Source organism: Falco rusticolus, chromosome Z (assembly GCF_015220075.1).
Source record: "Falco rusticolus isolate bFalRus1 chromosome Z, bFalRus1.pri, whole genome shotgun sequence".
In the NCBI taxonomy this organism is placed as follows: domain Eukaryota; kingdom Metazoa; phylum Chordata; class Aves; order Falconiformes; family Falconidae; genus Falco; species Falco rusticolus.
This window is the reverse complement of record NC_051210.1, coordinates 39,941,068-40,007,240: the sequence shown is the minus strand read 5'-3', so window position 1 is coordinate 40,007,240 and position 66,173 is coordinate 39,941,068. Positions and strand designations below refer to the sequence as shown.

Here is a 66,173-nt window from a genome sequence, read left to right as displayed (position 1 = left end):
GGCTGGAGGATATCTAAGTCTCATCGGCATGGGTATGCTATCAACAAAAGAGTGCTGGTTTACTTCCTTTCTTCGTGCCTAACTAGCCAGAGAACAAATATTCAAAGAAACCCAACAGGAGCCGGTTTTATGAGAAATCTGAGAACAGTTTTGTCATTTGCTTTTTTTTGTGAAGAAATACGTAGTTTCAATGAGACTTTCTGCCTCCCCCTTTTTTCTTGGAAGGAGTATATGATGAAGTTAACTTTTAAACATTATGAAATGTGTTAGCCCTGGAAAAAAATCCTGTTGCCTTTCTAACTTAAAACTTTATGAATGTATTTTAAAATAATGGGAAACTCTTTTCCCCCTCCATTTCTTCTGTATTTGTACCAAGCTGCACTGTAGTTAATATGGTAATAGCTACAATTTTTAAGAAATCATACTTTTTGAAATCAGTTTGTCATTGAGGAAAGGTCTCCAAATGTGACTTTGACCTGTAGCTTTTCCTCATAATGTTTTTTTCCAGAGGCACACTCCCTGTCCTACTAAGCCGGTTGTACCTTCTCATCTGGTTTCCAGCAGCTGGCATTCCTGGTGGTGGTGTCTCTTGGCCAGCATACATAAACAGCTCAGCACTGCCCACCCACATTCGCTGTGAACACCGGTTTCAGACATTCACTGGGACTCAGCTGGATTTTCTTAGCAGCTTTTTCTTAACCTTTGCTAAAAATGAATGTGATCTGCTTAATCACAATCAAATGTCCCACTATCTATTAATCTGTACGTTACATATAATTACAAACACAGTGGTGCATGCTGTGTGCCTACACACCATGGGGCCAGATTTTCAAGGGCCCAGCACCGACAGTTGGGGTCAGATGCCGTAAAAAAATGTGGTTCCAAATTTGGATACTAAACTCTTTTGAAAATCCAGGCCTGTGTATCAGTGTATACTTGTATATTGACAACAGCTACTGTACATGCTACAACCTTTTGGAGCTTTTCTAAATTCAAGCCTATGTTTTCATGCTTTCATCTGCGCCACTCCTTTAAAATCCCACATGGTGTAGCCTATTTCTTCCCCTTTTCCCCTTCTAGCTAAACCAGAACTTTAAAAACAATTGTGCCCTTCACAAACTTTCAAAAGCATAGCTTTATTCTGTGCTCTCTGTAGCTGTAGATAACAACAGAGCCACCATAAATGACATTCATTTACTGTTTCTGGCATGCATCACAGGCACATATGGAATATGCTTCTAGAAGCTCTGCAAGTAATTCTTGTGACGGGAACAAACTGGACTCTAATTTTTTTTGTTCCAAATCTGTAAAGTGGAAAGCATAAAATTACTGTATCACAACCACACATCACATAAAATGTTTGTGTTTTGCAGCTGCGATGCAAAGGCTACCTATTGGCTTCCACTAAGGTTGAAAACATGCAGCAACTTCCACTGCAATTTTGCACACTCTTACTTCCAGTAATACTATGACTTAGAAAGTTCTTATGCTTTCCCTGAGGACGATTTTTCTATACTTGTAAAAACTTAAACCCTCTGATAAATATGTATTTTTAAAAAACTGGATTACGGAAATGCAAAATGTTACTAAACAGTGGCATGCTTTGACTCGTTTGAAACAAAATGAGACAAAAGCAGATTAAACCAAGCAGTACTGGTTTATTCTAGTAGCTGACAAAGACAGACTATGTGTGTACCATCATGTCTGTGCAATGTCACATGATGAGATGATTTCTGCAGGTAGCGTACACCCAGTGTCAAAGAAATGCTCCTGAAAGCTGCAGGATGGAGTCACTTGTGCCTGAAGAAGATGTGATTGACAAGACAGGAGCACAGATCAGATGGAACATCCACAGGACACACACATGAAATTGTCGTGATGACAACCAATATGATGCCCCATGAGGGGCAGCCAGCACAAATATCTGTAGAATTTCTGTTTCTCTTTTAAAGAGTGTTTAACAGCATCTTCTAGACAGCTGATTCCTTGTAGGCAGATCTTTCAAAATTTTCCAGTGAAACAAAGTGGCATTCAATCTGCACTGAAATATGGGAATGTGGTGATTTGGAAGGCAGCCTATAAAAACAGAACAGAATAAACCAGTGAGAAATATTTCAGAAGTTTGCAGCTAATATTTTGATTTTTTTAATAGAAACTGGAAAGACCATTTAAAAAATACTTTATCAACTAAACAAGAAAATAGAAACGCCATAAAATTAAGAAGGAATACTTTGATATCCTTTTAAAGTAATACTAAAAGACAAATTATTTTTTGAAATTCTGCTTTTGTAAGAAATGTCTAAATATAACACATTGATCTTAGTTAAAATGAAAACAAATTTTGAAATAACCTAATTTCCAGCTCCCACACAGCTCCTCTTTGAAGTCTTCAGCTGTGAAGTCAATTAATGACATAGAATAAATACCAGATGGCTTTTGCCAAGTAGATGTTCTAGGAACCAAAATTACTCTTTTTCTTTCCCTTTCCATTTTTGCTTTATTTGCATAAGAGTAGGAGATTAAATTCAAGTAAAGCAACTATTGGTGCTCATATAAGTAAAAGAAATGGATGCAAAGATTCAAGATGAAACCCTAGACCATTCCTAGCTAATGGTGTCTAACTTTTCACCAGTCTGGGCACAGAAAACAGGAGAGATGCAGAAAGAGGTGTTCTGAGCTATGAGATGCTAAGTGACCAGATTAATCCCTAATGCAACTCTGAGCAATTGTGGGCCTCCCAGAGACCCCAAAAGTTCTACTTTGATCTTGCACCCTGTAGCACCAAAGCTGGATTCCCAGCGTTACTCCTCAGCCCTCCAAAGGATTCCCCTGTCTTACTGATAGGCCATTGAGGCTGGGAAAACCTGTAGCTTTCTTCCCTCATCAGATGGAACCTGAAAGCAGCTATTTGCTTGTTCAGAAATGTTCAGGAAATTCATACGACCAGAAGACTTCTAAGTCACTCTCATAATTCTACTGTTTCTGACACAACAGCGATTTGGGATCAGCTAGGATTGACTGTTTACAGCGCTGCCGATTTCTCTGTACCCATGAAGATTTTAGACAATTTGATAGTCTAACATACAATTATTCTATATAAGATTGGCATCTTGTCTTACAGACTATTCTCACAGGTTTTGGCATGAGGCAACAAACACTAGATAAAACAGACAGGGTTTTCTGGAGTGAGCTAGTAATGCACACATTCCTACCTCTCCTAATGAGAATTTTTCTTTTGATTCCAACGGAAGTGATTCTTTTTCCTAAAGGAGATTAATCCCAGTGATATGCAAAAGGACTATTCAAAAGGGTTGTTTATGTGATTAACCATTTAAAATTGGTACAGAATGACATGCTTTATTCATTCTCCAGAAAAAGTCCTGCTGAACAGACCCATTTCACTGGGAATTTAGTTAGGGGCTTTTCCCCTGCTGAAGAAGTGACTTGAAAATCAAGCCCCGTATTTCCATTATTTACTGCCCACTTTACAGACTTCAGTGGAAGCTCCGAGACTGCAGTGAGGGCAGACTCTAGTTTTAAAATACACTACATCCATTATTTGAATTTCATCTCCTTTTGAGTTCATTACTTCTTACTTGAGTCACATGCTGTATGTGTCTTACTCCTTGGATTTGCTGTGTCCTCTGAAGAAAGGCTGCCTCTTACTTGTAGTACAAGAAGGTCATGCATTTCAATCAGTCTGCAGTTGTGAACAGAAATTACGGCTTCATGACATTTACTCTTTCTAGTTTTAACTGCAGTCTTTGAATGGTGTGCTAGCATGGAATACCATGTTTTTTCATGGTAATGCATAACCACATACCTCTGGTCTGAGATAATTTCCTCTAATCTCTAAAATAAAAGGTTAATGAAGAGCTATTGATCAAGTCTCAAACTAAAAATGAACTTTCAGGCTCTTTGTTTCAAAGCGAGTGATTTCTCTTGTTCTTCTGGTAACAGAAGAGAAGTCCTGGCTCCTTAAACATCATAAATGTAATCAAGCTGTCATCCTACTGCTCATGGTAACAAACAAAGAAAATGCAATAAAGACAGCTTTGCACTGCAGATTAGTGGGGTCCATTTAGTCTGAAAGGCTATTTGTACAAATCCAAGCTGAAGCGTAAGGCATCTGGGAAATGTGTTTACAGTGACTCTAGGATCCTTCTTTTCTCACTGACTTCTGGCAAAACCCCTAGATGAATCACAGGCTGCAGGCTGATTTGAACCTGAGAAAGTATTCTTTTTTGCAAAAATGAGTTAATTGCTCACTCAGATTGATGGTCAACATGGGAAGATCAGTCTTCTATTTATAGATATCCTATGTTTGGAAGTACCCACAAAATCGTACAACTTTTGTGTTGTACTCAGAGGAATTTTATATCATGTGAACAGGAGGAAAAAAACCCATCCTCAGGTTAGAGCTCTGCCTCTGGTCTGTGCTGTGATGAGTGACCCTGCGAGAGTATCAGGTTAGCTAGGTCCAGAGAAGATGATGGCCTTGTGAAGGACAAATGTCTTGTATTGTTCTCCAAGAAGCAAAACCTGCTGTGGTGGTTTCACCTTGCCTGTGTTATGAGCAAGCTCAGGCTCAGACAAATTTAGCTGGGACTGGAGAGATGGAGGCCTGCTGGTGGATCTTGTTCTGGCTGTCACAACAGGGCTGCTGCTTGTCATAGCCTACATGAAACATCATCCAGCAGCCGAGTGGGTCTGACTAGCCATGCTTGGGCACAGTGAAATCAATAGGAGCATTACTGTTGACATGAACACCATTTAATTCTCAGAGCATAGCGTAAGGGATCCACACAGACTGCAAGACATGGCAATAGAAACTCCACCTGTATCTTGCAGATCTGGGCAGTGTACAGGCACATAAGGTTGGTGCAAAGATCCACCTTATCTCAGAATGTTCTTCCTGTCCTGCCAAAGGATACACAAAATGCACAAAATTGTACAACTAAAGATTGAAAGTATTTGGGTCCATTAAAGATGGTAATTTTTAAAAAAATGTCTCTTAAGAGCACAGGAGCAGGCAATTCCAAAGTGTCCAAAGTCAAGCAAGCAGGACAGAAGGCCGGCTTGGCTGAGCTGGGGTCTTCTTCTAGAACTGAGGTAGAAAATGAAAGCGTATGGACATTGGATGCAAGGACAGGCAACACAGGAGGCCTACAGAGGTGGTGTTTGCCGCTGTAGGGAGAAAATTTGTGCGGCAAAAACTTGATTAGAGTACAAGCTGGCCGGCACTGTGAAGGACAACAAAAAGGGTTTTTAAAAATATGTCAACAGCAAAAGGAGGATCAGGGATAACATTGGTCCATTACTTGGTGAGGCTGGTCACCTCACAAATAGGAACATAGAGAAAACCGAGACATTTAATGCCTTCTTTGCCTCTGTCTTCAACAGCAATGATGGGCTCTATAATCTGCAGACCCCTGTGTTGGAAGACCGTGACTGCAGGGATGATAAACTCCCAGCCAACTCTGAACTTGTTGGAGGCTTCCTGCTCCATCTAGATACGCATAAGTCTATGGGGCCTGATGGGATTCATCCCAAGGTATTGAAAGAGCTGGCCAATGTCATCATGGGACCTCTCTCCATTAATTTTCAGCAGTCTTGGGAGTCTGGAGAGGCCCCAGTTGACTGGAAACTGGCAAATGTTGTCCCAGTTTTCAAGATGAGTAAGAAGGAAGACCCTGGTAATTACAGCCCCATCAGGCTCAGTTCAGTGCCTGCTAAAATTATGGAGAGGGTTAGCTAAAATTATGGAAAGGTTTGTGCTGGGAGTTACTGTAAAACACTTGAGAGGCACACAGTCATTGGTCATAGTTAGCATGGGTTCGCAAGGGGGAATTCCCGCTTAACCAACTTAATTTCCTTTTATGACAAGGTCACCTATTTAGCTGACCAAGGGAATGTGGTGCGTTTGGATTTTAGCAAAACTTTCGATACTGTTCCTAGCAGTATCTTTCTGGACAAAATGTCGAGCACACTGCTAGACAAGTCCATAATACGTTGGGTGAGCAGTTGTCTGGTGGCTCAGGCTCAAAGGGTTATAGCAAATGGGGTTACACCAGGCTGGCAGCCAGTCACCAGTGGGGTTCCCCAGGGCTCAATTTTAGGGCCAGTGCTCTTTAATATTTTTAGAAATTATCTGGGTACATCAGTCAAATGTACATTAAGTACGTTTGCCAATAAATTAGGAAGAGCTCTGGATTCCCCTGAGGGTAGAGAGGCCTTACAGAGAGATCTGGACAGGCTAGGGAGCTGGGCCATCACCAGCCGTATGCAATTTAATAAGGGCAAGTGCAGTTTTGCTCACCTGAGATGGGGTAATTCTGGTTATACATATGAACTGGGGGATGAGAAACTGGAGAGCAGCCCCAGGGAAAAAGATCTGGGGGTTATGGTTGATGGTATCTTGAATATGAGTCAATAGTGTACCCTGGCAGCCAAAAGGGCCACATGTGTCCTGGGGTGTGTCAAGCGCAGCATAGCTAGGTGTTGAGGGTGGTGATTGTCCCCTCTTCACTGCCCTGGTGCAGCCCTACCTCAGTCACTGTGTGCAGTTTTGAGAGCCTCAATGTTAGAAGGACATCAAACTATTAGAGTGCGTCCAGAGGAGGGTGACCAAGATGGTGAAAGTTCTCGAGGGCAAGACTTGTGGGGGGTGGCTGAGGTGACTTGTTTCATTCAGCCTGGAGAAGCGAAAGCTGAGGGTGACCTCATTGCAGTCTACAACTTCCTCAAGAGGGGCAGTGGGGGGACAGGTGCTGATCTCTCCCTGGTGACCAGTGGTAAGGCACAAGGAAATGGAATGAAGCTGTCAGGGGAAGTTTAGACTGGACATTAGGAAAAGACTTTCCATTGAGTGGGTGGCTGGTCACTGGAACAGGCTCCACAGGGAAGTGGTCATGGCACCAAGCCTCTCAGAGTTGAAGGAGTGCCTGGACAATGGTCTTAGTCATATGGTTCAGTTTTAGGTAGTCCTGCAAGGAGTAGGGATTTGGACTTGATGATCCTCATGTGTTCCTTCCAGCTTGAGCTATTATATAATTCTATGATTCTATGATTCTAAAACATTCAGCTAATATTTGCATAGAAATAACAGTTACGGAAAACTACAGCAACTGTCATGGTCCATTTGTAACTCTCAAATTTACAGGACAAGATATTATGTAAATTAAACTTTATTCTATGAGCTCAGTAGGAAAGAAAGCAAACAGACACGTCAAACAAGGGCTCAATCGCCTTTGTATGACTAGTTCAATACATTAATTCACTAGTTCGCTTCATTCATGAGGTTTCCAATTCACAAGTTTGCTAATTTGTAACTCACAACTGGTAACTCATGTGCCTATAAGCAAACTAGTTACCTAACCAAGTAAGGGTGGGAGTGCTCATCCTTTCTCGCCCTTCAGGGTTTGGGCATTCCCTCTATCACATGGTGGGAATCACGAAACCCTCGGCAGTCTGCCTTGCTGTTGGATGCACTTCAAAATCTTTTTGGTCAGGCTGATGTACTTATACCTCCCAGCTTGGAAGTTGGAACTATACGATTTCTGTAAGTTAGTGGATTCTGAAGAAACTACCAGATGATCAATATGCAAGGATGATGGCTGCAGAAGACAGCAAGCTGCAGGTGATAGTGGCTGCATAATGAACTTTAGCCCTTCCTGGCCATAGTGTTCTGCCCACATGCTGCTCTCGCGTGGACCTAATGGTGCTGTTCCCAGCATACATTGAGTCTTAGCATGGGCTGCGTGCTAGCCAAAACCTGAACAGGAGTTGAGTGAACAGTCAGACAGCTTACTTCAAGAAGGCAAGAATACAACTGTTCCAAACTTCATGATCTTGCCAGGTGGCCTTGGACAAACCACAGCACTTTCCTTGTCCACTTATAAAATGGGGGATATTCTCCTACTAAAACATGCAATGGTGTCTACTGTAGGGAGCTTCATATCCAAGTGGCTCCACCAGATGCTAGTACAATAAATGGAATATTTTTTTATAAATATTAATTGCATCTACAGTGTCAGGCACTTTGATACTCTGCAAATCATTACACCAAATTCAGGCATGGTGTAAGTGGGAACTATGCCTCTTGATTTCAGTGGAACTTGAATGTCTATGTTAGAGCTGCATTTGACAATTTCTGTTCATAACCAAGTCAAACACTACCGACATTTTTTATAACTGAAGCTATAGTTTGGTGATATAAAAGAATATTAATAATATAAACAACATAGTAAACTTTGTTATACTTTCTCTGGGTTCTTTGCTTCCCTTAGATCAATTCGATACTTACGCATCTACAAACTGTTCTCAATGAGTGCTTGAGGTAGGACTCTGGGTAAAATAAGGATGTATTTATCTTGGAATAGCAACACACCCATGAGGGTCTCAAAGATTGCATGTTTAGTAGTCTTTGCTTTGGGGCAGCATCTCTGATGCAAAAGCAGAAGCAAGAAAACAGAGACAGAAGCATATGATGAAATTCAGAGATCACAATATTCTTAAAATTACGTAAGCGTCCAGACCTCAATGGTCAGAGGTAGGTTATGACCTGACTTCTCCTCAGTTTGCCCAACAAGCAAAGGTATGAGTAATTTTGCCCCATTTCTTTCAGTAAAATTCTCTCCTTATTCTGCAAGGGCGTCTTCTGCCTTGTCACAGCAACTGTCTGTCCACAAGAAGGCAGTCTTTCAAACAAAGTGGCCATAATGTAATTGGTTACCATAACCAATCTACCTGTCTGTCATTCTGTCTACACCCCTACTTCCCTTCCTTCTCCTTTCCTCTGCAGTCTGAGCTTTCCTAAGTCAGGATTTGTATCTTCACATTACGGTACATTGCACATCTCTGTGCAACGAGACTGTACTTCTTCCCAAACAATTAAAGTTCAGTTGTGACCCACTGACTATACTCCTCGTAGGATATGGCAAGCCTAGGGGAAGAATTAAAAAGTATTTGTTTTCTTCCTGGGGTAAATTCATTGTGTCTTCAAGTCCTGACAAGACGGTTCTCAACCCCTGGACCACATGCTGTGAGACAAACTCAGTCCTGGTGTCACCCTAATTACTCTACTGGAATTATGCCAGTACCAATGTCTATACTTGAAGATTTACTGCTGTAAAGTATTACAGCAGATACGTCTCTCAGATAGAAAGACAGTATATATGTAATACTATAAAACAGCAAAAAGCTTTTGTACTGTGTGCTGCGCACATATGCACATGATAAAACCTTGAATCAAAGGATATATTTACCATTGCCTTTGACTGCAAAGGGATGAAGATATCTCCCACACTGTTCAAGTGCAAATAAATGATAAAATGGATCAGAATATGAGAAAGAAACAAATGCCTAGTGAAATCTTTAGAAGTCATTTATTGAATTACTGGTTTTAGTAATCTGAAACAATATGGACACTTGGTCTGACGAGCATATTTTCATTTCTATTCCTACACTCTGTTGTGAAATGAAACACAATAAAGCTTAAAGAACATGTTGGCTAGAGATTTTTGCCCACTGTTGACTGGGAGGAAAGGTGACAAGGCAGGCTTACATCCCAAGCTACTCAGTAATGAAGAGCCACCTAAACTGGTATAATAGTTTTTTCACATTGAAAAAATACAGAGCAGTAATAGAGTTCCTGTCCTTGTCCTGAGCCAGAAGCTGTAGCTCTCTGTGGGAGGCACATATGTAGCCATTGGAAAATGGCTCTACTGCTTTGTTTTGAATAGCTTTTCACCAGGTGCAGATGCCAGATGCACGACCTTCTGCACTGCAGAAAGCTCTGGATCACTTCTGTCTTGCAGGGAATTTTCTACAGTAATATCATACTCAAAGTAGATCCCAGTGTTTCAGTTCTCGCTAGGAAATAAAGTCTGTGAGTGCTCGGGTGACAAAGGAGGAAGCAAGAAGACAGATACTGCAGAAGGTCTGCAAGATCGTTTTTCACTGTTAATTTGGATGACAGTTTGTTAATAGTCATGGCTGGATGGAGAGATGTGATTTAATGGTCTAAGTGCAGAACTAGAAACTATAAATCTCTAATTTGGCTCTGAAGCACCATTTTCTTGTAGTCTGAGCCAAGTTATTTAATCTTTCTTCACCTGTACAATGGGGATACTAGTAAATATTTTGCAGGGCTATATGGAGGGTTTATTAGCTTGAGTTTCTAAAGTATTTCACAGGTAAAAGAACTGAGGATATCCTTTAAAAATATAGACAGATGCTTCCATTCAGATGAGGTTTTGAAATTCTGGTGCTTTACCTACTTTTATCTAAATTTCATTTAAAGTTTTGGATCTTATTAAATTTAATGAAAAAAGATATTTGAAAACTGTATTAAAACTTTTGCCAGTTTTAAAACCTTTTTTTTTAAAAAAATATTTTTTATAAAATAAACATATTTATTATTATATAAAATGAAGAAATATAAATAAAATTTTAAAAAATGATTAATTAAAACCCTTTCCAATACAATGATGTATTTTCTTTCCTCTGAAAGTATCATGGATCTTGTTCTATTCTTTATCTTCCTGTTTTCCTCAGACTCTCCTTTCTTTTTTTCTCCTCTCTTTTTATAATTTTGTAGAAGATTGTAATATATATTATTTTTTACTTAGATCAGGATGGAACTGACTTTGGTTTCAGATTGTCCAGGCTACGTTCAGCATAGGCAAGCCTCAATACACCTGACAGCCCCAATTATAGTTCTTACACTCTTGTAAGCAATTACCCTGACAAACGCTGTCAAATCAGTCAAAATCATATACAAGGTTAAGAGCTGTAATAACTACCAGAGAGGCCTGTTGAATATTAGAAAGGATTTTGGAATTGATAGGGTACAATGGCTTTGATTGCAAATGACTTCTAAGAATCAAACCTGGTTTGAGGACGAAAACAAAATTTGGTCTTAAATTTATCTTTCTGAAGTTATTCACAACTTCTAACTTTAACAAAAAGGGTGGTAGCTTGTTGCTGTATTTACATTGAAAGAAGTAGCTGCAACATCAGTCGTTTAGATTTAGAGCACAAAAGGTTGAAAAATAGAAGGTTACAGCAACTTCTCGATATTCATGAATAAGAGAGAAGAATGGGAAGAAGATTCAGGTTAGATTTTTTTATACTGCCTTATTTTGCCTGATGTGGAAAACATTTTAAGAATATCCTTTTTAGAGTGAGAATAGTGTAGAACCAAAAACACTTTCGCAAAGCAAGATTCAAATCACATACCTACTGCCTTGTAATTAACAGGAATATCACTGATCATCCCTACTCTGGTAACATTCTTTAAATGCTCAGTGTTACAATTTCTCCTTATTCCTCCTAAATACTTCAAATATGTAATTTTTCATATGTTTTATATGTTTTTATATAAAATCATGATTTTCTTACAAACACTAAGGTAAGGATTTGGGAATGTGTATAATATTTACATGTACTGGGCTAAATTTCCTTTCTATTGTTATCAATGGCAAAACTTCTATTTAATTTCAGTAAAAGGAGGATTCAGCCGATACTTTTGCTAAACAGCAACTGAAAGCACTCATATTAATTTATTTAATTTGTATTAATTTTTCATCTGAACTATTGACATCTTGTTCTGCTGTGGGAAAAATACCAGATTCTATTTTAATAGAAGGCTGCATCCAAGTGGAATTTGAAAATCTAAAAGGTGTCAGAATCAAAACTCCTATTTTAAATAAGGGCAAGAAACAGGTCTGTTAAGTCTTCTAGAGAACAAATTAACAAGTGGGAATGATTAAGCCAGAAATGACTTGGTGTTCTAATTGAAGAAGTTATGCAGCATGATGTCACCCTCTGTTATTAGTATTTAATTGCTTTCAGAGAGAGCTCAGTGTGCCTCTCTTCTCTCTCCCACAAGAAAACACTCACAGAATTTAAAATGCATGAAGTTATAGAAGAATGTTGCTGTTTGCACACACTTGGTCTGTTTTAAGTTCATGTAATTAAGTTAGCTAAATAAAAACCATGGAGCTGTTTGTAGGCTCAGCTTTGGATTTTTCATTTTATGCATCCAGGTCTGTTTCCAGTCTCATTGGCTGGTTTAAGGACTTCTCTTGCAGTGTGTCTAACAAAGAATAGTCACATCCCGTGTCTGCACCTGGTTTGCTGAACTGGCTATTTGAATTTTTCTCAGCAAAGTGTCAGTGTAGAAGAGTCATTATGCCATAGAACCTGAGAGGGAGAGGAGGGCACCAGGCTCATTCTTTATCCATGCATAGTAAGTGTTCAAAATCTTTTTGTCATCAAAGTGTTGGGACAGATGAACTCAACTTTTACATTAAAGCCAAGCAAAAGCTTTACTGTGTGTTTCTATCAACTGCAGATCATTTAGCCTGCATTAAATTATCTGAATAGAACTATATATACACCACAAAGAAAGAAAGAAAGACTTAAATTAATGACATTTGAAAGGAGAACATTACACACTGCAGACTAGTTTCTACTTCTTGCTCACTCGGGTAGCCCCTGTCACAGCAGTAGAACTACTGAAGCATCATTACCCTGTGATTTGTATCTAGCTTTTTTTCTACATCCCTGATCGCTCCTTTCATACACATAGTGCACACAGCCAGCTTTTAACAATTTCACCAATTCAATTCAAAATACTGAAGAAAAAAAATTGTAAACAACTGAGATTTAATTTTGTCGGATTTCTGACTTCTTCATCACTATGACTTTCTCTAGATGCTTGCAAAACAATGGTCCTGGGAAATGTTATGCACTCTCAGCACCTTTTCCTGATATTTTTGAATAGCATGTCCAGCTCGCATGTTTTCTACTGGGCTAGTTGCATGGTTGAAAAATAGATGTCTTAGACAATGCTGTAAGGGCCAGGGCTGTGTGACTTTTGTCCCAACTTTATCTACCTATGCTTCAGCTTCAGAAGTGGAAAAAAAATCTCAGTTGGGCCTTCTAAGAAAAAAGATACGCCTGAGGGTTTCTGTCTGAAACAGATCCAACAGAATAAATATGATGGAGAGAAAAAAATGTTTTCTCCAAACATGGAGATTGCTATCCCATCTTGGGGCAGCCTGATGCAGGGCTTTTTCTGACTAACAATTTTCCTTCTTGCTACCTAACAGACCTCAGTTGAAAAGTAGAAAGAAGTGAACATTAAAAATGCAAGAAAAGAAACCTTTGTTTCTGGCTGTCATGCCCAGGTGACGCCTCCTAAAACAAATTCCTTATTCCACAGCAGGATCTAATCCTTTTTAACCACATTGTATAGGTTTCTCTTGGTTCCGACAAATGAAAACAGAATATAATGTACTTCAAATGACTGTGCATCAAGTGAAAAACTGTCTGAACCAGAACTGCTTCTTGGTCACTTTTCCAGCTCTGGATCTGTTTTTCTGATTGACTGGATGCCAAGCCAAAATGAATTCCAAATCAAATACAAGAATAAATGCGGTTTATTATATTACAATACAATAAAGAAAATAGCATGCAACATGATAAAAGGAAACAGTACCAGTTATTATGCACAATACGATAAAAGAGCAATAGGAGAGAAGCATCAAATCATTACTGCTGTGTTACAGAGACTAAGAAAAGGATACATCACCAGTTACCACCTTAACATCATCCAGGCCCACAATTTAGCTGGGAACCCCCATTGCAGCCGGTGCCAGGAGTCTCTCAGTAACTGGGAAAATTCCTACACGGTGCATCCACCCATAGGTGAGGCTTCTGGCCCAGTCCCGGAGCTGGCTCACCTTTATACTCAGTGACAAACAAAAACAGTTTACATACCTAGTGTATGCAAACTTACAAGTTTATGCTAAGTGCAGGCGTGCACTATTTCATGATTTGTAAGGTCTGCACACACCAGGGACGTTGGCCAGATGCCAGAGGATGGTGGAGTTACCACCATGACACAGCTGTGCACAATATTTATTGCCTGGATGGTCCTGCTCATATCTTGCTTGTTCAGGAGGCTCAGGACAAGCACCACCTGCTTGCTAAAGTTGTCCCTGAGCTCCCTGTCCAAGTTAAACAATTCCTAATTAAATGCAAAGACTTTTTCATAAGCAGTAATCAATTTAATAATTTTTCACCACAGGATCTCAAAACACATTTTTAATGTAGTTGCTTGTCTTTAGGTATGTTTATGCTACACTACCATAAAATTACAAAGTGGGAGATACAGATGAGTAAGTTCTCAGAATAAGACACATAAAAATACAAATCATGAAGCTCATGAAATGAAAGGAAAATCTTTTTCCTGGAGGAACCTGATGTGAATCCAAAAACTTTGCTGAGACTCAGTGGCCTGGTTATTTTACCCCTCCTGTGGGTCTGGCTGCCTGTGCTCAAGACTGGTTCCAATACGGTGCAGCTGTGCAACCTGGGGTGAGGCTGCTGTGAAAAGTGCTGTGAAAGAGCAGTGAGAAGTAGCACTGGGGCTCCTTGCTTTGCTGGGGAGGTGCAGGTAAGGTCAGGCAAGTTGAACTATACTGCAGCTACGCCAGGGCTTGGCTAAGTACTTTGCTGTTTCAGACCCTGACCAGACTTGATTTCATGGTTTGACTTCAGATCAGCCTCATCATTGTGAACTTGCCTGGCTATCTTTGGACACATGGCTGATGAGTTTACCAGTTATCAGACTTGCCCTGCTCTTCTAGTTCTGGGCCCTTGCCTGTAAAGCTACCACCCCATCTGCCTTGCTGTTCCTCTTAACTCTGGGTTTACCTTCCCATATAGAGCAGCCCAGTCCTGTTGCTCTCTGGGAAACTATTTGCTTGTATTAGACATGGAGGGTTTTTGTGCTAATTGGGTCTGTTTTGTTGAAAATAATGAAGGGAAGAAGATAAACACAGAAGAAAATTTAAGCCAAGAACCCAGAGAAACTGTTTATCTATACTGTAAAGATGCAATAGTAAAGAGTGACAGTACTAGAATATTATCTGCACACGCACCATTTTTAGCCATTCAATACATTCCTTCATGAAAACACAGCTTTTCTGAAAAATGAAATTTCTTGAGTATAATTTTTGTTTACATAAATATCTTGGCTGTATTTTGGCCTTTTCCCTTACCTTCCTTCCGACTTATAGTTCGTTATTTCCGGCTCAAACCCATCTCTGGTTGTGCCACAGTTCATCACTCTACGAGGAACTTAATTCAACTGTCTTGTGCTAAGAATTTTTTCTTTACATTACATTTCGAGGCAACGTGTGCTACATGGAACTTTGTCTTCAAAGAATAAGGTTTATAATATTTATGAGAAAAACATCACAGGTTAGAAGAACACATCGATGTGAAGATTATTTTTGACTCCTTTTTTTTTCCAGAGAAATCCTACTGTAACAGGGTTTTTTTTTTCTCAGATGATGTGACATTCTCACATCACCTTATTCAAAATGCTTGTAGGAATCAGTTAAATCTTTTATACTGGTGAGAAGGACTAGATCTGCTCTTAGGAGGTCTATTTTTGTGCAGAAGTGTTTCAAATAGTTTTAGAGTTTTCCATATTGTTTTTTATTATTAAATAAAATAATGATACAAATATTTTTTTAATTAAGCATTGCTTTCTGAAGTGAGCCCTATTACTGTTTTATGTTTGTCACACGATGAAGACATGAAGACATTCTGTACTTTTAACAGCAGGACTATAAAAGATCAGGGCTTCACTGGCTGTCCTGTTTCCTATCATCATGAAAGTGGACATTTCAAGAGCTGACTGTGGATGTGGTGTGTTACTGTTATGGAGAGGTTTTCTAACAAAACACAATGTATATAATGAGAGACCAGAGGAACTGGGAAAGAATGAGAGAAAGGGAATAGAATTAAAAAAGAAAAAAAGAAAAGAAATAAAAGAAGAAGGAAGTATTTGGCTTTTCTTTTATATGGTAAAGTACCATTTTATAGTTCTTGACACAGCCTTGTTAAAAACTGGTTGAACAATGCGGGCAAGATATATAATAGACGACATGAATTTGGTAGCAGAGAATGGACAATACAGACTAAGAAAGAAAAGCTGAAATCAGTAATGGTAAAGCACTCTTCTCCCCCTCTTTATATTTATGAATACAGCAACAGAGCTTTTAGTATTGTTAGTACAGGAAAAACATCTGACAACCATTAAAATTCTACACAAACATAGTATATTAACAAATGTTCAACCTCCATTGAAATACACCAGTGTGAATGAACTTGTCACAGTCTTTGGAAACTACTTGTAGGTGATGCAAAAATGTGATTTTTTTCAGTACAGAAACTATAATCACAAAACATATTCAAACAACTTCTCCAGTAGAAGGCATAGGAGGCACCGGGCAGCAAGCAGTATTATGGGAAAAAGATGGCATGTCCCTTTACAGCTGGATAAAATGCACACCAAGATAGGCACCATGAGTCATGAGGCAGTGAAAACCAGCTGCTGGCTCTGCTCTTTCCTGATTGGTTTAAATCACCACTTCTGGAGCTGTTCTTTAAATTTTTTCAAGGCTCTGACTTTGTAAGCAAGTGATTACTTAAGAGGTGGGTGAAACAACAGCTTGGAAAATCAATTTATTTTGCATGAACATAACAGTTTTCTGTATTCAAGAGATAATGATGAAAAAACATGGAAACTTCCAAGAATGAACAAATAACTGAGTTATACAACAAATGACTTACATACAACCGGATCCTAACAATTTCCTCAGAATTTTTCATCTGAATATGAGTGACTTATATGTGCTCAGGTATATAGTAGTGTAATCCAAATATATGTGACAAACTGTTTTACTGATAAGCCATTGCATTATGTCATTAACAATATTCTAAATATCACCACTGAAAACAAGATTCTCTTCCAGCCTATTTAGCTCAGCAAATCCTTCAACCCAAATGCAAGTCTTCTTTAATCAGGTTTTTTTTTTTCAGGTTCCAAGGTCTCAATTCAGAGAAACCAACTGCATGCCTTGAGTGTCTATCAAACCTGGTTCTACTAGATGAGTGACAGTAACAAGGTGATGTCTTTAAATAATAGATCCTGTGCTGAGGATCTGAAAGAAGAAAATCTGGGGTGTTTTATTTTGGTAATCTTAAGAAAACAAATTTTCTGCTGCAAAAATATGCAGATTTTGGAAATGCTGATCGTTGTCTTTGAATGTATACTGTATGTTTTTTTGGCATCATACAGTGCAGAGCGCACCACTTGTTCCCTGCATGCACGGATATCACAGAAGCAAGCTAGCCAATACAAAAGCAAGGAACCAGCAAATGAACAAAGCCTTTCTACTAACTGCCTGAAAGAAAGAAAAAAGGGAAATAATTGCTTCTGTTTTCAAGTACTGTAATGACTGAGGCTCATAAATGTCTGCTAGTAGGAGAGCTAAATGAGGTATTGCAACACACCCTACTTAGAGTTGAAAGCCTTGATCAGTGACAGCAGAATTCAGCAGCTGCTGTCAACCACAAACTAATTTCACTTCACTACTTCACTAGCTGTACACAAATCCTACCCATTACTTAAATTTTTATGCAAATCCTATCCAATTGCATTGGATTTTTAACTTCTCACTGGTTATGCCTGAGCTTTCTGAGGCATGAATTCCCTTACACCAAAAACTACCTAAGATGCTCAGAGTTTTGCTCCTGAAGAGGGGCAAATCTCTGTTGCAGGTTCTGGATACATGTGAGGCAGGTGTCATGGTATTCTTGAGTCCTAAGGAGAACTCCCTCCCACCTTAACCCAAAAGGTAGTAGTGTCAAATCCTTGCTCTTCATATAGGATCAGATATCACTGCAGTAATCAGCATTAGTAAGCCCAGAATTTAATCTTTTTGAGACGGCTTTCCACCAGTAAGCAGGTTGCTATTCTCCAATAAAGTTCTCATTGACTTTTTGGAAAATGGGAAGGCTAGTACATTCAGTTCTCCTTCAGCATCTGTATAAATTTCACAACCGTCTCCTTTCAATTAAGATTCTAAAAATTTAGGGGAAAAGTAATTGTTATGTTGTATGAAGTCATGGATATCTTCTATTACTTTACATAGCTATTTCACTTACAACTTTCTCTTCAGGTCATGTGACATCTTCATTCCCATCAAGACTAATTTGAAGTGAAGAGCTTGTGTACTACACCTTTCACAAGGTGCTTTTTCTGACACCTCTTGTTGGTTTCCTGAACACACCATCAGCATCCTCAGTCCTGGCTTAGAGAAACTATGCAGTTTGGTATGGCACAACAATGTGTCCTATGCTATAAGAAGAGAGAAAGATGCTGTTTGTTCTTACTCCAGCTTCAAGTCTTGCTTATTCTACCTAACACTGCAGCATCTTTAGTAGAAACAATGGAAAGTCCCATTCTCTTTACAGCATGGTGTCTATTGCAGGTCCTGTGCTTAGGCATCTTTCTCTCTTTGGGACATTGCTTTAGGAAACCAAGGCAACCAAACCCAGGACAACAAGTTCCAAGAGCTGGCAAGGTGCTTAAACATTAGGCACCAAAACTATCAACATGCTGTGGACCTAAGTCTCTAACACTGCTAGAAACCTCAGTGTGAGAGGGTATTTACTCTTTTTTCCACAGTCTGGTAAAACTGTTGCGTGTTTTGTTGCATGCACAGCTCTGCTGAATTTGGACTTCATCAGGCACCATGTCCTCTGGAAATCCACTTTAGTTATGATTCCCCTGCACTATCCCTTTTAGTTTAGCTTATAGCAAACCACATAACAACATCCCATTGGGTCTTTGCTTGACTAAGAAGTTTTGTAAGAGTGCTGAGCCTTTTGTGGGTTCTGCTTTGTTTTTTCATGCAAACATTTTGAAGGGGGAAAAAAGTGGGCTTTATTGGTGTTCTCCATAAAAGCTTTTGTTGTGAAAATTATTGCTTTTCTTTTTTGAGGGTCTGGATATACATAAGTAGTACATTTCATAGTCTTTGAAATTCAGTACAAGCAAAAAGGAAAAACACAAAAGAAAACATACCACCTAATCAGATCTCTGTAGAAGAAAAATCTAGGCAAGGAACAAGAAGAGAGTTAAAGAGAAATTCTCTTTCTTTTGATACAGGACAGAGTCTTGTAAATGCATAATCTTTCTCTAGTAGTTTTCTTCCAGCTTGAAAGACCATCAGCAGTATAGGTTTTTGCTGATAACTTTCTAGATATGGTAAAACCATGTTTATCAGCTCTTGACTACTTTTATCAGCTGGTGACCAATGAGCACTTCCCTTTTTTAGGAAGCTGCTCAGGCCAGCACCTGTTACATGATAATAACTTGGAGAAGAAATCTCTCTTCTTCTGCTGACATTTTTGGGAAGTAAGTTGATCTATGCTGGCGGGTGATATCTGAATTTTCACCAAAGAGTGACAGTTGATAATTGCACTTTTCATGGAATCATCTCTCTCATCCAATAAAGAATGAGACACATTTCCACCATGTTGCACTAAAACCAAATACCATCCACTTGAACTATATATAATGCATGTGGCATTCTCAGTAAAGGTTTACTGAGAGGCATCTGGGGGAAAGTATCTCTCTTTTATATTCTTTAATCTACTCCCATATTTATACGGAAATCTGATCTTACCTTGAAATCTGAATTAGGTATCTTGGCATTGCAGGCACCTTGTATGCATATGAGGTGCATGAACATGTCTGTAATATCTGGCCACACACCTCCTGAATCCTCACTGAAATTACCCTTTAACTAAGTCCAACCTAAAATACTTAACTGTAGTTACAGATTACAGCAAACTGGCTCCTCAAACTTTTGGCATCACATAAAAGAAATCTATCCATGCATATCCATTCAAACGGAAGCTATTGAAATTCAGCTGACTATTAAGTCATTTTAATAACTTGCCTATGAAACAAATATGAAGGACAAAAGTAATTCATCCTGAATATGAGGTAAGGATGTTTCTCTCAACAGGAATTATAAAAAGCATGGTCTGAAAGTCTGATACAAATGTGACCATAGCAATTAAACTTGTTTGAAACTTCAGTTTCAAAAGTATACCCATAATTTTGTGGGGGTGTTTTTCCCTCTTTCAGTCTCATAAGAAGAACACTTCCACTTTGTGACATTTAGCTACATGAGAGCTCTTCTGATCTGAAAACAATTAAACTGTACACACTCCAACCCATACAAAGTCACACACATACTCTGAGATGTATGTTATCCAATAGATCTGAAATGCCTGGAAAAGCTTGCACGTACCACCAGTGAAATTCACAGCTTCTATTCTATGGAAAGCTCCCTTTTTTGCTTGAATTCCTTTGTAAGGAATGATTAGGATGGTACCATACTGGTTACATTTGTTAGGCTTCAGACCAGACAAAGAACAAACTGAGCTGACAGAAAATCCTTCTGTTTTGGGGGAAGAAAAGCATCTCTGCTCAAATTACTGTATTTCCTTGACCTTTGACACTGGTGATTTTAAGGTGCTTATGAGACAAATGGGACAAAAAAAAATATTACTTGATAGAGCATTTAATTCCTATGCAACAGATGTCCATTGTCATGGAGGGTACTTGTTCATTACCAAGTACCTAGGCTGGAGATCAGAAGCAGCAGGATGAAGTATTCTGCTAAGCTGAAAATCTACAAGAGAGCAGAGTCTAAGCCTAGGCCATAGGTAGTATTTTAACAGAGTGAGTCCTTACAACATCAAGAAAAGACATTAACAAAGTCTTGAGAACCAGGTGACACAGACGATGCAAACTGGAGCTAGACTGCATCCAACAGCTACAGTATCTCACTAAAACTCTGCCTGTGGTATCCCCGGCACTATGTTGTGGACTACTGCACACACAGTGATGACTCTGCTTCCAATATGGTTAACACTGTCTTCTCTTTTGACTTCTTTGTGACATTGCTGCTGGAAACCACCAGCAATCAGAGGCCCTTGTACCACCACCATGGACATGAAACTAAGTGTCCTATTCTCTCAAGTTGACAGTCATTTACTACATTGCTTGCCTGCACATACCACATAGCTCCTACACGGGGCATGCATCTTTATTGGTAGATGTTTCTCAGCCTCTCTAGGTAATTGCCTGGCCCTGTACTTCATGAGTTTGCAGAGGCACTGCAACTCCTGCTATGACCCATGATTTTTCCACGCAGCTTTTCTCCTTTTCTTTTGAGCCAAGGAAAGTAAAACAGTAGCCATATGAACTGCTGGGAGATTAGCTAGTGGAAAGGCTCCAACTACAGCACCTTGCAGAAGTAAAGCACGCTCAGGCTAGAATCGCTGCATTTCAGGCCAACTATAATGATACACATTTTTCATTCATAATTATTTCAATATAGACAACATTTATGTCCTGCCTCCATGGCATTAGATGCAGGCACCCCTGTTCAGTGAGAACTGTTTTACATTTTTGCTATGAACCCTTAGTTTCTGCATTAGACATGAAAGAGACATCTTAGACATCAGTAATTTAGATCAATGTACATTCACAATGATTATGGATGGCAACTTCTAACTTGCAACTTCTGTTTTTAATTTTCTTCTCTTCTTCATTACATTTCATAGATGGTTTGTGAAACTGAGTGCTTAAAATGCTCTGCCTGACTAAACACGTTTGTCATACTGAGGACTACAAAAATGGTGGTCTCACTTCCAAGTTTCAAAAGAGAAGAATGCTGCCTGATGAGAGCTACAATGATCTATAACTGATTTTTTAGGGAATGCACATACAAACTTTTCCCTTTGTAAACACAAACATCAGAATCAACTTTCCATATGTGACAGTTTCTGGACATTTTTTTTCAAATAATGATCATAATAACTATATTCACCTAAATTTAACTGAAAACTTCCAGTGTGACAGTTATATTTATTTTAGCCCATGTATGTAAACAAATGACTCTCTGATCTTATTCCATGGATGCTTCTGCATAGTAAGTAGAGTGTGCCACTAGACTCCCTGAGCTGGAGTTGAAAGGCAGAACTGACATTTTTTTGAAAAAATCCCAAAACCTTTTCAACACAAAAACAGTCAGTGATTTCCCAGCTGATAGAATGCTGGTCCTTGTGTTCACAGTGAACCAATCTTTACTTGCCGGTAACAGGGCAGTTTGTTGTTGGATTCAGAATGATCAGAATGGGGCTGAGTGGTCCTGCTCTTTAGACACTGATGAGCCAGCAAGACAGTCTTTAATGCTTTTTTTCCCACCAAGTACTAACCATTTAATTATCTCTAGGTGACTGAGTATGACACTGCTCGTTCATGAGTAAAACATAAACCACAGTTGTATTATATTAGGTGTGTCCAGGATCTGTCATGCTTTTTTTCTAGACACTTCTGGACCTTTCTAGGTAATTGTCTTGCCCTGCGCTTTGTAAGTGGGCAGAGACACGGTGCAACTCTGTGCGATTCTTCTCCATGGTGCCTTTTTCTTTTCCTTTGAATGAAGAAAGCAAAATACTGCAGTGTGAAGCCTGCAAGTTACTTTCATCCTGAACTGTTCTCAGGTTCTTCTGGACATGAAGCTGGTTTTATTACATTTTGTGGTGGTTTTACCTTGTCTGGATGCCACATGTCCACCAAGCAGCTCTATTACTCCCCCTCCTCAGTTGGATGGGATGGAGAAAACAAGATGAAAAAAACCCTCATGGGAAGACAAATGCCGTAGTCATAGAATGTTTTGTGTTGCAAGGGACTTAAGGTTCACGTAGTTCCAACCCCCCTGCCATGGACAGGGACACCTTCCACTAGACCAGGCTGCTCAAAGCCCCGTCCAGCCTGGCCTTGAACACTTCCAGGGATGGGGCATCCACAGCTTCTCCGGGGAACCTGTTCCGGTGTCTCACCACCCTCACAGAAAGAATTTCTTCCTAATATCTAATCTAAATCTACCCTCTTTTAGTTTAAAACAATTACTTCCTTTCCTATCACTACATGCCCCTGTAAAAAGTCCCTCCCTAGCTTTCTTTTGGTACTGGAAGGCTGCTATAAGGTCTCCCCAGAGGCTAGACGACCCCAGCTCTTTCAACCTGCCTTCATAGGAGAGGTGCTCCAACCCTATGATCATCTTCATGGCCCTCTTCTGGACCCGTTCCAACAGGTCCATGTCCTTCTTATGTTGGGGGGCCGAGAGCTGAACACAGTACTACAGGTGGGTTCTCACCAGTGCAGAGTAGAGGGGGAGAATCACCTCCCTCGACCTGCTGGCCACGCTTCTTTTGAAGCAGCCCAGGATACGGTTGGCTTTCTGGGCTGCAAGTGCACATTGTTGGGCTGTGTTGAGCTTTTCATCCACCAGCACCCCCAGGTCCTTCTCCTCAGGGCTGCTCCCAATCCATTCTCTGTCCAGCCTGTATTGATTCTGGGGGTTGCCCAAACCCAGGTGCAGAACCTTGCACTTGGCATTGTTGAACCTCATGGGGCATCATGGGGTTCACATGGGCCCACTTCTCAAGCCTGTCAAGGTTCCTCTGTACGGCAATCCTTCCATCCAGTGCGTTGACCGCACCACACAGCTTGGTGTTGTTGGCAAACCTGCTGAAGGTTTGTTTGATCCCACTGTCCATGTTGTCGACGAAGATGTTGAACAGCGCTGGTTGCAGTACGGACCCCTGAGGAATATCACTCATCACCTCTACTTGGACGTTGAGCTGTTGACCACAACTCTTTGAGTGAGACCATCCAGCCGATTCCTTATCCACTCAGTGGTCTATCTGTCAAATCCATGTCTCTCCAGTTTAGAGACAAAGATATAATGCGGACACTGTCAAAAGCTTTGCAAAAATCCAGGTAGATGATGTCGGTCACTCTTCCCTCATCTGTCAATGCTGTAACCTCATCACAGAAGGCCACCAAATTTGTCAAGTACTACTTTCCCTTTGTGAAGACATTGTCTGTCACCACCTTATTTTCTGTGTGCCTTAGCACAGTTCCTAGGAGGATCTGCTCCGTGATCTTGCTGGGCACCGAGGTGAGACTTAGTAGCTTGTAGTTCCCTGGGACTTCCTTACTTCCCTTTTTAAAATGGGGGGTATTTTTCCCGTTTTCCAGTCTGTGGATACTTCACCTGACTGCCATGACTTCTCAAATATGACAGATGTGGCTTAGCCACCTCATGTGCCAGTTCCCTCAGGACATGCAGGTGCATTTTATCAGGTTCCATAGACTTGTGTGCCTTCAGGTTCCTCAGATGGTCTCAAACCTGATCTCCCCCTACAGGCAGTCCTTTTTTCTCCCAGTCACTGCCTTTGCCTTCTGTGATTGGGCCATGGGGCTGGAGCACTTGCCGGTGAAGACCAAAGTGAAAAAGTCATTGAGTACCTCAGCCTTCTCTATGTCCTGGGTAGTCAGGTCTCCTGTTTCCTTCTCCATGGGAGAGGGCCCATGTTTTCCCCAGTCTTCCTTTTATCACTGACATACCTAAAAAGTGGTTTCTTGTCGTCCTTTATGTCCCTGGCCAGATTTAATGCTATCAGGTCTCTGGCTTTCCTAACCTTGCTGCTTGGACAGTTTCTCTGTATTCTTCTCAGGCTACCTGTCCTTGCTTTCACCCTCTGTATGTTTCCTTTTTATTTCTGAATTTGTCGATGAGCTCCTCATTCATCTATGCAGGCCTCCTGGCTTTTTTGCCCAGCTTTGTCTTTGTTGGGACGCATCACTGCTGTGCTTGGAAGAGGTGATCCTTGAAGATCAACCAGCTGTCTTGGGCACCTCTTCCTTCCCAGGCTCTCTTCCAAAGTACTCTACCACTCAGCTCCCTGAAGAGGTCAACGTCAGCTCTCCTGAAGTTCAGGTTAGTGATCTTGCTGTGCGCCCTCCTTGCTGCCCTAAGGATCTGAATGCCACCATTTCACGGTCAGTCCAGCCAAGGCTGCCCTTAGGCTTCACTTTCCACACCAGCCTCTCTTTGTTGGTGACAACAAGGTCCAGCACGACAATTCTCCTTGTTGGCTCCTCTAGAAGTTGGAGAAATAAGTTACCATCAACACATTCCAAGAACCTTCTGGATTGCCTAGGCCCTGGTGTGTTATCCCTCCAATAGATGTCAGGTTGGTTGAAGTCCCCCATGAGGACCAGGGCTTGTGAAGTTGAGGAGGGTCCTATGTGTCTATAGAGGGCTTCATCCACTCACTCTTTCTGGTTAGGTGGCCTGTAGCAGACCCTCACTATAATGTCACATGTCCCTGCCCTCCCTTTAATCCACCCATAAATTCTTGGTCAGCTCCTCATCATCCCCAGATGGAGCTCCATGCACTCCAGCTGGTTGCTGACATAGAGAGTGATACCCCCTCCTCTTTTCCCCTGCCTGTCCTTCCCAAAGAGCTTGTGTCCTTCCATCCCAAGACTCCAGTGATAAGAGTCATCCCACCATGTCTCTGTGATGCCAGTAAGACCATTCCCCTGCAGGTGTGTGCACATCTCTAACTCCTGTTTATTCCCCAAGCTACATGTGTTTGCACAGAGGCATTTAAGTTGGGCCCCCAATGAACCTGTCTCAACTGCCTGGAGTGCCTGGAATCCCCTTGTGCTGCTCTTCAGGTGCTCTGCTCCTGCCCTGTGATCCCTCTCCGGGCTCTGGGCATCTGATGCTGGCACTGGTACCAAACTGGCTGGAGTGGGATGGACTGAGGTTTCCCTCCCACAGCACCTCTAGTTTAAAGCCCTCTTCACCAGCTTGGCAAGTGACCAAAGGTGCTTTTCCCCTTCTCTGTCAGGTAGACCCCATCACCCCCAGCAGACCAGGGTTCTCAGAGAGAGTCCCATGGTGTAAGTAGCCAAACCCCTGGCTGTGGCACCAGTCCCGCAATCAGCTGTTGATTTGCCAGGTTTGGCTGCTCCTTTCAAGCACCTTCCATTTGACTGGGAGCACTGAGGAAAAACAACCTGTGCTCCGGAGTCTCTTACAGCTCCCACACCATAACGAATGCCTCCTTCTTCCTCCTCCTTTCTCTTAGCTTTTATTGTTGAGCAGATGTCATACGGTATGGAATATCCCTTCAGTCAGCTTGTGTCAGATGTCCTGGCTATGTCTGCTCCCAAGATCTTCCCCACTGCCAGCCTGCTGGTGAAGGGGGAAGGTTGGAGGGACAGCCTTAATGCTGTGGGAGCGCTGCTCAGCAGTAGCCAGAACGCTGGGGTGTTACTGACACGTTTCTAGCTACTAAGACAAAGCACAGCAGTGTGAGGGCTGCTATGGGGAAAGTCAATTCCACATCAGCCAGACCCAATACACATTTTTATGGGTGAAATTCCTGTTCCATATCAGAAAGATCTCTTCCTTTGAAATGATTAGTTTTTGGTCTTCCAGGAATTAAATAAAAATAATCCTTGAAGGAAAGAGTTTCAAGCAACCACAATGTGGACTGTGAACATGAATGCCAGTTGAACCCAGTCCCCAGCAGTATTCACATTGCAGTAATAACAGACAGCAACTAGAAATGGCTCCAAAGGAGGCCCCCAACCCACTTAAGATGCTGGAAATAGAATCACCACCTATAATCTCTTTTGGTTTGGATCAGAAAAATAAGAGTTGATGTTAAAGCTTTACAAAACCAGTTCATGAACAGCCCATGCATTGCACAATCTTCTAATTTGACATTTAAAAGCCAAACTCAGTTAAGCGTTTTCAACTGCATCACTGAGTGGAAAAGGAGAAAATAGGAAAATATGCAGAATGACTGGTGTATTAAAGCATTCTTTGCCAATTCATTCTCAGTTATTTAAAAGTCAAACTTAGATTGCAAATTAAAATGTTTATCCTGACTTTCCACATTGCAAAATGACAACTTCACAGTAGAACCTTCTGCCACCTGCAGTGTCATTTATAATAATATACTCCACAGTTAGACCTCAGTAACATGTTATTGTTGCATAAGGCAAAGGGTTACCTATCCACCTTGGTGTCTAGCACTGTAGAGCCAGTACCAGTTTAGTCAATGGTAAAAATCCCGGGAAATTCAGAAAATCCACTTACATTTACCATCTATTTTATATGCAGTGCAAACACTTCTGTTTGCTTGCCATTTTGCAGACAAAATTCAGGTGGCTTCATTTTTTTTTATGGAGAGCTTCCTAAAGGGAAGTCTGTATGGTAGTTTTATGGACAGAAAGATATTAATTTAATCCATGTTATATTTATTTATTATTTTGCATATCTGGCAGTCACATATCCAGAAAGGCAAGATGTGTTTCTCGGTTGTTGAACTTTATAATAAAATTAAGGGGGTTTAACTTCAATGACATACTTAAAGTGTGTTATTGTACACTGATGTATTCACTGCTCTAAGAAGTGACTTTCCAAGGTTATAAAAAGCCCATACAAGACGATGAATGGCAAAGCCAATGATGTTTATTTGGTATTATAATGGGAACCATTTATAACCATTTTGCTTATCAATCATTTTAGCCACTGGAATCCTGCCAAGATAAAGTACCTAAGTATAACTCTAGGATCTTCCCAAAATTTGAGGGTCAGATGCATATTGATGGAAAGTATTATTTACTTTCTGAATTGACAATAAGACTTGCAATTGAAGGAAAAATCTGGTTCACAGTAACGGTGAAGTAAAGGATTTTATGTGTGGTTTGTGTACAGAGAGTTAGTGAGAGCACTCTAGTCCCAACAGAAAACAAGATCAATTTTCTTCTGTGAAGACACCAAGTTGAAATATTTTTCTGCCTCTTTTTTGAAGAACATTTACAAAACACCTCAAAAAGAAGATGCAAGTGTTTTCTATATGCTTGTTAAGCATGACATTCTGAGCTTTTTTTGGTTTTGTTAAGTAATACCACCTTTAAAGATGTCAAACATTGTCTCCTTTAAACACATAGTTGTGAGTTTACTGCAGTAGCCCATCTATTGATGTAGGTGTCTTTGTTTAGGCCAGATAGTTTAGCAGAATGTATTACTAATTACCTATAAGAATTACATTGCTCTAGATTCATCACATCATGGAAGTATACAAATTTCAACTTTTTATTGAGTTGCATCAAAAATACCAAGTGGGCTACACCTTGTGCTTATACAGACAAAATCAGAAAATGGAAGCAGTAAAGGCATCAGCAGTCATTATCCCAAGGTCTCCATTTTATTTTTTAATTCTAGCACATTCCCCTTTTACAACATCAAATGTTTTACCATGTATTTTTTAAGGGGCTTTCCATCTGTATTTTGTGTTTCCTAACTCAGCTCAACCATTTACATTAGGAAATACGGGCGAAATAAAATAATGGGAAATTAATTAATATTTTTTCAAATAGTTTCATCTACCAACATTCTCTATAGTGTAATGGGTTTCCTTGTGTATCATAACAACATAAAGAATTGTATCAAATGCAAAGAGGGAAATTTTAAAGAGCTTGAGTCTAGATTATGTTGCACCTTATCAATTGCAATGATGATACTAGAATAAAACCATTTATTTTCATAGTATCTTACACTCATTGTTTAAAGGTTCAAGAAATTCAAGGAATGCAAGAACCAGGCTGATCTCACTGTTGCTGAAGGTATTAGTAACAGGGTCATGGAGAACATAGTGGCTACACAACTGCTATTAAAGTTGTAGTCCTGAAACTGACAGCAGAGTTAAGTATGCCTGCAGAGAGTATTCTCACAGCATAGAAAAAAATCTGAACTGATGCTTTTGTTCTTATTATGACTGATGCAGAAAAGAGTCGAAATTCAAGTATTATTATTAACTATTGCTTACATGTGTTGGATGACCGCTCATTCTTAGACTAGAGAAAAGCCTGTATTCAAACACAGACCAGCATCTACCACTTCCTTGCAAATCATGACAATTTAGCCATTAAACATGAGTTCAGAGATTAAAACTTATTCTACAGAAAGATTCTTTTCTCTATAATATAATAACTGGATACACTGCTTTTTACTGGATGACATAATTGTAATAAAAATCATAATATTCAGCCCTGGCTTTGCTTTTATTCATCCAAAAGTTATTCCAAGAATAAGGAACTTGTCTTGAAGACGTCAAGAAAAATGGACCATGCAAAATCCTTTTAATTACTTTAAAATCCTGTCACCTTTGGCCACTCTAAGTGGCCAGATTCATCATCTTTTTTCCCCTCAATACATATACACAAAAATTGCATTATTCTATGGTTAAGACTTTAGAATGGCATAATATAATTCCCCATGGCAAAATGTTTATGGCAGAATTACTGTCTAGGAAAATTAATGACAGGCAACAAAATGCTCCAGGGACGTAGTGTAATTATTCTCATGATAACCCATAACCTCTATTTGATTTATTCGCTCTGTTTCTCGTCTAAATTGTATTTTTATAAAGAACTGTTCAGTCTATCATTAAAACATGCAGGTTTACAGAAGACCTTTCAAAAGGCTTAAACATAATTGACATCCAAACCTTCTTAGTCTGCAAATCAATAACAAAAGACATTTTGCCTTCTTTTTGCAAACAGCAGACATCTAAGTAAAATATCACCTCTGGAACAGAAGCAACTGACTTTTATGTTCTCATCACAAAAATGGAAGCTCTTCACTGGTGGCCTTTCTTATTTACACCACACACATGGTAATCTTTGACATTCATTTCCTTGAATATAAACAGAAGATACAGCCTCCCTCTCCTGAAGTTAATGCATTGAATGATAAGGCCTTTCCATAGTCTGCCTTAATTCAAATGCCTAATGACTCTATAGTACTTGCACAGTTCTGAAAACAAAGTGCATTAAAATTTATGTTAGATTTCAGGATAAATTAGAAGGTTGGTGAAATAGCACTTTTCTGCTTATTATAAGAGGACTTGTTCACATACAACCTTAAGCCAAATTTTATGCCAATTTTAATACTGGCTAAAACTGTTTTCATTTGACTAAAAGCCAGTTGAAATGACTGGAACACTGGGGTACAAGTTTTGTAACTAATCTATGGTATCCTTGAACTTGAGCAGGACACCTAATGAAAGGACATTAAGAATACTAAGACTTAACAGGCATCTATCAATAGATTGAAAACTTTAGAGAAAACATACATTCATTAGAACTAGTCAGATGTTTTTCAGGTGAGGTGTTTCGTCTTAAAAATAAAAGGCATGAAACTTTTAACTGTGTGCCAGTTTTGGCAAAAAAAAGAAGCAATTTCAAGTCACACAGAAATGCACTACTGTAGCAAAATGTTCAGGAAACCTACCTACAATATGAGAGACCAGTCTGTTCTGCCTGGTTCAGATGGAGGACTTGAACCTTGGCTCCAAATCTCCTGAGCTAAGCAACTGTTCTGGTGTAAAAAACTTCAAGTTTTTTCATTCCATTTTCATGCAAAATGCTTAAAGTTCCTGCAAAACCATGCATAATCTTTGTTTGTCCTACTACAAGATGAAAATTTTTCTTTTTTTTTTTATATTTTGAAAAAGAGAGAACACAGCTTTTTGTCTGGCTCTGATATTATCCTGTGCTGAACTACTTGCTTTGTTGTGCATTGCCGACTTAGCATTCTGTTTCTTGTAAACTCCTGAGATCCAAAACGTAAAAACTGGGGAATGAAAGACCTTCCCAACAATGAAGAAAATACAAGGCTTTGGTTTGTTATTTTTTGCAGGTTTTTTGTTTGTTTTGTGAATACAAACTTCAGTAAGGGACTGGTTTTAATATTTTTTTTTCATTTTAACTTTTTATATAAATTTGATCCCAAAGGTGTGAGAAACTGAGTATCTTATATGTGATGAAATCTTGCTTGGCTCCAGAGCAAATGAAAAGTCAAGTCAAACTGTCCAGCCAAAACACTTAAATCCTTTTTTTTTTTTTTTTTTGGTGTGTGTGTAGATGATTTAAAAATTGAGGAACTATTTTCCCAGACATCTGGTAACTACACTAGTGCAACTTGGTGAAGTTGCTACTTAGGGGTTTTTTTGCAGCTTCTCTTTCAGAATCTGCCAATTCTCTGCTTGTACGGCTGGTGATAGAAATTTTCAGTCACTCTCCATGCAACCAGAATTGAACTGTGATAAGTTTTGCATTTCATTATTATTCCCTAATGGAAACCTTTCGGTCTTGGCTTTTTTGCATGGTGTCCTGTTCTTGAAATTCAAGTTCAGTGTAGCAGATCAAATCTACTGTCAATAGCACATCCTGTTATAGGCAAAACTAATTTCCAATAAAATCTACAGGTTTCCCACAAGTTTTTTCAGATTGCTTAGCTCCTGTTATGTAAAGAAGAAGGTGCGGATCTGGGTCTTGATAAAATATGAAAAAAGTGCTCTGGCCTGTAACAGCTGCAAAGTGAGACTAAGTGAGCAAAATAGTCCTTTCTTACCTTCTTTCAGTATATTGAACTGTAAAACTGAACACTGGGCAAGATGACGATGGTACATTCCTATGCATTGGGAAACGAACAGACTTCTGTAGAGTCTCTTTATTCAAAACTCTCAACAATTCTGCTCTGTTTCAATAAAGTTGTGAACTACATGTTTCATAAATAGCCCTAAACGAAAAAATGGAAAAAAGCCACAAACTGAATCTTCTACAGGTATGAAGCATATAAGATTGATAGCATAAAACAGAAAGATCTGCTTCCTTTGTCTCTATATGTAATCTTTTGGCTTGGCCAAGCATTGAAAAACCCTCCATAATTCTATCCATTAGCAGGCTAAACATAAACCCCCTCCAAATTCATACAAATAAAAATGTCATTCATTGGAAACAAGATCTGCTCCACTCACATTTCTGGTGAGTATTTAGATGGCCAGGAACGCACAGCTGAGATAAGGCAGAGAACAGGGAAGAGCACTAACATAATATAGGCATTATTTCATAAGACTATAGAAAGTAAACCTTAACCTCCTCCTGCACTGAGATACAATGCATTCCATGACTGCATCCCATTTGTAACTATCAGTGTTATCAGTAAAGGGTAATTACTTGAGAAAAGCAGTCTCATAAGACGCCAAATTAGGACACAAATATTTAACCTGTATCACAAACTATGCGATGATAGGTACTTAGTTGAAGAGTAGATCTTTGACCATTGCTAACCACTTGTCATTTTCTCTGCTCTTTGAACAAAAATGCTTAAATAAAGGTTTAAAGGTCTATAACAATTTAGTTTAATTTTACCCTTCTGTGAGAACAGTATGTTAGGAATAGAAAACCCTGGCAAGGCTGAAGGAATGAGTTGCAAAATTTGACATAAGATATTTATTTTCATGTATACCTAATTGCAAATTCAATTCCGTTGTTGATTTTTGCTCTTTAATGATGTGGGGAAGCAGAAGGCATTGCAACCTTGATCCTTTGTGTTTGCCTGTTCTCTGGTAATACTTGTGTACTCAGTTCTCATAAGCCTGACAGAGTCCTAAGCTCCTATACAAAAGCAAATTCTGTATTTTGTGGCCCAATCACATGTAGTTTGTTGGCTAATTCCTATTTTCATCATGCTGATTGACTCCAAAGTATTTTAGTGGACAGCAACAGAAACACCATGGCCATACTGGCAAGCTCAGTTCCTGGACTGTAAAGAAGCAGCAGAGCAGACAAGACTGCCAGCTAGCTGAATATATGGTCCCTTCTTTAACTTTCTGAAGTAATCTGCATTATGCCTTACAGTCTTTACAGATCACAGGACACCGTGTGGAGGAAAAAAAGACCAGACAACAAAAAAGCGTTTTATATATTTAATTTTTCATAATAGCATACAATCTGAAGCCACTCATGAATAAGGGAGATGGCAAATGTTCTCCAGTCATTGCTTGCTGTCAACATACAAGCAGTTGAAAATTCAGAAGGAATGCTTTCTTATATCCCTTAATTTTAATAGAACAGAAAACAAAGTTTAACAAACTTTATTATCAATGATAATTCTAAAAAAAAACCAAAAGACAAAATCAATTAAGAAGTTAATCGTTTCTGGTCAACTAATGTGTGACATTTGACCTTGATTTTCAAGAATGGTAAAGCCTTGCAGTTCCCACTAAGCTCATGTAAAGCTGTGATAGGTTAGCAGTTCTACAGACCTGGATCATGGGATCATCAGTTTGCAGCTTGCAGCTTAAATATAGAGATCAAGAACAATGGCCGTTTGGGAAATTTTTGGTTTTACATGCAAATTGCCAAGCAGCCCTTAGCCCATCTGCTTGGGAGCCCCATGTTTATAAATATTCATATTTCAACTCAGTGTTTCAGAGAACTTATGCTCATTGATTTACTGTACTTAAAAGGCAATGTTTGAGCAATTGAGTCTTTATGTATTTTTATCTATTGCTGCCAATGTTGTGTGAATGCTTCTACAGCTGGCATTATTTATACAGTTATTTGAATTATGGCTAGGCTTCATTTCCCAAGCTGAAGTTCCAAAGCAGATGATAGAACTGGCTTAAAAAGAAAAGGAAAGGAAAAAGAACAAAAACAAACCAACCCAAAACACCCAACAACCCCCTCCTTCCTGCAGATCACTGTAATTTTCTGAATACCATACAACATTTTTATTCTGATCTTCTGATGCAAGCAGGGATCTCCATAGAAACCAGTTCCACACCATCATTTTCTACAGTGGGCAACCTATACCAATGCAGCTTTTATGACAAACCTGTCTATACACTATGGCTACACATCACACCCCCTACTTACTCATCCCATGAGTGAGATCCTACCAGTGGAAAAGCAAAACAGAGCTTGGTTTCTTTATTGCAGGGAGGGGTTTGGATGGTTGGTTGGTTTGGTTTGGTTTTGCCCCCAAAGAAGCCTCTCTTTAGGAAACTTAAACCTACAATGCCCTCATTAGTAACTCTACAATCTGTTCCATATCAAGTACATCTCAATTTGTCTGTTTTCCATATGTACATCGCCAGTTCTTTGTGCCTAAACAGGCACACACTCAGGGAGATTTTGAAGCAATTTTTACAATCAACCTGAGGGGTGAAAGCTGAGCTTAACAGCACATTTGTACTGCACTGCAAGCCTCATGATACTGGATGGCTCTTTTTCTGCCCCAGATCCTAGTAGCTTCCAAATATGTGACAATCTTCTGCTTCATTTATAAAGGTCATTGCCTATAATTACAAAGAAAGCTTGAAAACTTAGCCCAATGCTTGAAAAGTAAAAAGCAAGCAAGAGATCTCAATAACTTTTTTTCTTCTTTGCTAGTGTTGCAACTTTGCTCAAAGTGCTCTGAAATTTCCCATTTTACTGTTCACCGCAGATTCAAATTTCTTAAGAAAAGCTTTACTGAAAAAACCTTTCAGAATGCAAATAATGGAGAATGGAAATGAAAAGGGATTTTGTTAGCATTAAGTGCTGGGGAATTCTGAAACTTTCACCAAGTATTGCATTCACTGAATAATATCTGTTGTATGAACTGCTGAAGTTGAAGGTCTAGCAGAAAAAAAAAATTATTGTTTTCTAAAATATTTCCAAAAGATTCCCAAAGGATCAGAACTTGGACCTGACAGACTAATTTAATTCTGCCACTTGAAAATTTCTGGATATGTGATTTTGCAATCTTGAAATATTTTTGATAGACACTGTTTGATATGGGTATGAAACAAAATATAACACATTCTTCTGTCAGTAACAATATGAAAACAAAAGTCCTTTTTTCTAAATTGCATTTTGAAAGGGCCAGCTAAAACTCTAATATAAGCTCATGCTGAAAATGTCAAACCCATATATATTGAAAAAAATTCTTGTCAAGTACACAGTTGTAGTCCATTCAAAACCACTCTTTTTTATGGAGTTTATGGACACATCCATTTTTATAAACTCAGATGAACAGAAGAACATACTAAGTTGATACTGGGCAAAAAATGAGCTGCAGAAAGAGTAAGCTTGTTAAAAATAATCTAATGGCCAAAGAACTGAAAACTGGTATTTGCAGTAATACTAAAATATTTAAGTGTGAACAGCAGGCACGCCTTATTGCCTGGAATTTTAGATATTATCAACAGGAACACAAAATTATGTTTATTGTCATACACTAACTAACTTTCAGGACTATTTGTAACCAAAATTGTAAGAAAGGAAAATGAAAAAGCAGATTTAGTCCTTAGGAACTTGAGCACAATGATCTCAAGTTATATTGTACTTTACTGAGTCCCAAAGTAATTCTGTGAAGGCCATGCAGTTAACCTTTCTGATAGATGCTTCTTTCAAAGCACACACTTTTCATGTACAGACCTGCCATGCTTTTCCGAGCTCAGTCAATAGCACTGGAAACATGTACTGGAAGCATGTTGATAGGATAAACTGGATAGACCGATTGTTGAATTCCTCTGTACTTAAAATCCTGAACTAGACCATATACTCTTTTTCTGGACATTATAACTGCACACTAAATGGGAAGGGGACCTGGATGAATACAGGTATGTTGGGAGGGAATAGAGTGATGGAAGGAGTAATGCAAGACTGCATCATCTGTAGAACAGCCTCTCTATTACCTCTTTGTTCCTTTCAGTTCTACGAAGGTTATTTTAATGGCTGCTGAAATCCAAGATGTGCATCTATTGTGGCTGTAGGGCAAATATTTGAAGCTATTTTTCTTTCTGTAAAATGGCAAATGACACCTGCCACATCCAAATGCAGGAAAGTCGTGGAGAATATTCTGAGCTGGACTATATCCACTGGTAAGAAATAGTTCTGCAGCACGTAAACCTTCCAAGGCACACAAGTTCTTAGGAATAATGACATTAAAATCTGAAAGCTTTTCAAATTACAAAAAGCCTTTACTCTGGCTAAAAGGCATTAGGCTTGTAAACCATAATTTGTAAGATGATCCTTTCTTGATCAGAGATTACTATTCACAATACCTTTTATTTTTGTTTTGCTAAAATCAAATCTGAATCCTGAATTAGACAGCATTTTGCCTCTAAAGGTGGATATTTCTAATTGAGTAAGAAGAATTTGCAAGAAATCTCCTGGAGGATATTTTCATGATAAAATTGCAGGAAGGTTTTATCTGTCCTTGCAAAGAAATGAAGTGACTTTTACTAGTTTATCTGTGGACAGCCAACTTATTCTACCCAGCAATGTTTGCTGCAAAATCTCTAAAGGTACAATGGTAACATGACAAAAATAACTGCCCTGGCCGACTTACCACTTTCTGAGCTTTACTAAGAAACCAGTCTTACACTGGAATACTGGACAGTTAACCAGCCACACTATTAGACATGTAAGATTCAAAAACATGTTGTGATTTACTTTGAGTAAATTTTGTTCTTAAATGTACGTTTTGATAATTCTGAACTTTTTACACTTCACCAAAGCTGTTTACAGTCCAGAAAGACTCCAGCTGCAGCTAGGGCAATACTCAATGACGGAGGCTGATAATTTAACTTCGAGACTTTTATAATGCCTTCGTATGTGGTCAGTGGCCTTGCAAACCAAGAGACCACACACATGCAAACAGAGGCTCTCATAATTGCCTAATATTTTCACCACCTGTTCTTGAGCTATGTTATCAGATGTGAAGGAACCAGTAAAAAACAGTTTATAAGCTATAAATGGAAGCAGCTATGTCAGAGAGCTGATAAACATTTCAGTGCAAATTATTTGTGTAGCAGACTCTGTAATTTACATGACACTAAACTGCTTTAAAGTATTGGTTTCCAGTTACAGGATATCACAGTTGCTCTTTTGGGGTGGCAGATGTGTGCATTGGGGGGATAAAGGAGAAGCAGGCAGGTGATATTTCTTGTTTTACAGATCATGTCAAAGATAATACTATCTTTTCCTTGCTTTTTCTGCTTCATTTTTACCCCAGTCTGCTGCCTATGTGTAAAAGATTGGTTTAGTTTAGAAAAAAATCCCTAAGGGTGCCTACCACATACAGTGATTTCATAGTCCTCAGAGATGTTCACTTAGTGTGGACATGCTGATGTATCTCGATCTCCAGTGATGTCACTAAAATAAATCTTAAAAAAAACCAATAAACTAACCTTACCCACACTATAACTTTAAATTGACTAAAACTGACTGGAAAACATCTTTTGTGTGTGATTCAGCTGAATGTGAAAAAGAGGAAAGTGTCTCCAGAATCAATTGCATCTATACATTTCATACATTATTTCTTAAAGGCATTAACTTTAGAACCTATTTTAGTAGTAACTCCTCTGTCACTGCTGATCTGAATGAAAATTATTTGTGATCAGCCTCTTGTGGTACTGAATACTTGGTATGATATGTGATGTAAATAAGGAGTTAATCAGGAATATGTTGAATATGTTGTGGATATCAGCCTTATTTCCCCCTGACTTAAATCCCTTTCTATTTGTTACTTAAGCCCAAAGATCAGAACCGATTGATTTCTGAGAGAAGAAAAAGTGAAGTAGTTGCATACATGCAGTTAGCTCTGTTAGCTTTGCATATCTCATTCAAGAAAAATTCAACAGAATTTTAGTTTTTGTTTTCAGTGAACTTATCCTTGAAATTTTGTATTTGTATGTGCTGGCCTCTTCTTGGTTTTGGTGTAAATTGTCAGAAGTATGAATTCTTGCCTGTAAGAGTCTTTTATTAGCAAGATTATATTTTTTAAAATATAGAAAGGCTGATATTATAAATATACTAGTCAAAAGCCTGTTTCTGATATAGAGGCATCTACTATAAACCCTTGACAATTACAACTGGTAAAAATTATGTTGAAGAATTTTCCATAAATTGCTTACTGCATCAGTTTTGGAATTTCAGCCCCTCCAAAATCATCTTTCTATATGTGATAAAATTATTCTTACCTGGAAATCTTGCGAAAGCAATAGTTGTAGTTACACAACTCTGGAGATATCCAGTGACAAACTGTCAAGGTTAGTACAAGCTAGCACTCAAAATATTCTTCACTGTTCCATGTTATCAGCTATGATAATTTGTTTTTCATTCCTTAGGCAGGACATCAGCACAGGTATTACTGTGTAACAAACAGCCCCTTACTGGTGGAGCACTGCACAGAGATTGAACACTGCATTCGTGATGACTGCTTGAGAATTTAATTAGGGATTAAATTCTCAAGGTTTACTCTCTGTTCATCATCCAAATGACATAAGAAGTGTTTCACTATAGAAATCCTTTATGTATCCAGATTTGACAATTTTGGGTAGTTTTGGTATTGTTATCTCAAAACGAGTATTGCAGAAAAGAAAACACCAGCGTAAGGTAACAAGAATGAAGAGTGGTGTAAGATAGTGGTCATACAGGAAAAGATGAGTAAAAATGATTCTTCGGTTTGGGAAGTGAGGATTGAGGCAGGGTAAAGGACGGGGAAAGAGATCACAGGAAAATATTGTTGTAGTAAAGAGGCATAAAGAAGGATCTGAAGAAATTAACAACAGGGACATGCAGTGAAATTATCATACACAGACTTCATACTAACAGAATAAGCACTGGCTTTCTCCACACCTCCAAACTGCAGAACTTGGAGGCTTGAGATACAAATGTCTCAAACAGTGGCTACTGAAGGATGGGTAAGGTGTGGTAGCAACAGTCACACCATCCTCATCACAGATACAAGACACTTTTCAAGACTGTGGGGGCTAGATGGATTTGGGTCCAATCAATTCCAGCAATTCTGTAAGTTAAATTGTTTTTCAGTGGTGGTAATATTGCTTTTCAGTGTGGAAAATGTCTGTTTTGCACTAATTAGCTGAGGCATGAAAGTCTGAAACGTTGTGCCTGCAGAGATCACGGGAGGCTCTTACTAATTCTCCTGTCTAAAGCTCTTGTGCTATGCTAGCCTTTCTAATTCCAGCAGTACTTTCTATTAAGATTAACTTCAGTTTTCCTGGAAAGGAGATATTTTTCCATTAGCAAAGTCCCTTTGTAAAACATCCACAAAATAAAACAATGTTTTGGCAAGATAGCTCACCTACAGGCTAGAAATGAAGTGTGAAAATTGCTGAAAAATGTTACTTTTATTGCAAATATTTCATTTCTAACAGAACACATTCAGTTGTACCAAGTAATATATCTTGAGGAAACAACCTGAAAATTTCAAACCTTTAAAAAGAGAACTTTAAAAACAATTGTTTGGCAAGCTTTTTTGTTGTTTGTTTTTTTTTTTAAAGATGGTTCTTACCTGAAGTTTGAGCAATGTTCTGCTTCTTCCTTCTTGCTGCTTCTTCCACTAGCTTCAGCACCATGACTTTCACTAAGCAGGGTATCTTCTACTTTCTCTGGTGACTGACTGTGTTAATCTAATTGGGTATGAATCTCATATCCTTCAGAAGGCATTGCATCATTATGTCATTTGTAAAGAAGCAACAAATTTGACATTTTTTCTTCTTTTACTAAACAAAGGGCTTTTTCCCTCAGGCTACCCTAGCTATCTGTTTGCCTGCCAATCTCTAGCAAAGGAGCTTCTACTTGTTCCTGTCCTTGATTTATTGCAATAACTTCAAATATCCACTATCAAACATTTACGGTGAGTATATCCTCTGTGACTTTGGTGAAGCTCTGGAATTTACTTCAAAAGCATTCAGGCAGCAAGTGTTGGATCCACACAGATTTCATTATGACCTGGTAAGAGTCAGGTGGTAGGGAGCATGGAAACTGATTGAAGTTTCTGGAACCCAAGCAAAGTTTTGCACTTTGTTAAATGATCAGGCAGATTCTTGCTTCTCAAGCAATTTCTCTTAGCATGTGCAACAACAGCTAAAGCAAGGTCAAGAAAAGCAAAGCCCCACTCCAAAACAGAATAAATATCCCTTGGATGTCCAGAATTTTTCATATGCAAACGTGGATGCAAGTCTGTGTCCTTGAGTATGCAGTTGCCAAAAAGAATTGGTAACAAAACTTTCATAGCTGTGAACTGGGAATAGACAGATGCAGACCATCAGCTTGAATCCAGGCCGGGATAGCAGTTGCTGAAGCTCACTATGTCATGGAAACAACTCTGTAGTTTGTTAAAGATGGGTTAAGGGGCACAGAGAACTTTTCATTACCCAAAATTATGTGGACATTATTGTGGAGGAGGAATACTATGACTTAATTTCTCTTTAAGTCCTTCCTAGGATTCAGCTCAGCAAAGTGAGAGCTAGGTGCAAAGACTATCTTTGCCGTTACCTGTACTATATCACTTCTAAACAAAAAGGGGAACATCAACCCTTACTAGTTTAAAAGAAACATATCGTTATATTGGCAGTGTATCCAACCCCTACCTATATCCCACTCTAATCTTTAATTGTTATATGGTTTCCATTCAAGGAGAGACTACACTCGATTTAGACAGAAAGGATATCAAATAATGGAGTAGTGCCTTATGTACTCTTGGGGCATGAATTACCTGCGGAAAGAATACAGACATCATGAACTTTAAAGAAAATTAATTGTTTGCATGTTTTCCTGTTTTTCTTCAGGTGGTTAGGAACAGTCCAGCAATGTCAAGGTTGAAGCTCTCTGGTCACCTGAACAGCCAGCCAGAACTGATACGTAACTACTAGTACTTATACTAGTACTTTACTCAGCATGGCTGAGTGGACTGTCAGCAGACTGCTTACTATCACCTTTCACACTAGGCATTGCAAACCACTGTAGTAAAAGTGTTTAACAGGCCCTACACAGGAGGAATAACTACAGTTGCTATGAGTTACTCCAGAGTGCTAGTGACACCTTCTTGCATGGTCTCTTCTTGCCTCTTACATTAATCCTCTGTTGACAATAATGTAACAAAGTTTGCCTGCTTGTATCATGGGGCAAAAAAAATTAAGTACTCCTATCACATGTACATTGAGTGCATATCTTTCCTTCTAAAATTCACACCTCTTTCAGGAATTTCAATCTGAGTACTTTTTGTTTTCCTTTTTAAATGTGTAGTAACTGAACAATGGCACAATCTCCTTACACAGAGAATATAGGATGAATGTTTATTTATAAGACTAATTCTTCCTCTATCTACAGAAGAGTGAAGAAGGAAGTAAATCTGGCCTTTGATATCTGCAAGATAGCTGTGAAGTGATCATGAAGAGTTTTAGAGTTCCGTGTTGTTCAATTTTTTGTTTCTTTAGCTTGTACAGAAGTAGTTTCCTACCTGCTTATTGCAACCAGCTACCTAAACCACAGTCTTCCTTGCTTTTTTTTTAACAGATGACACTCAGACCTGCAGATTTTTCCAGAATATGACCATTTTCCCAAACAGTTACAGTAGTATAATGACTTTTCTGCTTTACTAAGCTCTGTTTTAATCTTTTGATCACCTTTCAGCTATCAGAGAGGTCTATAACCTCTGGGAGCAGGAAACAGCGCTAACCCCTAGCTGGCTGGGGGCATGGGAGCCAGGCAGTGAGCCCTCACTTGCAGACCACCTTGCCACACAGTCTTTGAATCATTCTGCAGCAGCAGCAACAATAAATCATTGCAAGGCAAAGGTAACATCCTTAAATTGCTTACTTTGGCAAAATTTCCAGTCAAATTTTGTTTAAAGAGTGATATAGGTTTGATATAAATTAAATAATGCAAAGGGGAGAAGTATCACAAGACCTCATCCTCAGAAGCTGTGGTATTGAACTGAGGTATGGGAACAAGTAAAGTCCTTGTGTTACTAATACCCTGTCCTTATTAATTGCAACAGCCCCACCTTGACTAAACAATGGCTTTTCCCCTCACTTAGGAAATGGAAAAACTGGCTGATCCTCCTGTGCCAAGTGCTTTTCCACCTGGTCTTCAGCGAGGCTGTGGGCATCTCTGGGTCAGAAAGAGCTTTTTGCTTCAGCCACCAAATCCTGTGTGGGCTCTCAGGAAGAACATTCTGGAAAGGAAAAAGATGCATTTTATTGACAAATTCCTTACTGGTTTTCTCTAAGTGCTGACTACAGGGCATGCGGCCATAGGTTCAAAACTATGACAGAGCAGAGGGACAGTAGGTAGGGAGGTACATGCAGAAGACACACAAAACTTGTGCTCCACCTCACCCACAGTTACTGATTTCAAGATTGCATGAGAAGAGTAATACAGGCTAATACTTTCTTGTATCTCCTATTTCAGGTAACTGGTAAAGCATTTGGTCACAAGAGCCAAAAAGAAAATACCAACAAATAACAGTGATTGAGGTCTCACATAAAACCTTGAAATGTGCGACTTTCCTTCTTGCAGTTGGTTTTACTTGCCTCACATGCAATTGACATAGCAGTGGGCTGTTCAGCTTCAGCTTAACTTAATTTTTTATTTATAGCACACACAGAGGCATGCCTAGCTTAAGGCCTGCAGCGTAGAGTTCATGATGACACACTTACATCTGCATGGAAAAACTGAAACAGGCAGAGGTATATCCCCTGTTGTCTTGAAGTACACGGAAGACCATTTTGCATACACAGCAAGCATATTCTGTGTTTATTTCTAATGTAAAATCTGTTCTTTACATTTTGTTTGATCTCTTTCTCTGTTTTACATACTGTGTTTCTTGACATCTGCAGTGCTGCCTGAACAACAATCATAAAGGTCCTAAAGCATCCTCTGGCACTGTGGGTGAAGTACAGATTTTTAAGATGTTTGCTGAGACAGACTGATCAAAGGATTTGTTTTTGCAAGTGTTTGTTTGCATATGTGTGCATGATCCCTGTGTGTGGCCTGTGTGAATACCCACCGCCATTACCCTGAAGGATCTCTAAACCACCCTCTCTGCCTGCGTAGAAAGCATCTCTCTACTGAAACTAAGCAGAATTAAAATAGTTACTTGTTCATTCATTCTTTTAAATACAACCCACTGTGGCCCCCAGTGAACCTCCTCTGCAGTTTTGCTGCATGTTCTTAGCAGCAGCTGGAGGTCCCCTCTTGTTCCCGCACAGGCACAGCGGAGCTGAGAAGCACAAGGCATTGGAAGCACGCTCTGCTCTTTGTCTCATACAGCAGCTGCTTCAGACTCCTTCCCCACTACACCAAGGCTCGCCAAAGCTGCTCTTCCACCCATGTTCCTCCCTCCTACACTCTGCTGCTGCTCTGTTTACTACTTCTCCCTCACTTGTGCTACTCTTTTCCAGCAGTTTTCACTGATTTAAGTCCCTCATTCCTTGGAGGCTGCATGGCTTCATGGCCCATAAAAACACTGTATTTCCCTATCCCTTCCCTAAACAAATAAGAAAGACATGAAATAAAACCCTCACAAATTAAGAGCTCACAGAACCACCCTCTTGACATGATTACTATAAATATTTGGAAGCAATTTGTTAAATTTCTTTCTTTCTGATGCATGCTTGCTGCTAGCAATCTACAGAGTTCATTTAACAATCAGTGCGAGTGGTTTTATATGTCACTGTAAAGCCTCGGGTCAATACTCTAATAGTCACATAGCTGCTTTTAGAATTTAGAATATTTTTTAAAATTTTAGTCAAAATGTTGCTGGCATATAAAATTCACTGGCAAAAATAGTGCTTTCACTTCACTGTTAGTATACTAAAAAATTTCCATCTTGGAAACTGAGATCATTGTTATCCACTTTACTGTGAGTAGTCCGAAAATCCAATTCCTGTTCCAGAGCAAAATACATAGTATCTGAACAGTGCATTTCTTTTAATGTCATTATCACAAAAAGTGGTAAGTGTTTTAGCCCCATTTTTCTGTTAGAGAAACTGTGGTAGAGGGAAGATAAATATCTTTCACAAGGATTTGAGAGTCTTGCTGGTCTAATGACTTTCTGTTAGCCTATATTGCTTCCAGTTTGGGAAGGCAGAGTGCTCAGATTCTTTTAATGTATTTATGTTATCCACCTCAAAGCTGCTTTGAAATGTTAAACCACATGGCCAGGAACCACAAGTTCTTCCTCCTTCCAAAGCCGAGTGCTCATCATATTTTACTACTGTGTCAAACTCTGCACACAGCACTTACTTTTGTGAACGAGGAAAAAAGGAGGCAGAAAGCATGAAGGATGCACAGTTGTCTAGGAAACTGGTACCAGTATTTCCACTTCCTGATATCATATAGATATGCAGTGGACTACAATACCTGCTGGGGAAATTGCATCAATGTTCTTGGTAGAAACATAGGTCCTTTCACCATTTACCTCAATGTATCCCAAACCTCCCCTTTTCTATCAATTTTTTGTAACACAGGATGTACTTATTCATCTACAGTTAAAGTGGTCTGTGTACCTTCAGACTGATGACACTTAGCACCTTTATTTCAGACATTTCTTTTCTGCTTACAAAGATGAAGAAAATTTTGCTATAGAGAATCAAGGAAGCATGCCTGTGAGAAGTGAGCTGATGCATGAAGAAGCAGACTGGGACTGATTTTTTTCTTACCTTTGGCAAGTCAAATATCCCTTGTGGTTTGGGATATTGTGAAAGGCAGGCACTACTCTGGTAATTACTTCCCTGTCACTGATGTAAACAATTTAATAACAAAACATAAAACTAATGTAGTGGGGTCATCATCTGAAACTTGACTGCACTTAATTTCAGTTCTAAATCCTTTTATATTTGGAAGTACACCAAAGAACTAACTCAGCATTTCTAACAGTCAGAGGTAAATAAATCTCTCAGAACCCCATTTGTGTACTTCAATGGAAAAATGTAATCTCGTGGAAAGGAAATAAAAATACAGAGTAGTCTGTCAGAGTAACCTATAGCCTTTTCTGGACACTGTACCATCAAAGCTTTGTTCCTTTAGATTTTAAATTTTTTCATTATAACCTTATGTACAAGCTTAACTACCATGTTTCAAAATAACTCTTTTTATATTTAATGTAAGTAAATGTGATATGAACCTATTGATTCACAGTGACATCAGAACCTTAAAATGCCCATGTTAGATTTTTTTCACCCCATTTAAATTCTTAAAAATATTTTTGTTACATTTACAGTACTAGTCCTGCAAAATAGTTTTGCTTCCTGACCAACAAAGGTAAAATAAGACATAAATGATGGCATAGTTTATGGTTACAGGAAACAGCACAACAAGGAGCCATGGACAAAATTTTGGTGTTACATGCACCACAGTTTAGTTTACACACACAGAGCTTGCCTGCAGCTGTATTTCACGACAAAATACAATCCCTCCGGAGAATAAGGCTACATGTTTTATATTGTCCCTCGATGTCAAAAATATTGGACCAAAGTGATGTTGATGATTGAGCAGTTAGCACCCACTTCTGTTTATGCTACAGGTTTGTAATCTGTTGTACTACACCACTACTGCTGATGAGTAGTAGCTGCAGCTGTCAATGATGCAGCATAATAAAGGGTCATTTTTGCTATTTAATTGAAGTGATATGCTGCACCTGCCAATGTAGCTTGGGCAGCAGATTTCTCCCTACAGTACAGCCTCCATTTGTACTGTCACCAGTCTGGAACTGAAATGGCAGGCAATTCATTGCTCCTCCATTTGCAAACACCGAGTAAGTACTGAGCTACTGCCTCAATGTTATACTGCTCAGCTTTTCACTCTCAAGACAAAAACAAATAATAAAATGCTTTAGTTAAGGATCCTTACTGCTTTGTGCAAGAGGTGGGGCACTAGCCCCATTTTACTGCTTACAGTGAGTAGTTATAGTCTGTAATTTCCTCTGTGCTTTCAAATTGTTACTGCATTCTTCCCACCCTGACCAAAAGGTTGTGAAGCATTTCATGCACTGTTAAATAGCAGCTTCTCTCCACCCTATGAACACCTGTATTTCATTGTTGGAGAGTGAACTGACCTGCCCATTTTCCCTCACTGTGGAATGTGCTTTAAGAATTTTTTGAACAGCATTAAGTGTGTACAAAGGGTCACACCTTGTAGGCAAGAGCTGACATCAGAAGCATATCTATCGTAATTCTTGTCTTTAAGCTTTTTCACTTCTCTCATCTTGTCATGCTCCTTCAATACATCCACATTGCTTCAGCTGAGAGGGAAGTGCCACTTTCTCACTGCACCACCACCGTAGCACCAGGAGCCAGGTACCCAGCAGGCACACCAGTAGCTCTAAATTCCTTAGCTAGTGCTAAGTGGTAGACCTCTGGCTGTTCTTGGGCTTATTTTTATTAAAATGAATTGAAACAAATTCTCACATTCTTTTGCTTTTTTCCCCTTCATAGATGCACAAAACCCACAGATGTGGGCAAAAATACGAGGATGGTTATATGAACTATGAAACTACTCTCAGTCTACTTTGTTTTCAGTATGGATATAAGGAGACATTTCTTGGGCTAGCAGTCTTGATTGATTGTTTATCCAATGGTAGTTATATGGCACAAGCAAGGACGAAGAAATCAGTATGTGTTCTTCACTGAAAACAACAATTCACAAGGAAGCGGGGCATAAATGTCATCCAATATTGTTTTCTGACAGGCAGCACTCTGTTATGTGGAGGTTGCAACTGCAGTGGCTTTTGCTGTAAGAAGTGGCAAGCAAGTTATTTGCTTCTATGACTGTTATGCTTGTGATGGGATCATTGTGTGTGATGTTACCTGCACTGTACTGCTTTTTCAGCTTGAGCTGGCGATTTCAAGAGCTTGCTTCTACAAAGCTCCCTACGTGGTGCTGAGCTGCATTGTGTTGATCCACCAGATAGCTCCAAGGTAGCTCAGGAATCCACACTGAATTATGCACTATTTCACACTGCAGGAAGCCTAGGAGAGTTTATTTTTTAAAATGGAGCCAAGGAACTTCAACACAATTCTTGAAAAGTAGTTGCATGAAATGTTCAGCAATGCCTATAGCTAGGGATTTAGTGAAATGACTGAGTTCCCGCTAAGGGAATGTGGACCTGGTTCAGGCAAGCACATAACAAAATTAAATACAAGTTAGAGCCTCACTCTTCTTTGTGTGCTGTCACTTTCCCTACCTATCATTATCTTTACTGCACTTATTCAGCACAGGTAAGCTTCTGTGGCTAGGAGTGTGTACTGGGTCTGGCCAGGATGGACTTCACTTTCTTCATAGCTGCCATGTTTGGATTTGTGGTTAAAACTGTTGATAAGACACCAGTGTTTTAGTTGTTGCTGAGCAGTGCTTGCACAGCACCGAGGCCTTCTCTGTTCCCTCTCTGCTCTCCCAGCAAATAGTCCAGGTGTGGGCAAGAAGCTGGGAGAGGACAGAGTCTGGATAGCTGACCCAAACTAACCAAAGCTTGGCTTAGCTGCTGGCCGGGGTCAACCCACCCCAGAATCCAATTATTTAAATGAACAATTTAACTCTTCAAGCTAGCACAGGTCTAGAATAGAAGGTTCTCATTTTCATGAATCTGGAATTGGTCACTGCTGAAAGCACAGCTGTGCCTACTTCATAGAAGAAATTCATGTGCCATTTAATCTAGCAGATACCAGAAATTAGAGTACACTGAATAACAAAAATCCATGCTAATTTGTCTTGAATCAGTGCATTATACATGTATTTTGTGGTTTTCTCCATGCTTTTTGGGGAATGATTCCAAGGGATCTTTACTCCAGGTGTTAATACCAGATCTGATTTGTGACTGAGAGTTGCCCTCCCTCTTGGACTCTATCAGCTCATTTAATTATTATTGCTACTAATACTCCATACTTCTCTAGCTTTTTCTCTATTTTCAACTGAACTGCTCAGAAGTGCTTTTTTCTTCTCCCTATATACTTACCCACAGGCATGGGCACAAACATAGATCATCTGATGTGTGTTCTTCAAAGTGGCCACATAAAAGCATGGAAAAAGGCATAAGATCTGTAGTTTTTATAGATAATTAAAGTACTCGCCAATACTTTAAAGTAATTTTTAATAAGTGTTTTGAGTTTTATTCCTTATTTCTAATGTTTTATAAATTTTAGCCTGTGTCAACAACTATTACACATTATTTAGAAAACAAAAATGGTGACAAGTTTTAATACCAGGAAACTGGCATTCAGCAAAATATTTCAAACAGATGTTGTAACTTCAAAAATATCAAGTCATTTTTAACAGAAACACTAAACCAAGTAACTGGTAGTGTGGTAATTTAGAAGCCAAGTATTACTTGTAGCTCAATTATTAATGAATGGTACAAAGCTTAAAAAATTGTGTTGCTTCTGGTATTCCAGTTGGGAGTCTGAAGAGGGAGAGGTGTGGAATGAGACAGATATGTAAAGATAATTTGATTCCTCTGATTGCTTATCAAAATCTTAAGATTTTTACTTCCCAGGGTAAAAAGGCAGTGCCAATACCAGGGGCAGCATGTTCAGAAAGAAAAACCTGTATTCATTTGTAGCCTTCTTTGCCTTCCCTGAGAACAGACAGACATTCATGGTTTATAATTATGCTCCCCTTTCTTCATAAATCTTATGCCTATAAAGCAGTTTATTAAAGCCCACAATATGTTCTGTTGAAGTATGCTTCTAACGGCACTAGTGGCAAAAATGATGAAGTAATTGTCTCATTTAGTAAGATCCAACTTCTACTGCAGTTAATTTCTAACAAGTCAGGAGCAAATTCAGCAAAAGGTTATATTTCTTGCTATAATTTCTGCATAAATGACATAGGAAATGGGCTTATTTTATTTAAATGGATGTCAGATGTTGCTAAAAGACAAGAAAACTCAGTCACGGGAAATGACTCCTTAGTACAGCAGGGTGCTCAGAAGGCTTATCATAACTGCTGGCTAAATGTGTAGGTAGTGAATTCTCCAGCCAGGGAACAGAAAACAGTTTCAACTTCCAGCCTTTCAAAAGACCCTTTCTGGAAGCACGTCTTACACCTCTAGGTGATTTGTGTAATTTCTGCATAGAGAAGGTCAATGCTCCAGTACTAATGACCTGGTTTGACACCCCTTAGCAGTTAGATAGATGGTGTCAGTAAAAAAAAGAAAATAAAATCAGCATTTATCAATAGTTCTATATGCACATTATACTTCAGATAACTTATGGCAGGCAAAAATGTTTTCTATTGCAAAGAACTCTACAAAAAAAAATTTTAAACTTGATTAATACCGGAAATTACTCATGTATCCTTCTGGAACACGTTTCTTTAGGGAAAAGCTGGAAATATTGCTATGTCAGAAATGCCTGATTTTCAGTAGAAAAGAGCATTATTTTCTTTTACAGACAGCAAGTTTAGCTCTATACAGACTTCAGTTATGTTAATTTATGGAAGCAGAACCTAGTGGGGGCCTAGGATGTGTACAGGTGAGCTAAGTTAATCAAACAGGTAGGAATTCTAATTGAAAGCAAACATTCTGGTTCAGCTTTTAGGGGCAGGTGATGGGAGAGGGGCTAAGCATCCTGTTCACCTTACTATGCACCAAAATCAGGATTTTAAATGCCTAGAGAGTTTGAGCCAAACTCAGTTCTAATGCCTTAGAATTATTTTATAAGCCTCTTCTTTTCTCATTTGTACTCTACAGTGATCCATTTCTAGGCGGGGTTTTTTTGGGTTTTTTTTTTTTTTTTGGTCAGGATCAATGGCTACATCTTGAAGTTTCAACCACACAGTGTTGGTCCTGACACTGGCAAGGATTTACACACTTACCTAACTTTCACCAAGAGTATTCCCACATAAGCAATCCTGTCATCTGTGAGACCACTTTTGCAGTTAAATCTATATGTAACCACTTGCAGAATGAGGGACTTTGAAAACTTGCCGTTTTAAATGAACGAGGGACTTTGAAAACAGAGCCAGTTGTTTGCATTTAGAACTGCTAGCTTAACTAGCATATACTAGCTTAACTAGTTTACACTTAAGGAGGCTTTAGGCCATGCCACATTAACTCAGTATTTATCTTTTAATGAGAAAACCATTTTTTCTGAAGTAAGAAAGGTGGTAAATATGATTCATCCATATTCAGTACGATGACGTGATAGTATATCAGATTTCAAGTGGTGAAAAACACTAGCTAAATAGTAGAACATAATGAGTTACACTGAGAGGGAAAGTACTTGGCTAAAATAAAACCATTCAGTGGAAAGGAATTCTTTCTGGAAATGTGTTTCAAGGATAAATTCAGTATTTTTAAAAATGTATGACAAGATGGCTAGGTGTAAAGGTAAAAGCATTTGCTGTTGCCCAGGTGGGGAATGCCAACCATCCAGAGGAGAACATGAAGTAAGAACTGGGCAAGTTTGAGGATGGGAGCCATGGGAAGATCAACAGTACAAAAATGTAAAGTCATGCATTTAGCATCAGTTAATAAGAATTTCCTTTCTCCCAGAAGGTCACCTTTTGGAAGGTGAACATAAGGAAGATCTGCTATCTATCCTGTAGTAAGACATGGAAAATAACCGATCTTTTAAGAAATGTTCCTGTGTTTGTGAATGGAACCCAGTTACCATACTCACTGCAGTTTCTCTCCCTTGTGCTTCCCACTAGCCAATGCCAAAAAATCAGGATGGGGGAGGAGAAAAGAAGAGAAAGGACAAGATGGAAGAGGCATTTTGAAATAAGCATTTCATGAGCAGTTTTATGTGAGCACGACCTCAGGAATAAACTGAGCATAGCATGTCTGAGTCTAGCAGACTCTTGTGTGGGATTTCAGATGTGACTGTATCTCAGCTGTAGCCAAAGGAGACTCAATAGCCTTTCATGCACAGCCAGAAGAAGCAGGCAGTTATACTCCCTGGCTGGCATGCTCACTTTGTCTCTGCTGCTAAACAAAAGGTCTCTGCACAAGGTCACTGTATAATGAGCCACAGTTCAGTTGTAAATACATTTTCAATGTTTCCGTCCCAGTGCAGAACAAAGAGGAGTGCCCCAATTCAGGTCAACACTTTGCAACATCATCATTTGAAGAGAAAAATAATTTTTGTCATCAGTTGTCTTGGCATTGCTGTTTCATGGAAAGCAGGCTTCCTGATACATTTGACACTGGCTGTGATGTCAAATGCCTGTCATTGCCCTCTTTAATCTTAATTGGTGATTTCTGCTTTGAGCTTTGTTGCATTTCTGCACATTCAATATCATGTGAATGAATCCTCTTTTCTTTGCCCTTCAAAATTGCACTCTTTTGGTTTTCAAAGATTTTCTTTCCTGGAGTGCTTGCAAGTGCATCAGATCTGAGGTGCAAAATTCCAACAAAAGACATGCTGTGCCAGGAACAGGAAGGTTTTTTTTTGCTTTTCCATAAAAAGGCAAATTGTGAAATTGTTCTACATAGTTCAGTTCTTCTCCAGGATGCCAGCTCAACTTCAAGGTCTGCAGGCTCATAACCTAGAGTGTTTTCACCAAAAATTTCTGCACGGACTTATATTATGATTTTGAAAATGGCTTTTTAAAATACTATATTTCTTTCAGTTTATGGGTTGAAGTTTAGAATTTGAACTACTGCATGCTACCTGTTAGGATGTTAATACAATATGTTCAGACAGTACGCTTAAGCATAAGAGTACAGAATATATTAGGATTCCAAATTATGATTTGCTTGCACAGACACCCCCAGAGCATTTTTTTCTGAACTGAAGATTATAGGATACTTCCTACTAATCATCTAATTAAAGCTGTGAATTTGCATAAACAAAGTTTTCAGCTCGAGATGTCTACGTCCATCTGACTGCAACTTACAGGCAAAGCAAAATTAAAAGCTAATTTTAAATTATTCAGTCTTATTTCAATATTTCTTCAGCACAATGGGATTTAAAGAAGACTTGCATTAAAAAAAATCTTAACTCAAAATCTTTGGCAGTCTCTTCTTAAATAATCTCAGCTATATGGCACATCTCGGTACTGCTTTTGCTCTCCTGTGTTCTTGTCACAGTATATACATTGCTCCTCAAGTTTACAGGTAGATGCACAGAAAGAAGTGATTATAGATTGCAGTAAGTATACTAAAGACCTTAGTAGTATCTTTTTTTTTCTCCTGGAAGTGCTTATTGAATGTTTTATATGAGCTTGCAGTAAAAATGAAAAATATTTTCAGGTGCCACATTTCCAGTATCAGATAAGTCTTTACAACTACATTGCTAAAATAAAACACTTGGAAAATGTACCCTATTGGGTTCCTAAGTAAGGAAGCATACAGACAGATTTTCTTGGCAAATTCTAACACTAACATAACAGCACATTAACAAGGTACTTTATAGCAGTATGTGGCCAGGTTACTGTGCAAAATATTTCATTTTGGAAACACCAGTACCTTTCAGCATAACCATCATGCTTCCTCTGTTCTGAGTGTTTTGCATGCTTTCACTTATTCTCTTCCTGGCCTTCTAAAACACATCTGCATCTTCGCATGGCTTTGATAATCCAACCCCCTTTTTCACCTCTGGTGGGAAATTCCTAGTGCCTGAGGACTACAGTTTCTTTGGGATTAGTTAGATTTTTCTTCCTTTATACACAGGCATGCACTTGTAGTGCACTGTCTAGACCCATGTATAACAGGAGGGTTTCAAAACTCTCACAAAGGGCTGCCTCAAGATTATGTCCCCAAATAAGGCAGAACATGAACTATTCCTTCAGTAAATAACTCACAAACTTCCAGCCCTGCTCGCTCCTCACAAATCAATCAAGTCTAGGTGTTCCCCATCTCTGCTTCTTCCGAAGTGGTGGTTTCTGACCCACCAAATCTTCTTCTAATTATGCCATAGCTGATCAAGCGGCATCATGCCAAAGAAAAAGAAGCTGCATGGAAAAGCTGTAGGCTAGCGCTTCTATAGCTGTGCTTGTATTAGAAAACAGACGTGTGGAGCTTGGGAGAGGGGGTGTCTTTTTGTCCCTTCCCTCCTCTGGATGGTCAAAGCAGGGAAGGTTCTGACTTCTGTTTTCAATTGAGTTTTTATTTTCTTTGACTATTGTTAAAAACAAAAAGATTCTGTGAGGGGAAAAAAAGCTTTTAAAAGAAATGTGTGTGGCTTTTGCTTCTCCTCTCTAGCTGGTGTCACAGCCTACACGATTGTACTTTGAAAATGTTTTTCCTGGGGGTGGGGGGGTGGTGCAGAAGGTGGGGGTGGGGTGCCTGGATGTCTCCTGCAGTATGAAAGATTCTCTCTATATAATCATAGCAACGATGACAAGGTCAAATTTAAGAATTTCAGAGATTTGTCAGGACGATTCATCATGATTCATCATGATCATCATGATCATCATGCAGAATTTAAAAGGCATGTTAGATGTATAGCTGATCCCACACTACTGCAAAGAAAACTCCAGCAAGCATCTCTTTTCTATTTATGAATCTACAACCCTTCATTATCCCTGCCAAAGAAAGCAGAAGAGCTTTAACATTTAACCATAACTGAAAAAAAGTTAAAGGAAAACTTCAGTTTATCCAGTCAAAAGGGCCTATTTACAAGGGGCTCAGGAATTTCAGCCTTTTCATTTGGTGAACGAAAAAAAATCTTTATGGAACAAGATGTAGAATTCAACCTCTCTCTTCAGGACACAGTAATACCACAGTTGTAAAAGCCTACACCTTTTCTATTTCTTTTGAGTATTGTTTCTTTCATAACAGAGAGCTTCAGAATCTTTAAATGGGGCTGGAATAGAGAAAACAGAGTAACTGGAGTAAAAAAAGCCCTTTACTTCTATATTTCAGTATTTCAAGCATGATGCTGGACTGCAAGCCGATCAGATCAATGTCTGTCTGATACCTGGTTTTCACAGACCGTTATATTTACTATTCTACTTTACCCAAAGCCTGTTTTCAAGACACTTCTTATTTTACAAACAAGAAATATAGATGGGCAAAACTAAGTATTTGAAGCACAATCAAAAAATTATACTGGTGCCAAAGCAAATATACAAACAAAATACCAAAAGCTTTGGTTTTGTTCTGCTAAATCATAACCTTATTTTGAAAGCTGGTATGTGTTTTGTAATTTTTTTTTGTTTTCTTGTTATGACAAAGAACAGTATTTATTGGATATTTAATGCACTTTAACATGCTCTTTGGGGATTTTTATTGAAAGCTGATAGTAAAAAAATATTCTCTGCCTTTTATCAGAATTTAGATTTTTCTTTTAATTCTATGCATTTTTATAACATTTTATTTATTAAGCTTCCATTTGGAAGAAAAAGAAAGGGATGATACACAAACTTATATGGCCTCCAATACAGATGACAGTATTTTAATTTTTTTCCTTGAAAAATACATTGAGCCAAATCCTACTTCTGTTCTAAGATACATTACCAAGAAAGTCTAGTGAAGTCAGTGGACCTCCTCTGGTTTTGCAGGTATAACAGGCTAGGCTTTACCCATGTGTGTTTGTTTTGTAACAAGTAGTATACACTTGAAGTATTAATGTATATAAACCCTATAAACAGCTTTATCTAGATATAACCAGTACAGTACATCTTAATTTATGAGTAACAAAGAATTACAATAGAAACATTTCACTCTTCAAAGGAATGCTGGTTTTCCCTCAAACTTTAGTACTGATTTTATACTAAGTCCTTATTTTATATTTAGTGTTTTGACGGGATTATGATTCTGCCAAAATTATTTAAAAGGCTTTTCATATATTTACAAAATTTTCTAGGCAGTCCTTCATTCCTCAAGGCACTGTTCTCCTCCTCAACAAAAATCTCACTTCTAAAAGCCATCATGTATCAAATACTACTCCAATTTTTGGATAACTAATTGATTTCTGCCTAATATTGTGTAAAGTTAGTAGCAGGCATTAATTTCTTAACCGAAGGCTTAACACATAAAATTGCTTACTATATTATGCTATGCTTTTATTTAGAATCATAAAATCACAGAATAGTTTGGGCTGGAAGGGACCTTCAAAGATCGCCCAGTCCAACAATCCTGCCATGGGCAGGGACATCTTTCACTAGCCCAGGCTGCTCAAAGCCCCATCCAGCCTGGCCTTGAGCACTTCCAGGGATGGGGCAGCCACAGCTTCTCTGGGCAACCTGTGCCAGTGTCTCACCACCCTCATTGTAAAAAATGTTTTCCTCATATTCAGTCTAAACCAGGGGTCCTCAAACTGTTTAACCAGGGGGCCGGCGCGCGGATGCAGCGGCAGGCAGCCATCTGCGGCTGCTTGGTTGCCCCCCCAACACCCAGCGGGGGGGTCTGTAAATACCGGGGCCCGGATTGAGGAGCCTGGGGGGCTGTATCCAGCCTGCGGGCTGTAGTTTGAGGACCCCTGATCTAAACCTACCCTGTTCGGGTGTAAAATCATTTCCCTTTGTCCTGTACTACAGACCCTGGTAAAAAGTCTTTCTCAGTCTTTCTTTTAAGCCCCTATTATGCAGCACAAGGCCACAATACGGTCTCCCTGGAGCCTTCTCTTCTCCAAGTTGAATGCCAGCTCTCTCAGCCCTTCTTTATAGGAGAGGTATTCCAGTCCTCTGACTGTTTTCCTCTGGACCCACCCTAACAGGTCCATGTCTTTCTTGTGCTGGAGACCCCATGGCTGAAGACCCCAGTACTGGCTGAAATACTTCAGGTGTGGTCTCTCCACAGTGGAGCAGAGAGGGAGAATCTCCTCCCTCGACCTGCTGGCCGTGTTCCTTTTGATGTGGCCCAAGATATGGTTGGCTTTCTGGGCTGCAAGAGTGCATCCCCAGCTTGTACGTAATCTTTCATCTACCAATATTCCCAAGTCCTACTGCACAGGGCTGCTCTCAATCCACTTGTCTCCCAGTCTGTATCAACACTAGTGATCGCCCTGACCCAGGTACAGGACCTTGTACTTGGCCTTGTTGAACTTCATGATGTTTACTTTAGCCCACCCCTCAAGACTGTCAAGGTCTCTTGGGAGAGCATCTGTTCCCACAAGCATACCAACTGCAGCACTCAGCTTGGTGTCATCCACAGACTTGCTGAGGTGCACTCAGTCTCACTGTCTATGTCATTAACAAAGACATTGAGACCAAAGCAGACAGACCCTTGGGGGACACCACTTGCTACTGCTCTCCATTTGGACATTGAGCCATTGGCTGCAGGTCTTCGGATGTGGCTAGCCAATTCCTTAGCCATCGAATAGTCCACCCATCAAACCCATATCTCTCCAATTTATTGCTAAGGATGTTGTATGGGACTGTGTCAAAGGCCCAAGACAGATTACATCAGTTGCTCTTCACTTATCCACCAATGCAGCCACTCTACCTTAGAAGGCCACCAGGCCAGTCAGGCATGATTTTCCCTTTGTGAAGCCATGTTGCCTGTCTCTAGTCACTTCCCTGTTATCCAGAGGGATCTGCTCAATTATCTTACAGATACAGGGTATAGAGGTAAGAAAGACTGGTTGATAGTTCCCAGGGTCCTCCTTTCTATCCTTTTTAAAAATAGGTATGATGTTTCACTTTTCCAGTCATTGGTGACTTTGCCTGACTGCCGTGACTTTTTGCTTTGCACAAGCTATAAATGTGGTATGGTTGGTAAGACAGTATTCTAAAGTCGCTATGCTATCCACACCTTACACAGAATTCTAAAGAAATCTTGCAGTCCTCTTCTATTTATAAGAAAAACATAAATCAGAAGTTATCAATTTCAGAGGAGAACAACATTTATCCTCTATCTCCATTTAGAGTACTAATGCCTTTATTTTTGCATAAAATATTGCATCTTCTTATTTAAATAATTTTCTCTCTCTTACTACAATAGTTTTTTGGCTTTGACCTTAACCAAAAAATACTATTTTTACAATTAGATGGAGAATCGGTTCATATTGTAGCTTTAACATTTTTTATTATCTCCCTTATTTTCTTTCCCCATAGTTTTTCTTATTTAAAAAATAAAATGTAGTAGGCAAGATAATCCTTTCCCAAAGATGGGGACTCCCATTGCAAACTCATTTATCACACCTTTCAGGAGAAATTCAGGGAATGTATGATTTGTATGTCATATACCTAAAATCAGTGGGCTTGGGATAACTTTGTGAACAAAAGGATGAAGAATAAGCACATCATCAAGTTATGGGTTAGAAAAAAGAACAATTTTAGAAACTTAGAAATGCTCAGACATTACAGAATTTCTAACCTCCATACAGTACCTTAACATGGACATGAACAGTTTCATCTACAGTAACATTACTTTTCAAAGCAGACTGCACATCATAGAAAAGTTTTTGTATTTTGAGCTATCCATATCTTTAAAGCAAATGTCATCATTTAGTCCTAGTTAAGATGACAGTACTAATCCAAACAGGAGACATTAGGACCAGGAGTTCCTATCACAGCAAAATAATAATGAACTACCAAAAACATTAAGGAGATCTTGATCACTGAGCCCATGCCAGGGAACTTTGGGCCACAGATGTTTTAATTTAGTTAATGAAAGTAGTATGTCATACTTCCTCCCGCGTGATGGGATTATGTATTAATTTAGGAACACTAAATATTCTAAATTATCAGAAGATGTTCACTTTATAAACAGGAAAGCTGTGTGCAGGACAGACCTGCAGCAGGGTGAGAAGTTATGGAAAACCCAGTATTAGCAAGAATTTTTTCGGGAGCTAGAGAGACACCTGCAAATGCCAACTACTTGCACCAGATATTTATGACATGATTACTGTTGAAGACTGATCAACAGCTCATGGCAATAGTGACAAGAGCTTGGAAATTTTTTTTCTGAAAAGAACTTTTTCGGCTATCACAAAACCCTAATTTCAGTGAAAAGTACAAATTCCCAGATTTGAAACAAGTAAGACTGCCACACTTGTTTTAAACAAGATTGGAAAGAGGGGAGAAACTAGTTCAGAATAATTCTTTGGACTCACTTATGTTAATCTAGCAGATATAGCAACCTAAACAGGAAGGCTGAGGACACAAAGGTATTCTGAATCAAAGATGCAGAGTGATAAATCACTGATGTGTCAATAGAATTATGCAAGAATGGAGTGGGATATTTATTAGTAAAGGGATTTCTGATGGTTAGTGCTAGCCTGATGGGCTAATTCTCAATAAAAGATATCACTAAAGTAATACTTTTATTGCATAGAAGTGAGAAAGGAAAGAGTTCATAGCAGTGGCTGCACAAAGTTTGGCAGTTAAGACTGACATTGTAGACAAATGTAAGGTAAGGCAAAAACAGGGGCTCAGTTCTCTGCACTCTTTTGATACAAGACTTGGGGTGGCAGACGATGCAAGCTAGTTTTGTTGGAGAGTATTTTGTCAAAGTCAAGTGTGATAGGGCCTTTGGTCTTGCCTCTAGATAACCCATCTCTATCCTTGTGTCCCTCATTGCTTCCACAATGCATCATGGTCCAAAACCCACAACCATATAATAACATATTTAATAATAGAATATAAATCTCATGGCTCATCTAGATGAAATAATTCTGCGATACTCTTCTAGCTGCATTTTAATAATTATATTTGCTATAGAAATGGAAAAAAAAATTCATTTCAGAAATTGTAAGCATACAATAAGTAGACTACCAATTTTATTGAGTGCTATATATAACTGCTTGTGGAAATCAGGTTGATTATTATTGAAATTTCAGCTTTCTTGATGCATTGTTTACATCCTTTTTTGAAGTTAAAATCAGACTGCAGGCCTTAGCTAGACATGTAATATTTTTGTTTTGCAGGCATAATGGGAAAAAAATAGTTCTTCAGCCTTTATTATCAAAATTTACATTGCTTTTCTTGGTGTATTCTTTAGCTTAATACTTAAAAGAACTCTGTATTTCGTTCTGAATTCCAATTAAGAAAATCAAGATCGAAACATCTCTTTAGCCGATTCTCATGACAGTCCTATGAAATTTAGTGAAACTCCTTGCAAATACTATATACAAGGATAAATTAAATTTTATTTTTAAACAGCTCTTATCTTAGAATAAGAATTAAAATTTCATACCTGGAGAAATATAAAATGTGAGTTCAAACAGAATGAACAGTTTTGCTAATCACAATTGAGTAAAACTGAAAAACAAGGTCTCTGAAAATGGTTCTTGGGCAAGCTCAACATAGGTAGGTGAATAATTGAGCAAAAAAATTCAGACAATTGAGCTTTACTTCTTCATTGGAATTATACTTCAGATCCTTACCCTAACCTCCCCCTACCTTCATCCTCATATTCAACCCCTTTCCCGCAAAGTCAGTGTACTGTAAATTGTTACAGGTTTTAAACTGACATGTCATATTTGGCATTAGTTTAATTAGTTTTGGCAAATGCTTTTTGGTGACTCATGGGAGAGTTCTTTTAGTCTCTTTATTAACAGATGTACCATTTCCTGTTCTAAAAGCAATGACAACAATGTCACATGGCTATAAAATCGTAGGAATTTGCTACTTACAGTCCAATAAAAACAACTTGCTTAAAAAACCAGAAATGGAGTAGATAAGATGGAAAATACACATTAGCAGAAATATTTGGTCATAAAAGATCTGATGCTTTGTCACTTATCTGAACTGCATATGTTGAACAAGAATTCTGTATTATACAAAGCATATACAATGCACAGCCCCACTGCATCGCACAAAGCTGCCTCTTCATGTTACATGCATGGAATAAAATGGACACATAAAAACAACTATCACATTATTTATCAGCTCTAGTACAATGTGCTAGATGTTCCCTTGTTTATCCTAATAGGTTGCTTCTGGTTAGAGTGTTCCAATATGAAAAGCAACCCCTGCGGACTAATACTAGAAGACCAAAAGACACTCCACCACAATTTCTAAATCATGATTTGTCTGATTATACATCCTTACTCTCCTTCTCTGCTTAGTTTGTGCAACAGAGAAGCCCCCAAAAGACACAATAATAAGTTAAAGTCTAGTGATTAGGATATGGCAGCTTCTTTTAATAATCCTCAATCTCCCCTCCCCATTCAGAAGAAGAGGGGGATGACATGTGGTAGATGTGGAAAAGGAAGCAGTACCCTGCCTGCATGCTATCTTCTCATTCCAGAGAGGGCCCTGAAGGAGGCTACTAGATCTTTTCTAGACTCTCCTCAAGCTTTCAGGGAAAAGCAGCTACCAGTGACTGGAGAGAGGAGTTTTCTGCCACACACCACTCACAAGTATTGGTTCAAGTAAAGCCCCACAAACATGGGTATGTATTTGCTAGTCATTTAAATTTATTTTTTTAAACATTCTGAGATTTTTATTTCTTTTTTTAAAGAACAGGAAAATCCTGTGAATCATCAGGAGGAGAGATTTCCATGTGAATGTGTGTCTGGCCATTCTGAAATATGCTTGTCTTATAGAGCACAGACAAAAACATGTGGCTTGTAGCATTTCAAGGTGTGGTACAGATATCTGGATGCAGGTAGAAAGGAAAGACTCTCCTGCTGTTACTAAGCTGTGATTTTTAGACCTAGATGAAACATTTTTTAAGATAATTCAAGAAAAAAAGTTGATGAAATATTTTTTGAACCATTTCTCAACCAGCTTCAATGACTTCATTCTTCAGCGCAATTAATCTGTCACCTTTATCAGAGCTGAATTCACCAAAACAAAACAAAAACTGAAGTGAATGTATTCATCACTTAATTACAATTAAAGGTTCACATTTAGACAAGCTGCCACAGGGACATGTAATTTGCGCTTCCTAACATAGCCAATGCTCCTGTGCCAGAAGGGGCAATTCATCACAGTGGAGGGGTATTTGCTATTTCATGATAGCTCTGCTGGCAGCAGCCTCCAAGTTAACACCTTTGTTAGACATCCTAGCCATGCCCCCTTCTGGACAATGCCACCCACTCCTTCAGCTGCTCCTTCAGCAGCCTGGAGTGCCTACGACACTATACTGATGCTATTTATTTTGAACCAGCAGCCTGCAGCTGCAGCTTTGTCACATGTCACAAGGTGGGGAGAATAAAATTCCTCAGCCTTAGAAACAAGACTTCATGCCATAAATATAAGATCACATGCACTTATTATTTTAATACTAAGTATCTGCATACATGAGGATGGGAAAGAAAAGTTCTTAATGAAAAGGTGGACTAAAGGCAAGACTGCAATTAAACCTGTAATTGGAATGTTCTCAAACATATTTCTTGAGTCACCTTCTATCTTTTCCTGGTCCATACCACAGACCCTTCTTTCCAATCCCCTTTTGTATCACTCAGAAATTAAGGTATTAAAAAAACCCCCACGTTATAGATAGGACCCCATCCTGTAATATTTATTGAGGTCTCAGTTAATCAAAGTTTTGCATTTCTCACCCAGTGCTTGAATATTTTAATGATACCTTCAGTATTTGATGAAATAGGTCTATCCCCATCAAACTCTGTAATGTAGAAAATGTTTTCAAAATAGAATCATAGAAATTAGATGTTCAATCTTAGAGATTTTTAAACATGTCTAAGAGTTTCTTTTGTATGGAACTAAGGCTAACCTTGACTTCCTCTTTTTGGAGACTCTGGACAATGTTTAACACAAAAGGAGCTATTTCGCTCATAAAGCAAGCCTACTGTGACCTTTACATTGTCTGTGATACAAAAAGCTCTCAGCGTAGCAGAAAGCAATGTCAGATTTAATTTAAATCCTTGCAATTTGAACTGTCATCAATGATAAGTTCTCCCTCATCAGCAACAGGGGAAAACATGTCCAGTAGTTTGGAAAAGTGTGAAAACCTTTCATGTTAATGAAAGCAAGCAGAGTATTGATTTCCAGGTTAAAATTTTGGTTGTATGAACTGAAGATGACTAAGCATGGTTTTAATAGAGTAGTAATATCTCATGTCAAAAGACTTCAGACCACTTTAGGAGAACAAAAAGTGCAACTGGTAATGATTTAATTTCACATTGCTAATGTATATCAGTATAATTGCCTCCCTTTGAAAACAGATAAACTGAATGAAGTTAAGATGCTCTTTTCTGAGAGACGTTCACTGATCATTTTGTTATGGGCATTTAATTTGGTATTAAGAATGCTTCGCTGATATGAAAAAGAATGCCTGCATGCCTCATGTGAGTGTTAATGGATATTTAGATCAGTATCTAGTGGAATGACTTGATTCTTGGACAATAATTTAGTCTCCATTCATGTTATTCCTGTTACCTTCTCAGGAATTTGTAGCCAGGGAGTTGAGAAGATCATTAGTAACAACACTCCTGGCAGTACTACATAGTTCATATTGTCTCCAATGGGCTTACAGGAATATTCATTTTTCTACCATCAATAGCACTGAGCAGAAAAACAAAATATAAAGCAGTTTACCCTCTAGCTGTTAAAAATCTAGAAGACCACACTTCTTAAATTTAAAGGTTCAACTTTTAAAATGCACATACTTCATGAATGCATGGTCATTATAGCTAAATCCTATAGCATTCCTTTCTTCTGTCTTTCAAATCCACTCAGTAAACAAAGTAAATACCAGTCACAGAAAAAGGATGTAGTCTTAACTCTAGTTAAAGAAAGAATAAGACTTATATTTCCATTAGTGTTTAGATAATACACTTGATTTTATATAGAGTAGATAATAAGCTTTGGTTTTTACCACTTTTTAGTATTCTTATAGTGCATAATTTTTTGTTTTTCCTTAGGAATTGCTTGTTTCCAACAACATTGAAACTTGTTTGGGATGGCCAAGTAATTTTTATGTAAACATTAAAAATAATCATCAGGCATCATGGTGGAAGTCTGAATAACCACCCAATGTGTATCTTATTTTTAGATGTCATTACTCATGCATTTAAATTTATTAGATATGCTTTCGGCTTTACTTTCAACTTTAACCTTACAACTAAGCTTAAGTTGCCTACTATTTTTATACACAAACTGAGCCAAATTGCAGTTCTCGACTCTGACAGAACAACATCTTAAAATTTTTGAAAGTACAGCCTTGATTCAAATGGTCTTTGCTCCTGAAACCTTAGTTCTACAGTGGAGAGGTAAGGGGTTTTTAGGCAATATGTCCTGCCTGGAGCATTGGACAATTGCTAGCAATTAGAGTCAGTTGTCCACTCCCCCATCCCAGGGAAACTGCACGATTGCTAATCTAACCTTTCTAATGAATTTTGGGTGTTGTGTGACAACACAGTTTGAGAAAGACAGAACAAGGGTAATGGTGGTAAATTCAATCCAGCAACGTTTCTCACCAGTATACGTGAAAACAGAATTCACAGCAGTTTCCTGCTAAAAGTGGCAGGACATCTGACATGAGTATGAGGACTGTGTTGACAATCTATTACAGCATTAGGCACTAGGAATAATACTGAAACACTAGGCTTAATATTGTTTAAACACTTAAAAAAAATTAAACTTGAAACCACAAGACAAGTCACCATTCTTGGTCAATATAAAGCATAAATATTTCCACTGTATATTCAGTTAACAACGAGAATTATACTTCCGTAAAATTTTGAGACACAATCTTTTTATTTCCCAGTATGGTTCTTCATAGATGGGAAAGATGTTAGTATGAATAGTCACAGAAGAGTATTTTTCCCATCTTGTTGGATGATCAATAAGTATATAATCAATAGTTTTTAAAGAATAATTAATTTGGGAATGTGCATTTGAGCATATGAATGCATACACAACATATACAACAGACAAATTCTTCACGGCTTATTTCTGTACTTAAGGATTTAGAAGTCTTCTGTGTTTATCAGGACTGTGTAGTGAAAAAAAAAAGTCATCATCCTGATGATCCTTCTCATTAAATGTCACTCACACACAGCTGTGATAGGTATGCACAGCACTCTAAAATGACACTGAAAAAAGAGTACAAATATTTTTACTGTACTCTTATTCTTGGCAGGTCACTGTGAGAACTTTTTTCTTGACCTTTCAGCTTATACATCTGGCCTCCAGAACAGCTCTCTTACAGAGTCATATAAAACTGTCCCTTCTTGGATACCCCGAGTCCAAAATAAGCACAAAACCCAAAACTCTTTCATCACTTTTGAGCCCAGACTTTCATTAGACTCTTCACTGGTGATAGTCTGTACAAATGCTTCTATCCTGCCCAGGTTCAGGCAAGCCCAAGCTGGTTTTTGACATTTAAATAAGTAATCAACTCCTATCAAGTTCTACCTTTCTGCAGGGAGCAAACTTCCTTAGGTCCTGGCACTCAACCAGTGCTTTTACTTCCAAGGCAACAGATTAAAAAACCAGCTCTTTTTCCCATTCTTGAAGCAAGAAACCCCATAGTGCTAGGCTTCTCCCTTTGAATCCCCCAAGTAGCTTAATATTGGTCTAAGCTGCTCCAAAGCTAATTGAGACTTCTTTGGTCTTACCATATATCTCTTATGTAAGAGTGACAAGAGTTATCTGAACCTTGGAATGTCTAATTCAAGAAAAATAAAGATGAGATGCCTTTTTTTCTAAAAGGAAAATATGTTTCTACCAAAGGTGAAAATGAAGGCCACATCATCATGCATGGTTTACACCACAGATTTTGATGCAAATCATTCCAAGAAGTGTCTTAAAGTGTATAGATTGCATCTACACCATATATTCAAACATACTGGGGAAATGTGCAAGAAGGGATGGAGGAATCATCATTCCAAATACTTCATTGTATCAAGGAAATTAGAAAGATAGACACATGTCAGTAATTCATCCTGCTGTTAGCCGAGATATAGACAGGAAAGCTCTAACAGGTAAGAATATGGGCTTATGTGGTAGGTGTACAAAAGCAACAATCTGGTAAGGTTTTCTAATATGGTGATTGTTTCTTGATGTTCCAATCCTACCATAAATCAGAACTAGCACAGAAAGGTGGTCTGGGAAGCTCCAACTGTATGTCAAAACTCTGGCAGCACAAAACTCTGTATATCAGTTCTACTGCACAGTAAGATCTACCTATACTGGGATATATACAACCACTGTGCTGATTTGCCCTGACAGCTCAAGTGTTACTATCAGTGTTGATTACTCAGGCTGTCAATACGTTCCACATCCAACTTAATATGTATGTTTACAAAAAAAAGTAAATTGTGTAGTTCTTCTTGTTTGTTTATTTTTCTGCTTACTGAAAGACTTACTATATATTGGCTGTGGCAGCTCCATTGCAGATCACAGAATTATGTCACTGTTGATTCATAAATGCAACTGAATGCCTCATATGCTGTTCCCATTGGTGGGCAACTCTGTAATGACAGGTACAGTAGCAGGAAGTATTGCAATTGTGCGAACAAGTTCTGAGAAGCCAGGAACATTACTATTAAATGTTTTTGCCAAGCTATCCTACTTCCACACATGACACACACATCTTTCAAATAACAGAACACAGCCAGAGGTTTAAGTAATGGCCCTCTAGTGTTGGTTGGCTGCTTCCTATATGTGATGTAATTGTGAATCATAATATATCATAAAGTCACTCAGTAACAGAACAGCTTCTTTTCAAGCATTCTGTGAATCTATATGGAAAAAAACCCCAAACTTTTACAGTGAATGAAGTGTTTGGGGTATTCTTAGCCAAAGAATGATGTTGTACAGATCAAAGCAGCTGCTCACCAGTACTTGCAGTGCAATGCCCAGTTACAATTCATATTTAAAACACCCTGTGCATATTGCAAATATTGTGCCATTGCAGATGCTGCTTTCCAAATGAGACTGAAAAAGTACATTATGACCAGTTACAATAATTAAAGGACCTATCACCTTTTTTTTTTTTTCCAAGAGTTGGCATGGCTGCTATAGCTTTCTGACCAAAAACCAGTCAAGAGCATCTAATTATCTGATACTTACTGAATATTTTATTTAATTTAATCAGCTGATTGCAATATGGACTTCCTGACCTATATACTTAGTTGCAGCAAGGACACTCCAAGCACATATGTGTATCAAGAAAAGATATACATATGAAGGCTTTGTTTTCTGTGATCTGGTGTTCATGCAGTGCAATGAATGGGTTTCTTGCCAGAAGATTTTGTCTTTCTAGTCTGTGTTCTGAAGAGAGGTCCTGGAAAATGGCACATGAAAATAAGCCATGTTTATGCTTTCCTTTCCTCAGTTATACATCCCTCCTACAAGCAGATTTTACCTTCAGCCTTCCATGCTTTCTGTGGCTAACAATACTATCTTTGCAGCTCATACGTGATAGGACTACCCTGCAATTGGATATAATGTACCTAATGAAGCAAATTCTGTTCTTCCCTAGAATTAATGGTCCCATATCCAAACAAAAAGAGACTAAATTTCAGAGACAGACAGTATGTTCAGTTCTTATTCTGAAAGACACTGAAGTTTGTGGAAACAGTATGACATTTTAAAAGTACAAGTTGCCCCTGAAGAAGCAGGCAGGAACAAGAATTATCAGAATAATACACTGACATGAACATTATGACCCTGCCAAAGGCAGGAGTTTTATCTAGAGAAAGGAAAAAGGGAAAACAGACTTGAATTATGCAATTATTAATCTTTTTTTTCTTCCTACTTGGTTGTTGGTTTTAAATATGGTTACTATAAAAAAAAAACACACATCCTTTTATTTCTATATCACACTGGAAGGAAAGATTGAAGGGAATATTCATGTCTGAGCGATCTCTACATCGTCCATTGTACATACCTTCTGTGCAGATAAAGTTTTTGGTTTTAGCTCCCACTTTTCCTTTCCACCTATTTTCATGGTTTG

At 38.7% G+C, this 66,173-nt stretch overlaps 1 long non-coding RNA gene across 1 annotated transcript; it reads right to left on the bottom strand.

Moving 5' to 3' along the window:
• Positions 1-32,587: 32,587 nt before the first annotated feature.
• LOC119141123 lies at positions 32,588-64,687 on the bottom strand. Its single transcript, XR_005101850.1, has 4 exons — positions 64,582-64,687; positions 60,811-60,875; positions 41,478-41,648; positions 32,588-40,187 (listed from the first exon to the last, which is right to left on the bottom strand). It is a non-coding gene; the product is annotated as an uncharacterized LOC119141123 (long non-coding RNA).
• Positions 64,688-66,173: the final 1,486 nt, after the last annotated feature.